The sequence below is a fragment of the Saccopteryx leptura genome, chromosome X, assembly GCF_036850995.1.
Source record: "Saccopteryx leptura isolate mSacLep1 chromosome X, mSacLep1_pri_phased_curated, whole genome shotgun sequence".
Lineage (NCBI taxonomy): Eukaryota > Metazoa > Chordata > Mammalia > Chiroptera > Emballonuridae > Saccopteryx > Saccopteryx leptura.
This window is the reverse complement of record NC_089516.1, coordinates 92,683,642-92,755,730: the sequence shown is the minus strand read 5'-3', so window position 1 is coordinate 92,755,730 and position 72,089 is coordinate 92,683,642.

The following is a 72,089-nucleotide window of genomic DNA, read 5'->3' as shown; positions in this document are numbered from 1 at the left end:
AAAAGAGTTAACCACTTTGCTGTTGAAAAACACTGCATTAGATTTTAGAAGTTGGAGTCAAGGTATAAAGAAATTCATGGTATATTTTAATGAAAACAATAAAACTTATAAATATATTAAATTAAGTATATGCAAAAAAGTAAAAACTAAAGAAGGCTCTCTAAGAATTTTAGCCTAAGTAACTTAAAAAGTTTTATTTTCAAAGTTGTAGAAAATTGTGAAGGATAAATTTTATTTATTTATATTTCTTGGAGGTGTGGAGGACTGTTCACCAAGAATTCTATTAGAACTATATTATTTTGAAATGTCCATAGGATACTACATGAATATTTATATATCATTTCTAGACAGGGATGGCTTCACAAACATGTGATCTGTGCTTATGGACTTTCTTTAGTATGAGGACTGTGATGGTTAATTTTATGTGTCAACTTAATGAAGCCAGATAGTTGGGTGCTGAGATATTGGGCCAAACATTATTCTAGGTGATTTTTGTGGGTGTCTATGGATGAAATTAACATTTAAATCAGCAGACTGATTTAAAGCAGCTTGTTCTCCTAATGTGGATGGACCTCATTTATTCAGTTCAAGGTCTGAATAGAACAGAAAGCATGACTTTCCCTTGAGATAGAGGGAATTCTCCCTGATTGACTGTCTTTGAATTAAGATATGGAGTGTTTTTGTTGTTTGTATGTTTTTTTCTGCCTTAGACTTGAACAAGAATATCAGCTCTTCCTAGATACTAAAATTACTGGCCTTTGACCCAAATGACAGAATTGGCTGTCCTGGTACTCTGGCATTTGAACTCAGACGGAAACTAAACTGTTGGCTCTCTTGGGTATCCAGCTTGCTGACTCTCTGCAAGTCTTGAACATACTAAACTGTATAATTGCATTAGCCAAATTTTAAATATATATAATGCATTTAATATATTATATTAAGATATTATTATAATTGTATAATGTATAACATATATTATAATTATTATATTATATTAATATAAAATGGTTTGTTTCTCTGGGGAACCTAGAATAAAACTGGATATAATATTTTCTCTTTACTCTGAGCTCCTACAAATTATGAAGCTACTCCTGCTTCAGCTCTAATAGTTTGTGTTTTATTTTTATTTCTCTAAAAGAAGACTGCATTAAAATATTTAAAGATGCTTAGATTTATACATTCCATATAGTTTAATTTTAACAACCAAACAGGATGAATAATGTACCCAAATCCAAATCCCAACCTACTCATTCCAAACAAGAAGAGCCAAGGATAGAAAACACTTGCACGAGAAAAGTCTTGGTACTTTAAGCATTCTGCCTTCTTTTATTAACCACAGACTTTTATGTAGTTTCTTTGTACCTCATTCTGAGAAACCTGGTCTATCTATTCAGACCTTCATACCGAACAGGTTAGAATTTGTCTCCAATTTGTAAGTTTATTTTAAAATTGTGAAGTGATAGGTATTCTTTTCTTGTGCTTGAAATACACATTTTGAATATCTACAATTGAGTTTAGTAAAAGATATGACATTAACAATGACATTATCTATTATGGACTGAATTGTGTCCTTCAATATTTGTACAGTGAAGCTAACATCCCCACCATGACAACATTTAGAGTTAATGCCTTTAAAACAGGTAATTAAGAGTAACTGAGCACATGAATATCAGGCTCTAATCTGATAGGACTGGTGTCCTTAGGAGAACAGGAAGAGATAATAAAGAGTGTTCTCTCTTTTCACTGCACAGAGGAAAGATGGTGTGAGGACAAAAGGAGAAAGTGGTCATCTACAAGCTATGGAGAGAGCCCTCACCAGGCAGAAACACTGCTGGAAGTGGGCGTGGAATTCCATCCTTCAGGACAGTGACAAAAGAAATTAATGTATATTGTTTAATTCATTCAACCTATGGTATTTTGTCACAGAAGTCTGAGCTTACTGACACAATACCTCTGATGATATTTAAGCAACTCAGTTTTTGTTTTTGTTTTCTATGTATAAAATTTAAAAATCATAATACTGAATATAAACCAATGTTCTAGTTTGAAAAATGTCTTTATACTTATCTGTGACTATCTTTTGTTTATTATGAAGATTTACTCCCTTTGGACTTTAAGTACTTAACCTTACATAATGTTAAAGCAAAAAAAACCCCAAAACAACACAATAATAAGTAGTACATTTTAATAGAAACCACAACATATAATTGCCAAGTTTTTAGTTTAATGTACAGGGTGGAAATTTTTGGCTCAGCACCAATAATTATATTAGTATTAATAATAATTGACTTGTTATCATCATTTATGAAGAGGCAATAAAAATAAAGATGATGGTCCATGTTGTGTATTTACCACATATGTGTCACTCTTCACTGCATATTTTGATTACATTAAGTATTTATGTTTTTAAATATAAAATTAGCATATCTGTACTGACATTTCCTATTTCTTTCTTTTCTGATTGCTCTGTTATTGGACAGTGAAATATGGCTGTATTTGAAAGGAAATGTATTAATGTTTCTTACAGATGAATATGTGAGTCGTACTGGAGAGAGTTGTCTTTCTTTCTATCTTTTGATGAACAATATGGAGCCAGTTGGATGCAAGTCATTCAAAAATGAATTTAGAAAAATTCACAAGAAAATATATTTATGAAAGAAGTCAAATTTTTAATCAGTGCTTAAACACATGCACAATTGAGAGTTCTTTTTAATAAAATATTTTATTTTCATATTCTTGGATTCAATTATCTTTTTATTGAATCAGCTTTATTATTATTAATTATTATAGAATGTTATATGTCCACTGTTCTTGTTAACAGCTGAGGAAAATAAAACAACCTGACTTCTCTTTTGAGTCATATCTTATTCTTTTACAATTGTATAGATGCGAAAGTACAAACAGCTACCTAGAATTCTTTTACTTATTTTTTTTAAGTGAGAAGAGGGGAGACAGAGAGACAGACGTAGGCATGCCCCTTCTGGGATTCACCAAGCAAGCCCCCTACAGGCGATACTCTGCCCATCTTGGGAAGTTGCTTGGCAACCAAGCTATTTTTAGCACCTGAGGTAGAGGCTCCAAGAGCCATCCTCCACACCAGGGGCCAACTGGCTGGAACCAATCATGGCTGAAAGAGGGGCAGAGAGAGAGAGAGAGAGAGAGAGAGAGAGAGAGGCAGAGAGAAGGGAGAGGGATGGAGAAGCAGATGGTCTTTTTTCCAGTGTGCCCTGATGGGGAATGTAACACTGGACATCAACACACCTGGCAGCCTATGCTCTACCACTGAGCCAACCAGCCAGGGCCTGGGATTCTTGCAATCAATTATTCTTTAAGTATCCAAAAAGTATATGGCAGAATTGTAGGGATACATCAAAGAAAAAGTCTTGCATCTGAAATTTGAACAGTGTAACTGTAAACTTGTCTGTTCACTAGTAAGTAAATTATCATAAAGTTATATAAGAAATTGTGCCAGAACTATAAATGTAAATGTGTATGACTACTGATCTGATTCACAACATGTAAAATTTTCAGAACAGCAAGTACAAATGTTAGAATAAAGTAAAGAATTTTAAGAAGCCAAAATAAATGTTCCTGGAAAATAAAATTTTAAATATCCTAATATATTTTGCTTCATATGCAGATAGATGGATGTGTTAGCTTACTCCACAATTTGTGTAATGTGATGATGAATGACGACTGACAATGGATTACCACAGGTTTTTCTTTTTCCTTTTTTGTCTTAAAAGAGCCTTTTAGCAAAACCGAGGCAATTTCCAAGAATACTTATATAGTTCAGAACACTTCAAATGAAAAGGGATTCTGTGACTTAATAGTCCACTGTGTTAACATTTTATATTTATATTAGCATGCTCACTGAATGTCGCTATCATGGTATCACATGAATCACTTCTGCATAAGCTCATCACATCTAACAATTAAAACTTAGTCAACCTGCAATGTCAGCTTGACGCCAATTTAACATTTTTCAGGGGTTTGGAATTTTGTGCCTATTCAGCATACTTGTGCATTCTGGCTTCTATAAGAATGACATTTTAATTTCAGTATAAAATAAGTATTACAGACACAATATTACTTGTACTACTAATATACACATTTTTTATACTATTTAGTAAAGAAAAATATTGAATATCAAGCAAATTATAAGGAACACATATCACCACAGTTCAAATAAATTATAAAACATAGAATTTAGTCAATCAGAAATGTAAGAAGTTTAGGCTGCCATTAATGTTTGAACTATATACCACATTAGGTGCAAAAAAAAAAAAGTAGATAATTAGTCACCGCTCTTGGGAAAAAAATTCCCCAATCTTATTTATAAAATGATTAATTAACTTTAACTCAACACATGGAGCAAAAAATAAGCTTCAGTCATCTCATTTCTAATTCTGGACACAAATGAAGCAAAAGAGAAATTAGTTCTTTCCAGAGCCACAAAAGCCCCTGGGTGCAATGATACGCCTATGTTGGAAATCAGTGTAAAGATCTTAAACTAACATTTTACTGCCAAAGTAGGTTGGAATAATTTGTCTTTATGATCTGTTTTATAAACAGTTTTATGTTAGCATTGTTTATTAGTAAATAGATAAGGAATAGTTACAATGTCACTGGATGTTTTCAACAGCTAATATTACTTATTAGAAAGATATAGTGCACAAATGTGTTTTCCTCAAGACCACAACATGCAAGTTATAATCCAAAACTTGAAGAAAGACATTAGTCTAAGTAGGTCCTGAATTTGAGTTTTACATGTGTAATTATTGAATGACAATTACCTTTCCAAATTGAACTTGCTTGCTTTTATAAGCATTTAACATTTAAGAATAACAAAAATATGTACAATTCCTGATAACTATTTAAATACTTTATCAATCAATTCTTTTAAAAGGTCAAAAATGACTATAAGAAATTTTCATGATGTTGTGTCCTGATTTTTCAAACGTCACATAATCAATATCTGCAATGAAACTTATCTGTAAAAATTAATGATAATAAAGAATTCTATGAGAAATTTAGAATTATCTGTATGAGAACAGAAATGTATATTTGGACTAATAACTACAATATAATTTCATGACTTGTTAGTGTTGTCCCTTACCTCTCATAAAAAAATAATAACGCTTATATATAACAGGTGCATAATGCCTTACATGCCACTTACGCTGAATTAAGTGCAGTCTTAGAGCCAACTGTTACTGGCTAACAAGAACAAAATGTTACAATTTTCGAAAGTTTTCAAACTAGTTGTTAAGAGAACCATTATTATAAAGCAAATTATACCAAATTTCAATTAAATCAATTATATTAAAAACAAAGTTAATAATCATGAGATAATTCTGAAATGGAGGCTAAGGAGCTCTTCAGACTTTCTCCCCACTGAAACAAGCATACTGGTAAACATTACTTTTTATTTTATTTTATTTTTGTTCAGCAAGAGGAGGGGAGGCAGAGAGACAGACTCCCGCATATGCCCTGACCAGGATCCATCTGGAAGCCCACCAGGGGTATGCTCTGCCCATCTGGGGTGTTACTCTGTTGCTCAGCAATTGAACCATTTTTTAGCACCTGAGTTGAGGCCATGAAGCCCTCCTCAGCACCCAGGCCAGCTCACTACAACTGAGCCCTGGCTGTAAGAGAAAAGGGAAAGAAGGAGAGAAACGAGAAGGGGAGGAAAAGTAGAGAAGCAGATGGGCACTTCTCCTGTGTGCCCTGACTGGGAATAAAACTCTGGACATCCGAACACCAGGCCAAAGCTCTACTACTGAACTAACTAGCTAGAGCCAACATTATTTTTTAAAGCAATTTTAGTGTCTGAAAATTGCCTCAAGAGCATACAGAAGGTGAAAAAATAATTATTTAACAAAATATATGAAATATTAGTAGAAAAGTGAGAGTCTGTTGCAGTTGAGCCATGATGTACTTCTTTCTGTGCACTATTTATCATGCATGAAGCTCACCTATGAAGTGGCAAAAGGGATGTGGCCTTAAACATCTTTCTTCCTACCTCCCAGGCTAAGGCTACAATATCTTTCCAGAAGAGTCAAGTTGACCAAATTAGCATCCTTCTCCAGATTTTTGGAGAAAATGTCATTTATCTATTCCAAGCCAGTGTAGCTGAGAGTTTGAGGTTCCTTTTTCTACCTAACTTCCATTTGAATGACAGGTGTACCACTGGTTCTAACAAGCTGAATTTACTCTTAAGACATAGGTTCTATGCTAAGACTGCTTTCGGAAATTTATGTCAAAATGTAATTGGGCAAAACTGAGACCCTTAGGCTAAACCGTCGTCCAATATGATGGGTGTCTTTATAAGAAGAAGACATTTAAATCCACAGAGACAACATAGATGTGAAAACAGAGAGGAACCTCCATGTGAGGGCACGGTGAGAATGCCACTCTCTATCGGCCAGGGGACCAGACTGTAAGAAAAACCTTAAAACTGTCAACATCTTAATCTTTGACTTCTAGACTCCATAACTTCAAAATAATAATAATAATAATAATAATAATAATAATAATAATAATAATTTTACTGTTTAAGTCATACAATCAGTGGTATTTTGTTATGGTCGCCTGAGCAAACCCAAATGAAAGAAGAGCCCCAAATACATGACAGACATGCTAACAACACAAACACATGCAGAACAGAAGTCCTAGAGGGAGAGGCAAGAGAGAGGAATGAAAAGAATATTTAAAAAATAATGGCAGAAAATTTCACAAACGTTATAAAATGTGTGAATGTACATATTTGTGAGTGAAAATGGGTTCTATAAAAAATAATCTCACATAGTGATCTTATCATAAATTTTTATTATTTATTTTGTGAGAGAGAGACAGACAGACAGACAGGAAGGGAGAGAGATGAAAACATCAACTCGTAATTGCGTCACCTTAGTTGTTCATTGACTGCTTTCTCATATGTGCCTTGACCCGGGGAGTGCCAGCTGAGCCAGTCACTCTTTGCTCAAGCCAGTAACCTTGGTTTCCAAGCCAGCGACCATGGAGGTTATGTCTATGACTCCAGGCTCAAGCCAGAGACTCTGTGCTCAAGCTGGCAACCCTGTACTTAAGCCGGCAACTTCAGGGTTTCAAACCTGAGTCTTCCGTTTCTCAGGTCCACCCTCTATCCACTGTGCCACTACCTGGTCAGGCAAGATCATACATTTTTAACTAAGTAGGTCATGGTGGATCGTTATGCCTCATGCATATAACTTTTTTAGTAAACAGTTTATTTTTGTCTCAAGCAAGCCGTGTCCATTGTTTTCTGTGCATCTAGGTTAACAAATTGTGGAAATGTCTCTTCAGACCACTCAGAAGCAAAATAATAGGTTAACACACCTCTAAAATATCTCTTTGTAGACACCACAAATGTAAAACTACCTTCAAAAATACGCATAATCTTCTTCATTATCATCTAATTCAATCCCTACTTTGCTTTCTGCCACCCTCATGTAATCTTCTTCATGTCCTGTCCTTAATTCCAAATGCATAAAAGAAGGTGCAAATGGCCTTTCTGTGAAATATATTTTTTTTAGTCTATTGTGATCTTTCTTCCAGGAATATCTTCTGTTTGACTCAAATTTTTATTAAAATTCCGTACAAGTTGACACATTCTTGCATTGACACATTCAAGAAGCTCAGTGAAAAATAAGATGAATAAACACAAAGAGATCTCCAATGATACACATTATAATCAAACTGTTGAAAGCCATAGATAAAAGAAAATGTCTAGATTACAACAATAAGAAGTAACTCATAATATAAAATAAATCTTAAAAAAAAAACTTATTAGAAACCATAAAGGCCAGAGTAAAGTGGGATGACATGTAAGAAGTGCTGAAAGAAAAAAAATTGTTAAACCCAGAATTTTATATCAGGAAAAATTATTTTTCATAAATAAGAAAAATTTAAGACATTCTCAGATAAAGAAAATATTGAACATGGCCTGACCTGTGGTGACGCAGTGGATAAAGCCTCAACATGGAATGCTGAGGTTGCCGATTCAAAACCCTGGGCTTGCTGGGTCAAGGCACATATGGGAGTTGAAGCTTCCTGCTCCTCCCCCACTTTGCGTGCTTGCACTCTCTCTCTCTCTCTCTCTCTCTCTCTCTCTCTCTCTCTCTCTCTCTGCTCTAAAGTGAATAAATAAATAAAAATAATTTAAAGAAAATATTAAACAATTTTTTTAAGTGATATGACGGGTGATAGAGAGACAGACTCCTGCATGCGATCCGACCAGGATCCACCAGGCAAACTCTGTCTGGAGTCGATGTTCAGACCAAGTGAGCCATTAGTTGCTGGAGGGGCAGAAAGAGAGAAGAGTGAGAGGGAGAGGGAGAGAAGCAGATGGTCACTTCTCATGTGTATCCTGACCGGGGATCAAAGTTGGGACTTCCTCATGTCAGGCCGACCTTCTGTGCACTGAACAAACTGTCCAGGCCTTAAGGGATTTTTTAATAGTATACTTCTTCCACAATAAATGCTAAAAAAAATTCTTCAGACTGAAACAAGAAGATAATAGTTAATCAAAGCTATGCAGTTGAATAAAAAAAATTCCATAAATAGTACTACATAATAAAATATAAAAGTCAGCATTATCAATTGTTTTTATTTGCAACTCCTTTTATTGTCCTATACCAAATAAAAGAAAATTTATAAAACTATAATTATAAATTATGTTAATGGTACACAATGTATACATATGTAATTTATGACAATAACAACTCAAAGAGTGAAGAACAGAATTGCATAATAAGAGAGTTGTTTGAATACTATTGGATCTAAATTGGTATTAATTTAAACTATGTTATTATAAATTTGAGATAATAATTATAACACCCAGCACAACACTAAGAAATTAACTTAAAATGTATAGAAAAGAAAGTAAAACTTAAATCGATGAAGATGGGTGCAGCCACTGTTGAAAGCAGTATGGAATAATCTGAAAAAATTAAAAATGAAACCACCTTTTGACCCAGTGATCTTACTTCTGGGAATATATTCTAAGAATCCTGAAATACTAATCTGAAAAAATATATGAACCCCTCTGCTCATCACAGTGTTATTTACAATAGCCAAGATTTAGAAGCAGCCTAAGTGCCAATTAGTAGATGAGTGAATAAAAAAGCTGTGGTACCCTTTACACACTGGAATACTACTCAGTCATAAAAAAGAAGAAAGTATTACCTTTTATGACAACATGGATGAACCTGGAGATCATTATGCTAAGTGAAATATGCCAATCAGAAGAAAAAAAAATAGTGTATTATTTCACTCATATGTGGGAGCTAATGAATAAAACGAACTAGCAAGCAAAATAAAAACAGGCTCATACATAGAGAGCAGGCTGATAGCAGTGGGGGAGGCTGTGAGAGGGGGTGGAAAGATAGAGAAAAAAGACAAAATAACTCATAGACATGGACAACAGTGTAGTGGTTGCTGGGGCAGGGGGGAGAGCAAGTGGAGGAGGGGAGGAGGGTAGAGGAAGAATAAATGTTGACGGACGAAGACTTGACTTGGGGAGTGAACCCACAATATGGTGTACAGTGATGTGTTGTAGAATTGTGCACCTGAAACCTGTATAACAATGTTAACCAGTGTCACCCTAATAAATTCAATTTTAAAGTAAAAAAGAAACAGAACATGCCTTGTAAAAATAATGATTAACCAGTGTCAGCCCAATAAAATTCAATTTAAAAACTAAAATAAAGGGTGAAATCATGAAGAAAAGGGTCAATGGTCCCAAACAAGTCTAGAATTTTGTACAGCAAATCTCATTACATTTTAAGGCTTGCAAACAATTCCTTTTGGCTGAGATGAGTCATGCTGTGTACTGTCCTCCAGGCCAACTGGTTGGTGGCTTTGTCCTCAGAGCCCACAGGAATGGAGACCTTGCTCTTTTTTTTTTTTTTTTTTTTTTATCTTTCTGAAGCTGGAAACGGGAGAGACAGTCAGACAGACTCCCGCATGTGCCCAACCGGGATCCACCCACCCGGCATGCCCACCAGGGGCAATGCTCTGCCCCTCCGGGGCATCACTCTGCCGTGACCAAAGCCACTCTAGCACCTGGGGCAGAGGCCAAGGAGCCATCCCCAGCGCCCGGACCATCTTTGCTCCAATGGAGCCTTGGCTGCGGGAGGGGAAGAGAGAGACAGAGAGGAAGGAGGGGGGGGTGGAGAAGCAAATGGGCGCTTCTCCTATGTGCCCAGGCCGGGAATCGAACCCGGGTCCCCCGCACGCCAGGCCGACGCTCTACCGCTGAGCCAACCAACCAGGGCGAGACCTTGCTCTTTTAATCTGTGCTCCCTGGGCCTGTGATGACAATAGCAACCTTGCCAGATTGGTCTGTTACTCATGCCACAAAGTAATAAACTGTTTAATAATCTGAAAATTTCCTTAATTTCCTTCCATTTCCATCTTTTTAAATCTAGGTAGGCAGTGTTTCTGCTAGTATAAAATTGTCAAAAAATGTGTTGACCTCTTCATGTAATTCAGAGGACCTCAGTCTATCAGACAGAAAGCTCTCCATAAATATGTCCTAGATAAATGCATCTTTATCCTTGATCCTGCTGAGATTGATTTGATTCATGAGTCACAATATAATTTCTTTTGAAAAGTTGTCTAATCACATCATTGATCCTGCTTCTAGCACAAACTATTTGGATTGTCATAATCTTCCAAATCATAAAGTGCTGATGTCTTTTGGTTAGCAGTTCCTTCTTCAAGTATATCTCTCCTTCCTGGATGTTACTACAAGCAGCAAGTCGGAATGCAGCCATTTTATCAACATTTTGCTTAGAAATGTTCTCAGATAAATATCCAAGTATATCAGTTAAAAGTTCTGCTTTTCTTACAATAGAACACAAGGTGGCCAAGTTCCTCACTGTTTTATAATAACTTTCCTTTAGTTCTTGGTAAAATCTTTCTCTTTTCAGTCTGACACCTTACCAGAAGCACCTCTATCCATTGGATAGGCACATTATAAAGTATATTCTGTTTTCCTTAAAGTTACTAATTGTAAATATCACATGTATGGAAAAACATCTTCACAGTCACCTTTAGACTGCTGTTTGACCAAAGAACTGGAAACTATACCCTAGCCAATCTAACACAAAAAGTTAACCATCACAGTCATACACCCTCTCTCATTCTTGATTTTAGTAACTTAAATTTTCTTACTTTTTAAAATTGTTACTTTCAAACAGTTTGTTAATTTTATGGATCTTTTCAAAGAATTGATTTTGATTTCAAGTTTTGTGGATTTTCTCTATTGCTTTTCTTTCCTGTATCTCAGTGATTTTCACAGTGTGCCGCAGGAATTTTGAAAGTATGCAATATCTGACTATTTACTCAGGGGCACTGACCTCTTTCCCTTAGATTGTCAAATTAAAAAATGGCAACAGCTAACACAACAATAGTCATCTGGTCTAAATGAATCAAAATTATACCTGTATTTTTTGACAAAGCAATAAAAGTATATATTTCGGTATGCCACAAAATTTTAGTAATAAGATTATGTGTGCTATGAGATAAAAAAGGCTAAAAAACACTGCTCTGTTGCATTTATATGCATTTTTATATTTATTATTTCCTTGTCTTTAATAGATTTTGTATTTTGGGGGGGGTTCTTTTTGTAGTATTTTGGGTATAAGGAGAGGTTATTAAGTTGAGTTCTTTTTTCTTTTACAAGTTTGCTTTTGCAGCTATAAATTTCTCTCTGCACTGACTTCTCTGCATCCAATAGTTGTGGACAAGTCCTGCTGGGGGTGAGGACGATGCAGACGCAAAGACCCGACTCCAGGGACCAGGTTCAGTGACGCAGATCCAGTTTATTCAGGAAGTAAGCTAGCTTATATACATGGGTTCAGCCAATAGGCTGTTACAGTGTATCCTTCAGCCAATGGCTGAAAAGATCAAGGAGCTGCATGGTTGGCGCTAAGACTTCCTTATAGCGGGCGAGCTTCCTTCCTGGATATGCCTAGGAGGCTTCTGGGAGCTGGAGTATTCTCACAGCATTGTATCAGGCACAGCTGCGAAGAATGTGCTCTGTGCTCCAGCCACATCTCCTCCTTCTCTTTTAGTTAAGGCCAATTGGACTAGATGAATGCCAGCTTGCTGTTGTTGTAGCTTCTGAATGCTACGCATTATGCAATGGAACCCTAGTAGAACTAAAACAACTGTAAAACCTATTATACTATATGCTAATAGATTAACTAGATTAAACAATGAGGCAAGCTTCTGTAATGTTGGACTAGTTAGGAAATAGAACGGGGGTCTTAAACAGGGGACTCCTCCTAGGGGTTGGGATGTCATTTCCCTCCCATTGTGTTACAGAGACCTTCTAGGTGCCATTAAACACAGTTCCATTTTGATTGTAAAAAATAGATGTAGGTTCATGCATGCCCCCTTCCCACAAAGGTCCCAGAGTCCAAACACAGAACGAATGGCTTGCCGTGGGCTGCGTACTGCATATGGTTGCAAGGCACATTACACAAATTACAACAACATGACAAATCATACAATTTCAACAATTACAAAGGTACCTTTCACCAGTCTCTGAGCACTTAGCCCAAAGCGCAAAATGTCCTCAACCTTCTTTCTAGCCATGGGAAAAGCTTCCCATGGCAGGGGAGTGCTTCCAGCAAAGCCGCCACCCCACACCCATCAGGGTATTTCACATTGTCCAAAATCCGTAAGTCCATCCAACAAAGGAGCCAGTGCTCACTCTGGTTGTAGTCCAGGAAATCAGTCCACAAACATGAGTCCTCAGCCACCCCCCTCATCCCTGCCATCCTGGCAGGTCTTACACTTTCCCAAAGAGGAGCACATGGCAAAGGCAGTCAGCATTTCCATCTCTTCTCTGGAGAGCATGATGGCATCCACCCCTATATCCCAAAATGTCAGCAAACCCACCAGCGGCTTAGCAGGCACTCCCTGCCATTTCAACAGCCACTCGGTGATACAAGCCTGGCTTCCATTCATCCTCCTGCCGCAGCTGCTGCTGTTTACCTTCTGGAGTCTGCGAATCGCAACTCCGGCCAAATTCTCCTCATCCTCCAAAGATGAACTGAAAACACCAGTTCACGCTGCCAGGCTCGAGCCCCGGGCTGCCACCACCTGCATCTGGGCATCAGCAATTACTATAGTACACACAAGTAATAACAGAGTGCCAGGGCCTGGGGGCCCATCAGGGGCCATTCTCCGGGCCTGCCCCGCCAAAGCCTCCATATCCCCCCAGGTGATGGGGCATGCACACTGGCTGCGAGGTCTTCTTCTGGAGCATTGAGGACCTCCTTGCCTCAGGCATAGTCGGTGTGGAGAAGGCCAGGGCTGTGACTTTGGATGGGTGAAGATTGTACCACTTAGTGGGTGCCCAAGAAACCCTGTCAAGCAGGTTGGGGGGTTCCTGGGATCCAAATTGGCTGAAAAACACAAGCATAACCTCTCCCTTGTGTTAGAGGGTGTGATCCCTGCCACTGTGCTGTGACTGGATCCTTCCAGCATCATTTCAGAAAGAGTGGCGGGGGAGAGAGAGAGTGAGAGATACATAAAAATAGACAAGACAGACAGAAAGAAAAAAGACACAATGAGGCATATAGGCTGGCCTATATGCCAGCCGACTATGCCTGAGTGGAGGAGGTCCTCAATGCTCCAGAAGAAGACCTTGCAGCCAGTGTGCATGCCCCATCACCTGGGGGGATATGGAGACTTTGGCAGGGCAGGCCCAGAGAATGGCCTCTGACGGGCCCCCAGGCCCTGGTACTCTGTTCTTGCTTGTGTGTGCTATAGTAATCGCTGATGCCCAGATGCAGGTGTTGGAGAAAATGGTGTCTGAGAGGCAGGGGAGGGGCACTGAGCCTCGGCAGGGAATGTAGAAGTAGTGATTTCTGCTCTACCCAGTGGCAGAGCTGATGGCGCAGTTAGCAATTTGGTTGATTTTGTTTCTGCGCACTCAGCCGCGATTTTGTCAAATTCGGAGGCTAAACTACTTTTCTCCTCAGTGGAGGGGAATGAATAGGAAGGTAGCGGCTCCTCAGAGAGAGAGGCAGCCTGCAATATCTTTGGCATTGGCGGAGGGTCCCCAGGAGGAGCACTGGTCAAGCAGGCATGTATCGCTAGCAGGGCAGGAATGAGGCCAAGAGGTAAGGTATATCCCCCATGTACTTCAGCCGAACGAACGTGCCGGAAAGCTTGAGCCCAAGTATCTGGGTCCCAGAGAGGCACATCCTGGAGCCAGGGATTGAAACCAGAGAGGATTTCCCAGTAGGTACAAAGATCCTTTTCACAAACTTTAACTCACCTACTCTGCAATAGGGTGTGCAGGGCTCAAGCCTGCAGGGCTCGAGAGTGGTGGAGAAGTTTTCCCATTGCAGAGGGTCACTCACCCATCCCTTGGATGCCAGTTAGGTCCCTGTCCCACGTTGGGCACCAGTTGTGGACAAGTCCTGCCAGGTGTGAGGACGACTGAGATGCAAAGACCCGACTCTGGGGACCAGGTTCAGTGACACAGATCCACTTTATTCAGAAAGTAAGCTAGCTTATATAGAGGGGTTCAGCCAATAGGATGTTACAGCGTGTCCTTCATAGCCAATGGCTGAAAAGATCATGGAGATGTGTGGTTGGCGCTAAGTCACTTCCTTATTGTGGGCGATCTCTCTTCCTGGGTGTGCCCAAGAAGGTTCTGGGAGCTGTAGCATTCTCACAGCATTGCATCAGCCACAGCTGCTAGGAATGTGCTCTGTGCTCCAGCCACAAATAGTTTTAGAGTCTTGTGCTTTCATTTTCCTTCTTTTTTAAATTTTTTCTGAGGTTAGAAGCAGGGAGGCAGTCAGACAGACTCCTGCATGCAGCTTACTGAGATCCACCTGGCATGCCCACCAGGGGTCGATGCTCTGTCCATCTGGGGTGCTGCTCCCTTGCAACCGAAGCCATTCTAGCACCTGAGGCGAACATCGTGGAGCTGTCCTCAGTGCCTGGGCCAACTTTGCTCCAATGGAGCCTTGGCTGCAGGAGGAGAAGAGAGAGATAGAGAAGAAGGAGAGGGGGAAGGGTGGAGGAGCAGATGGGCACTTCTCTTGTGTGCCCTGGCTGGGAATCAAACCTGGGAGTTCCACATGCCAGGCCAATGCTTTATTGCTGAGCCAACTGGCCAGGGCCTTATTTTCTTCCTTATTTTCCTTTTTTGTTTGACAGGGACAGAGAGAGGGGCAGATACGGACAGACAGACTTGAAGGTAGAGAGATGAGAAATATCAATTCTTCGTTGTGGCACCTTAGTTTTTCATTGATTGCTTTCTCATATGTGCCTTGAGTGTGGGGCTATAGCAGACCGAGTGACCCCTTGCTCAAGCCAGCGACCTTGTGCTCAAACTGGTGTGCCTTGCTCAAACCAGATGAGCCTGCACTTAAACCGATGACTCGAGGTTTTGAACCTGGGTGCTCCAAGTCCCAGTCCATCACTATACCCACTGCACCACCCCTGGTCAGGATCATTTTCATTTTTCTCAAAGAATATTTTTATTTTCCTTGTGCTTTCTTAATTGTACCAATGTATGTTTGAGTATATGTTGTTTTCTTTTAACATGTTTAGAAATTTTCCTGTTTTCTTTTGATTATTTATTTCAAATCTCATAACATTGTGGTCTGAGAAGATACTTTGTGTGATATCAGTCTTCTCAAATTATTGAAGCTACTTTAGCTTTCTTAAAAATGGTCTGTACTAAAAAAAAAGAATATTCTGTACTGGATATTATTTTATGTGCACTTAAGAAGAATGTGCATTCTGTTATTGTTGGGTGGAGAATTCTGGATATATATAATTCTATATATATATATATATTGTATTTTTCTGAAGTTGGAAATGGGTAGGCAGTCAGAGAGACTCCCGCATGCGCCCCACCGGGATCCACCCGGCATGTCCACCGGGGGCGATGCTCTGCCCATCTGGGGCGTTGCTCTGCCACAATCAGAGCCATTCTAGCACCTGAGGCAGAGGCCACGGAGCCATTCTCAGTGCCCGGGCCAACTTTGCCCCAGTGGAGCCTTGGCTGCGGGAGGGGAAGAGACAGACAGAGAGGAAGGAGAGGGAGAGGGGTGGAGAAGCAGATGGGCGCTTCTCCTGTTTGCCCTAGCCGGGAATCAAACCCTGGACTCCCGCACTCCAGGCCGACGCTCTGCCACTGAGATAACCAGCCAGGGTGAATTCTGGATATATTTTTTATGTTCAATGGATTCACAGCATTCTTCAATTCTTCTATTCCTTATTATCAACTTTAGGTGTTCTAGCTACTAATGAAAGTGCAATATTGAAGTCTACAACTATTATTGTAGATCTTTCCATGTCATCCTTTATTTCTGTGAATTTTTCTTCATATATTTTGGTACTCTGTTGATAGATGCATCTATGCTTTTAATTGTCTTATCTTCAAGAATTGACACATTTATAAATATATAATGTCATCATTTTTCTTTTTGTTACAATTCTGAGTTAAATCTAACTTTTTTTTTTACTATTATAGCCACCCAATGTAACATATTTTTCATACTGTTTATCTTTCAACTTATTTTTTCTTTGGATCTAAAGTGACACTCCTAGACAACAATCAGCTTTATCAATTTAAAATGCATTTTCTTAATCTCTGTCTTTTAATAAGTGAATGTAATATATTTGCATTTGTACTGATTTCCAACAAGTATAGACTTATTTTTTATCTTTTAATTTGATTTTTATAAGCCTTAATTCTCAGTCCCCCTTCACTTACTTCATGATTGCAACGTTTTATCTTTAATTGAATTCTTTTCTTTTAGCAGGAGAGAGAGATAGAAAGAGAGACAGAAGAACAAGCAGGGACAGACAGGAAAGGAGAGATGAGAAGCATCAACTTGTAGTTGTAGCACTTCAGTTGTTCATTGATTGCTTTCTCATATGTGCCTTGATGGCTGGGAGTGGGGGAACTCCAGCTGATTCAATGACCCCTTGTTTATTCCAGTGACTGTGGCCTCAAGTTAGCGACCTTTGGGCTCAAGTCAGACACCATGAGGTCATGTATGTGATCCCACTATCAAGCCAGATGAACCTGCACTCAAGCTGGCAACCTCAAGGTCTCAAACCTGGTTTCTCTGTGTCCCAAGCCAGCACTCCATCCATTGTGCCACCACCTTGTCAGGCACTAGTGTACTTATAAAAAGAAAAAAATCTTGGCCCTGGCCAATTTGCTCAATGGTAGAACATTGGCCCAGCGTGTAGATGTCTCAAGTTTGACTCCTGGTCAGGGCACACAAAAGCAACCATCTGCTTATCCACCCCTCCCCCTCTCCCTTCTCTCTCTCTCTCTCTCTCTCTCTCTTCCTCCTGCAGGCAAAGCTTCACTGGAGCATGTTGACCCGGGCACTGAGGATGGCACCATGGCCTCACGTCAGGCACTAAAATGACCCCATTTGTGACAGAGCAATGGCCCCAGATGGACAGAGTATCACCCCATAATGGGCTAGCCAGGTGGATCCTGGTGTGGCATATGCGAGAGTCTGTCTGTCTCCATGTGTCTCACTTAAGAAAAATAAAAATTAAAAACAAGAAAAGCAAAAAGCCTTGAAAATTCATAAATGTGATATATCATATTAGCAGAATGAAGGATGAAAAAAATGACCATTATAAAAGATATAAAAATAATCTGAAAAATGTTTAATACCTTTAGGTAATAAAAATTCAAAATATCAAGAATAGAAGAAATGTACCTCAATATAATAAAGGTCATATATGAAAAGCCCAAGGCTAACATCATGTGACAAAATCTAATAACTTTTATTATAACATTAAAGAAACTACCAATACTAGGGAACTTTCTAAACCAAATAAAAGTTATGAATGGAAACTTCATAGCTAATATACTTAAGGTTAAAGACTGGATGCCTTATCTTTAAGATCAAGAGCAAGAGAAAGATATCCATTTTTTCTATTCATATTTAACATTGTACTGAAAGTTATATCCAAAATAATTAGGCAAGAATAAAAAAGAATAAGCACTCAAATTAGAAAGGTAGAAGTAAAGCTATCTTTTGCCTGACCAGGTGGTGATGCAGTGGATAGAACATAGGACTGGAACTCAGAGGATCCAGGTTTGAAACCCTAAGGTTGCTGGCTTGAACACAGGCTCAACAGCTTGAGTGCAGGGTTGCTGGCCTGAGCGTGGGATTATAGATATGACCCCATGGTTACTGACTCGAGCCCAAAAGTCACTGGCTTGAGCTCAAGGTTGCTGGCTTGAGCAAGGGGTCACTCGCTTTGCTGTAGCCCCCACACCCCTGTCAAGGCACATATGAGAAAGCAATCAATAAACAAGTAAAGGAGCTGCAATGAGGAATTGATGCTTCTCATTGCTCTCCCTTCTTGTGTGTTTGTACTTATCTGTCCCTCTCTCTGTCTCTCTGTCTCTCTGTCTCTCTGTCTCTCTCTCTCTCTCTCTCTCTGTCACAAAAAAAGAAAGTAAAGCTATCTTTATTCACAGATGACATAATCTTGTACAAAGAAAAAACTAAAGAATTCAATAAAAGTACTATTATAACTAATAAATATGGTTAGCTAAATTTCAGGATGCAAGATTAATATCCAAAGTTAATTGTATTTTAATACACCAGCAATGAAGAATCCAAAATGAAATTAAGTAAGCAATTTAAAAATAACACCAAATAGAATAAAATAATAATGAATAATTTTAACAAAAGCATAATATATATTTTGGAAGTGAAAAAAACATTTAAAGAATAGATAAATAATTGAAAAAAGTATTCCATATTCCTGGTCAGATTAAATAACTTTTCTGAGATGACAGTACTCTTCAAAGTGATACACAAGCTCAACACAATCGTTGTTATGTTCTCAGCTCTATTCTTTATATAACTATACAAGCTGATTCTGAAATTCATGTGAACTAGCAGGGAGCACAGAGTCACTAATATAAACTTAATATAGAAGAACATAGTAGGAGCCACATTTTTTTGATTGGAAAACACTACAAAGCAGCAGTAATCAAGACTACTGGGTACTGGTGCAAGTACAGACATGTAGATCAATGGAATAGAATTTAGAGCCAAAAATAAATGCATATCTATGATAGATTTTTTTTTGGCATGGATGCCAATATTATTCAATGGGAAAAGTATAGTATTTTCCAAGTCATTCTGGAACAACTAAACAGTCACATGGAAAAGAATGAAGTTGTATCCTTTCCTCATGGCATTTGCATAAATTAACCAAAATGAATTACTATACCTTATATTTCAGTACTAAAGCTACTAAAACTTCTCAAAGAAAGCAAAAGATTAAATCTTCATAACCTTGAATTTGGTAAAAGATTTTTAAATGACACCAAAAGCTTGAGAAACAACAAAATATAAATCAACAAATTGAACTATATCTAAAAAAAAAATCTTTCATATTTAATCAGAGTACACCATCAAAAAAGTAGGACTGCAACCCACAGACTTGGAGAAAGTATTCGTAAATCATCTATCGCATAATGGACTTATACACAGAATATAAAAAAAACCTTTTACAGATAAATATTGAAAAGATAAACAGCTCAACTAAGGTGGGCCAATGATCAGAATATACCTTTCTTTATGGAGATATACAAATGCCCAACAAACACATGAAAACATGTAATGTTTTTAGTCATCAGAGAAATGCAAATCAATACATCATCATGAGATACCATTTCACATTCACAGAGATAGCTAGAGTCAAAAGGTCAGATAATGAGTATAGAAGGAGATACAGACCAATTAAGATCTTTATACAATGGTAATGGATGGGAAAATGGTACAGCTCCTTTGGAAAACAGTCTGGCAGTAGCTCAAATGATTAAATATATATATGATATAATCCAGTGATATCATTCCTAGGTGTATACTGAAGAAATGGAAAAGCACATATCCACACAAAAACTAGCATCTTGATAATAATCAAAAGCTGGGGAGGTACCAGAAGTCCATAAACTAATGAATAAGTAGATAAAATGTGGTATATTGGTACAATAGATATTTTTTTTAGCCACTAAAAGCGATTGAGTCTTGATATGTGCTACAACATGGATAAATCTTGAAAACATAATGCTGCATGAAAGAAGCCAGGCACAAAAGACCACATATACATTTCCTTACATATTAAATGTCCAAAATAAGGAAATCCATTGAAACAGAAAATAATTGAGTGGTTTCTTATCTGGCGGCTGGCAGTTTTGTGCAGTGATAGTTAAAAGATACAGGGTTTCTTTGTGAAGTGATGAAATGTTCTAAAATAGACTGTGGTGATTGTTGCACTTACCTGTGAATATGCTAAACTCCACTGAATTGTACACTTTAAAGAGGTGAATTATATGGTGTATGAATTCTATCTCAACAAAGTTGTTTTTTAAAAAGGTAATGATATAGTCTACACTCATCTCTTCACATTTTACCTCATGTACATATTATCATCAATGATTTAATTTTTATCTATTGTATTTACATTGTAAATTTACTACATATCACTGCATTACTTCATGTCTCTTCCCAAATGCACATCCAGTATATCACATATCAATCCTGAAATGATCTATAGTGGTAGTATGGACTGAAACTGGCAAATTTAAAAATTAGCAAACTGTACAAACTAGGCCTGTTTTTCTGCTGTTGTTAATTTTTTAAAGTTAAGTGATAGAAGAATATTTATTACATTTAAATAAAATGTTATTACATTTTACAAAATTTTATTACATTTAGAATAAAAATCAGGAATATTTTGTAAGCGTTTAAAAACTATTATCCACATTAGAAATAAATACAGGCCCTGGACGGTTAGCTCAGTTGGTTAGAGCGTCCTCCCAAGGCAACAAGGTTGTGGGATAGATTCCTGGTCAAGGCATGCACAGGAAGCAATCAACAAGTGCACGACTGAGTGAAATAACAAATGAATCCTTCCCTTCCCCTTCCCCTCTGTCTCTCTTCCCCTCTCTAAAAATCAATAAATAAGAAATTAAACCCTGGCCGAATAGCTTTGTTGGTTGGAGCATTGTCCCAAAGCACAGAGGTTGCCAGTTTGATCTGAAGTCAAGGCACATACAAGAACATTTCAATAATCTTGTCCCTCTGTCATTCTCTTTAAAAATAAATAAATAGCCTGACCTGTGGTGGCACAGTGGATAATGCGTCGACCTGGAAATGCTGAGGTCGCTGGTTTGAAACCCTGGGCTTGCCTGGTCAAGGCACATATGGGAGTTGATGCTTCCAGCTCCTCCCCCCTTCTCTCTCTCTGTCTCTCTCTCTCTCCCTCTCTCTCTCTCCTCTCTAAAAATGAATAAAGAAAAAAATAAAAAAAAAATAAATAAATAATTTAAATTAAATAATAAAATGATTCAGTCAATGACAATAGTGAACAGGTAAGCATGCAAAAATTTTTTTTCTTTTTATGTTTCACTATTGTCTTATTCATTAATATAAATGAAAATAATAATAACAACCAACATTCGTATAAGAACTATACTTGACTGATATATATAAATCATAATTACGTTATAAATACAAGAGATAAGTAACAACAAAAGATTTTGTGAAAATCAGAGAATCATTTGTCTATATGGAATTTACAGTACAGTATATTATATATTTTATTATTATTTGTAAATTGTAGTCTATATACATTTTCATAAGTAAAATTTATGATTAATTTGTATCTAGCTATATATACATATATGTAATTTCTTTACATATCATAAACTTTTACCAGGACACCACTGGCATAATTCCATATTTAGAATCAAATACATTAAGAATAAAAGCAGGAAGATATTTAAAAATGACAGGTGGGTGGATAGCTGTCTTGGAAAAAGTCAAATAAATGGTTAAATATAATCTATGCCTCAAAAACAAAGTAGTTTAAAATGCTTGAAACAATGCAGGTTAAATGAGGATTTAAGCATCTGTTTTATTTATTTATGGAAGAAATGTGTTAACTTTGAAGTAGGCCATTCTAATTGGTATTCATTTTATACATTTATTGCTTATTTTGAAGAGCTTTTGAATCAAAGTAGCAAAATAAGCTAAGAATATAGAGTGGATGGCATACTTATGACCTGTTAAAATATGAATTAAAAGGGAAAAGGAAATATGACACAAGCTTCTAAATGTTATTCTGACTCTTGAAATCAATATTGTCATTCAAAATCTAAAGTAAGAGGAAAGTGAAAGAGTAATTAAATTATTTTTAAAAATCAGTAACATTTAGAAAAGACACTGCAGTAGAGTTGTCATTATTCATTAAAAAGTATTTGTTAAGTCCCTAGATAGTTGAAATATGTTTACCTTTTCTTAGTGTACAAAGCAAATATACTGTAATGAGCTGCATATACTAGGCAAATTTCATGGCATCAAATGTAACTTCATAGAAATGCAAAGTAAAAGACACCCTAGTTTTTCATCTTTAGTTCTGAATTTTGTCTAACTTTTATTTGTATGAACTTTTAAAATACTAAAGGAAAATATTATAATAAAATATTTACCTTAGAAAATTTTTGTCACTCAAAAACTGGAAGAATCATTTTGCTGTACAGAATTTAAAACATTGCATTTTATATATTATTATTTGTAAATTAAATGAATTTGTATCTAAAATTGGTAAAGCTGGCTCCTAAATTACTTTAAGTCATAGACCACTTTGAGATTCTTATGCAAACTATTGATATCTGAAGAAAAATAATTATATTATATAGTCTTATAAATATACACTATTTCATATAAACCCAGATTCTAATTTAAGTTAAAACCCTTTGTCTATGCCATCTGTATATATATATTTTTTATTTCTAGTCCTCCTTTCTACTTCTCTTAAAATGGTGACTTATACATAAAACACAATTTATTGGCCTCCCAGTTCCTTGTGAATTTTAAAGAGAACCACGTACTCAGATGACAAAAGCAGGCAAATGCATTTGATTTATCACTGCAAAATGTGGGTGCATTCCTTAGTGATCCACACTGGATCATATGAAAAATTACTTCCATTCAAGGTAAAAATAAGCAAAGGGAGCCCAGAGCACTTTCAGGAGTCTAAAAATTCTCCTTAGTTATGTTGTTCTGTAGATCAGTGATTTTCAACATTTTTACACTTGGGAATGGGTGAAAATAGAAGAATTATTCCAGTGGCCACTAAGGCAGAAATCACCCTGAATGTAAGTTATAAATTTAAGTAGATCTTTCGGTCTATAATCTTCATACAACACCATGCTTGAATGATTATAGCTTCATTAGCAGCAATAGCAGGGAAGTGTTAGTATAAATATATAAAGGAATGAACAAACAACTAGCAAAAGTGGTGTTTTTGTAGTGATAGTATTCACAGTCCTCTATCTCTCCCCGTTCCTTACAAGAAAAATAAAGCAAAAACCCTGGCTGGGTAGCTCAGTTGGTTAGAGCATCATCCTAAATTACAGAGGGTGTCTGTTCGATCTTGATCAGGGCACGTACAGGAGCAGATCAATGTTCCTGTCTCTCTTTTCCTCTCTCTCTAAAATTAATACAATGAACATTTTAAAAAACAAAGCATTACACGTAGTCAGGGTACACAAAACCTTTGGAGGAGATGAAGAGATGGACATAACCTGGAAAAATCAACTAACCTCAAGCAAGAGGATGGGGAGAGTTCGAGAGAATAGTAAGTGAAGAGAAGTATCTATCTCTTATTGTATGTCCAGACACTTGGTGGGGGTGTGGTGGCTGAAAAAATGTATTATCCTTATTTTTTTATTTTTTTAAATTTTTTTACAGAGACAGAGAGAGGGATAGATAGGGGAAGACAGACAGGAAGGGAGAGATGAGAAGCATCAATCGTTAGTTTTTCGTTGCGCACTGCAACACCCTAGTTGTTCATTGATTGCTTTCTCATATGTGCCTTGACCGTGGGCCTTGGGCCGACCGAGTAACCCTTTGCTTGAGCCAGAGACCTTGGGTCCAAGCTGGTGAGCTTTTGCTCAAACCAGATGAGCTCGTGCTCAAGCTGGCGACCTCGGGGTCTCAAACCTGGGTCCTCCGCATCCCAGTCCGACGCTCTATCCACTGTGCCACCGCCTGGTCAGGCCAAGAATATTATCTTTAATAGAAGACATTACAAAAAAAGCAGGTTCTATTTCTAGCTCTATGGGGGGGGGGAGGAATTTATGTTCTTGATCCTGATGTACCGTAAGGACAAAAGTGAATAGGAAAATTGATTTGCAAGATAATTTTCACTATCCACAACACAAAATGAGACACAGTACCGAAAAAGTACGTAGAAAAAGGAATTCATCTGATAGAGTTTTGAAAATGTAGGAGCATGTTGTTAGAGAACTGAAAAACTCAGATGTATACACAAATATAGTAGACATATCATTCAAGGTTTATGATTATGGTTATAAAATAGAACCTTTATTGCACCTTTTGTCTTAGAAACTGCTTAAACCTCAGTCATTCACTACATACTCTCTTTAAATTTCAAGTTGTTTCCAGTGTATTTTTAAAAATACTCCCTAAAACAATCTTTTTAAAATAATCTCATTACACCAACACTGCTGCCAGGCCGCAGCAGAGAAGGTCAAGGGAGGCCTCAACCTGATAAAAGTTCTTGTCATGGAACAAGATGGAATTCACAAATGTGGCAGAAAGACTTAGCAAAGAAAATAAATTTATTAAACAATAGTGCACATGGAAAATTTATTAAATTGATAGTATACACTTGAGAAGAGAGAGCAAGCAAACTCGAAGGATGAGACATATCAGTGGTGTCTGAGTGGAAAGTTTGTATTAAACATGGGCAACAGTAGGTATAGAGTAGCGGTATTTAATAAGAAGTCTTTTTCCAAATGGCAGCATGAGCACGTAAAGCAAGGAAGGCATATTGGGAGTCTGTGTAAGTGTTGACTCTTGTCTTTTCCTAGTTGAAGAACTCAGGTCAAAACTATTTGTTGTTAATGAAAGACACAGGAGTGCATAGAGAAGAAGTATAGTAGAAGGGCTTCTAGGCCAAGGGGAGGGTGTCAGAAGGGTGTCCCAGGGAAATCTTGGGACAAACAAGGACCTGATCCCTGGCCTTTGTGTTTCCCTAGATTATCTACTGGGCATGATGGAGGCATAGACAGGAGAGGATCTTCTAGTATGTCTGTATTCCCCTGGGTGTTTATGAAAGGCAGATGCAAAACAAGGCAAATCCATGTGGCAAATTAACCAGCAACCGCAGGCAGAAAACTTACTCCTCTGGGGTAAGAGCCTGAGGTTCTGGTTGCCTAGCAGCGGGCCTCCAATCGGAGTCTGAGAGAGAGAGAGAAAGAGAGAGAGAGAGAGAGAGAGAGAGAGAGAGAGAGAGAGAGACTCCCAGTTGGGAGTGGAGGAGAGAAACAAGATGAGGGCTCCTGAAGACAAAATTAAGGAGGGAGATGAAAACTGCAGCCCCTTGCTGCTTCTTGATTGCAAGTTACAGAGAACACCTGTGAAAAGAAGTGATTCCCCCCATTTTTCTCATCAAGAGCTGATGGTGGGTGGCATCTGGGGAAGCCAAGGGAGGCATCAACCTGATCCAGGTTCTTGTCACAGAACAAGAAGACATTCAAGAGCATGACAGAAAGATTTACCAAATCCCAGTCAATTTATTTATTTACTTACTTATTTGTTTTGTGTGTGTGTGTGTGTGTGTGTGTGTGTGTGTGTGTGTGTGTGTGTGTGTGTGACAGGGACAGAGAGAGAGTCAGAGAAAGGGACAGACAGGGACAAACAGACAGGAAAGGAGAGAAATGAGAAGCATTGATTCTTTGCTGCAGCACCTTAGTTGTTCACTGATTGCTTTTTCATATGTGCCTTGACCAGGGGGCTATAGCAGAGCAAATGACCCCTTCCTCAAGCCAGCGACCTTGGGCTTCAAGCCAGCAAAGTTTGGGCTCAAGTTAGTGAGCATGGGCTCATGTCTATGATCTCATATTCAAGCTAACTACCCCACACTCAAGCTGTTATCCTTGGGGTTTCAAACCTGAGTCCTCTGCATCACAGTCTAACCCTCTTTCCATTATGCCGCTGCCTGATCAGCCCCAGTAAATTTATTAAAGTGATAGTACATACTTAAGAAGTGAGATCAGGCAACCTCGAAAAATGAGATGTGCCAATGGGGTCTGGGTGAAAATTTTTTATTAAAAGTGAGCAAAGGAGGGATAAGGTGGTTCTTTGCTTCTAATATTGGTGAGGTGACTGACAATGCCATTTGTACTTCTTCTTCATTGCCAGATAGTGATTTTTTTTTTTTTTTGGTCCTCTTAGTGTTAGGAAATTGAGGAAAACAGGACGGGGGAACAAGTGTTAGTGAAAGTCGCATCTGTGATGTTTCAGCCAAGACAGATAAGGGAAGGGGTTAAAGCTTGAGAACCTTGTTCTTTATTCCAACTTCCTTGTCTCAGAACCACCTTTATTTTTCTTGATGTTCCACTAAGCACTCAAAGTACCTGGTTCACATAATACTCTGATAATACAGACATTTTCTTTTCACATCCTAGATGAATGTAAGTATTTGTTTCTTGTGTACTGATGCATTCAAGAATTAGTCCATTTTTGAACAATGTAGTCATGTTGAAAGAATTGTTGTGGCAAATATTATTACCGCACACAGATAAAATATATGGGCATTTCCCTCCACTTTGGATGTATTCTCTCATACTATGATAGCTCTTCTTTACTTTCCAAAATTTGTGACTTGAATGAAGCACAGTACACATACCATGACACATTATATATTATATTCAACCTTTTCCATATTATATTCAACCCTAGTGTTGAGCCTCTAGACCCAGTTGAGATTGGTAGTTCAGGGGACTAGACATCATTATTAAATCATTCTGTTATAGTCATCTCCTGAGTTTTGTATGGAACACATGCAAATAAGTCCCAATTGATTCATCATGTCGGATAGTCATACAAAACAGATTAATAAATTCTTCTTGCTCTGAGACTTTTATTATACACATTTTTTAGATGATGTTCCAAAACTGTCTGTATTACTACTCTCTAAACCTCTGGAGAATTATATACAATTAACTAGGATCAAACATCTCTTCTACATGTGGTTACATTAAATTATACATCAATTTATTTCTGACTCTCAAGTATATCACCCTTTGTCCACTCTATGTTTTATTATTCACTTGCATCAGATTTAGTTAGGAAAACTTGCTCCTCTAGAAAATTACTAACTGCCATAAAAAGTAAGATGTTGCTGAAAAAATATATATCAAGTTGAATAATTATAGTTCATTTATATATATATATTTATACTTATATTTAATATCTCTCTCTATATATTGGTTATTACAAAATAACCACCAGGTGGACTTTTCTTTTCTTTTCTTTTTTCTTTTTTTTAGGAAGGAAGGGAGGGAGAGAGAGAGGAAGTGAGGGAGGAAGTGGACTTTTCTTAAGTACTTGTACTTTCACAGTGGTTCACCTTTTTTACCTTTGCTTTTTTCAGTTTTATAGCTACACCTTTTATATTTAATAGACAATTTTTAAAACTGTTTTAAATTTATAGGAAAATTATGCAGAGATCCACGATGGCAGTCTACTAGTTGGAAACTATACTCACTTTCTCCCAGGACCAAACTAGAATCAAAACTAAAATACAGAACAATCAACTTGAATAAGCAATTGAAAACTAGCTGAATAGAAGTCATATAACCAAAGATTTACAGAAGAAGCCTCATTGAGATTGGTAGCAAGGGTAGAGATGGGAAAAGGACTGGCCTTACTCCCGCAGGCAATGGCTAAGATTCCAGAAAGATTTCTCAGCTGCAAAGTTTCCCCCTAAAAGTATGGAGTCTCAACTCAATGCCAGAGTCCCCAGTCCAGTGCACCAGAGTTGGGAAGAGGTGCTCACATAACATCTAACTGTAAAAATAAGCAAGAATTCTGTCCACCAGAGAACGACAAGAGTCTTCTAGATACATAGGCACACTCTTAAAGGCCCAGCTCACAAAATCTTACTCACAGCCATTTAATCCTGGGCTCTGCTGGAGGAAGGTTGAATGGGCCAGAGTCATGTGAGGAGAGACTGAAGTTTGTAATTCTGGGGAGAAAGCTGAAGGGATATCTTTTACAATCTCAGAGCTAAGTCCCTCTTGCACATGTAAACACAGTTTTTCTTGTGTAGAATACTATCTTCCTTATGGCATCAGCCTGGAAGGATGCAATAACCTCACCTTCTGAATATACTGTTAGCCCAACTCTCTGAAACTTATATCCTGCTGAGGAGTCAGCTGCCTGAGCTTGGGTGTAGAGGTCTGAGCATACTTACGGGTGTCAGTGACTTAGTTGTGCGGCACTTAGGTGAGGGTCATTCTCTCCTCTTTCTGGTGAACCTGACTGGTGCATCCCTGTCACAGGAGATACACTAGCCCCACCTTCTGGGTTTCTAGGAACTCTACTCTCCCAACTTCTGGTGGTCCCGCTCTCCTGAGAAGGTCTGGGCACGATCAGAGACTGACTGAGTTGTGAGGCTCTGTGATGGTTGCCACTCTCCCCACTTTTCCCCAAGACTGAATGGCATTTCTCCTTGAAGGGAGATCCACTAGCCTCACCCACTAGACTCCTGGTGGCCTTGCTCTGCTAAGCTGGGATGCTGACAGTATCTGGGAAAAACTGAATAGTGTAACTTTAGAATGGGAGCCATTTTTTTTCTTGCACACCCAACCAGTGCAGACACTTCCATTTACATGGCAAATCATCATCTGTATAGGCATAATGAACTCTGTTAGCTTCACCCTCATGACTCCCTGAGATCTTCACCCTAATACAAAGGTCTCCAAGCACCTGGAAGGGGGCAGCTAGACTTTTTATACCCCAGAACTTTTACTGAGCTGCCTCAGACCCAACATTGGCATTGAGTTTGAACATGCAACAGCCGGTGAATACCACTCTCCCCTACCTGCTGACAAGCTGAGAACTTACCTCATGCAAACTGAATACAACCAGGGGATTTTTCAGTGGCTAAACCTAACAAGCACCAAGCAGGCAGAGGCAGGCCAGGCAAGAACAGATCTTCAGATGACTTGTACCATTTACTGACCTATTCCTGGGTTTGGTGCTGGTGGAAGCTGGCCTTGGTACAGAGCTTGGCTCCTCCCATATACACCAAGGCCCAACAGAGGTAGCACAAACTGTGGGTTACTTTGTAGTTTTAAACAGGTTGCCTAGGGACAGTCACAGGCAGGATCTGATATTGATCTGCACCAGAGTTTCTACAAAAAGGCTCCAGAACAGACACACCTAGTGATTAGCTTCAGACAACATCAGGAATACAACATATTTCTAAATAATTTACCTCCACAAACAACATATCCAAAGGGATATCTCGGCGAGATATTGCTAAGGTAAATTCTGCTTAATGTGGTCAGCACCTAAAAAACAGATTTTGCCATATGGTCAAGGTCAATTCTCACAGTCAGCCAACCTGAGGGTTGATCTCATGCATGAATGGGCTAATAGCAATCAAGACTGTATTACAATAATTGTGCTGACATAACCCAGACAAAGGACGTTCTTGTAGCAACCAGCTCAGATGATCAAGGAAATTATGTTACTGGGTCCCACAGGACATCTACTATGTTAGATCACCCACCCAAGACTGGGAGACATAGAAAATCTAACTAATATATAGAAACAAATACACACTGTCAAAAATGGGAAGAAAAGAAACATGACCCAGCCTAGGTCAGAAAGCTTGGTTGGTTAAAGCATTGTGCCAATATTCAAAGGTTGCTGGTTCGATCCCAGTCAGGGGACGTACAGGAGAAGATTGCTATTTCTGTCTGTCTGTCTGTCTCTCCCTTCTTCTCTCTTTAAAATCAATAAGTAAAACTTAAAAAATAAGAAACATGACCCAAATGAAAGAACAAAAGATAATTCCAGAAAAAGAACTAAATGAAATGGAGGTAAGAAATTTACCAGTTATACAGTTAAAAAAAATGCACCAGGAATCACTGGAAAAATGACTGACAAAAAACTAGAATGGTCAACATACAGTATGAGCTTGAAACATAATGTAGTGCCAGAAAAAATGGTAATGTTAAAAACAAGAATAACCCAGAATAATAGACATATAACTATATGGCACAGGAGTTAACTGAGTCTTCTAAACAGCCAATGCTAGAACAATTAAGGCACCAAAACAAAGTAGTATTGGATTGCACCACAAAGTATAGATATCAGTATGTCATGCGTCTAAACAGATTTAAGTACTTAAAAATAAAAAGTAACTCTTTTGGAGGTTGGGGGTAGAAGGAGATGGGTACATGGGGCACAAATAGTGATGGACAGAGACTTGACTTGGGCTGGTGAGAACACAATACATGCTACAGAAGATGTGTAGTAGAATTGTTCACTTGAAACCTGTATAATATGTTAACCAATGTCACCCTGATCGATTCAATCAAAAATAAATAAAATAAGAATAAACAAATCTTCAATACAGCATATTTCTAAATAATTTACATAGATATTTTGCCCTCAGGGAGGTAAAGTATAACTTCCACTCTTTATATGACTTCTACTTATTCTCATACAGTGTGGAAAAGGTGTAAAGAGTAACTTTACAGCGGAGAAACATGACAGACCTTACCTCAGCCAAGTAAACAAACTTAACATCATTAATAATAAATCATGTTGCTAACATCTTAACATGCACTTCATTTCTATAGTCTTTTTCCCAAGAACAGATAGCTTCAGTCTAATCACACGCACACACAAAAAAATCAAAGACCAAATAAAAAGTTTTCTAGGTTAGGGCCAGATGGCTTAGTGCTAGAGTATGGCCCGGCAAGTAGATGTCCTAGGTTCAATTCCCAATCAAGGCACACAGGACAAGTGACCATCTGCTTCTCCACCTCTTCCTCTCCTCCTTCTCACTCACTCTCTTTCTCTTCCCCTCCCACAGTCATGGCTCAATTGATTTAATCACATTGGTTCAGGTGCTGAGTATGGCTCTGTGGAGCCTGGCCTCATTTGTGAGCATGGCCCAGGCAAAGCATTGACCCCAGACAGGGGTTGCTGGGTGGATCCTGGTCCCAGTGCATGTGGGAGTCTTTTTCTCTATCTCCTCTCCTCTCACTTAAAAATAAAATAAAATTATGTTGTGTTCTTTGAAAATGTCAGGTTCATCAAAAGTGAGGAAAATCTGAGAAACTATCACAGTCAATAGTAGCCTAAGGTAACATGACTATTAAATGTAAGGTGGTATACTATAACAGTAAAAGAATATTAGGTAAAAATGAAATATATCTGTAGACACATGGATTTTAGTTCATAATAATGTACCAATATTGGTTCAGTAATTTTAACAAATATACCATCCTAACATAAAATATAAATAATGAAAAATTAAATGTGGAGAATATGGCAACTTTCGTACTATTACTATCATTTTTTTTTATAAATCTAAAACTGTACTAAGGACATTTTTTCAAAAAACAAATGGTGAAAATAATTCTAATAGGTAAAAGTAAGATGAACCATGAAAATCACCTTATCTGTTTAGCAGTTGGGGGATGTCAATATAAGCCACAATCAGAGCAGTTTCGTTGAGTTATGGAAGCAAGATCCTGAGTCTTGTGTATAAAACAGAGTGAGGAATACAAATAGGAAACAGTGAAAATAGATATCTCTATTGAAGAAATTATTGACTTGGGTTTAAAAGCGCTTTGAAATAGCAGTGCAGGTAGGTGAAACCAAATAGTCCAAAGTGCTTTTGTGGAATTAAATCCGCAGAGATTTAAAGGAACATGATTTGAAGAAGACAAGACAGCTCTAGTTTTCAGCAGTGATTGCAATTACAAAGAGAAATAGTTGCAGAAATTTTTATAGTGTTCGCGTGTTTTGGATAAATACTAACTAACTTGCACATAGAAAGGGTGAAATTCTACACAAATGAGCAAAAATATCCATGGAGGAAAGAAATTTTACTAATGTCAACGTAAAAAAAACTTCCAAGCCTGTAAGAATTTTTTATGAGTTTATTTGAGCTAAACTGTTGACAATTGCAGGGAAGCGAAGCCTCAAAGAATTGAGAAAGTGCTCCAGAAAATGGCAGTTTCACCACTTATTTTATACAACAGAATCAAAGGGAAAAACTTATGGGGCTATATGAAATTAATTAGTGCTAGATTAGGGAGCCTGGAAACAGCAAAGTAGGGATATCTCTGGGACTATAAAAGTGAAAATATATATACATTGAAACCTCTACTACATAGAGAGGCACAATTCAGGCAAGTTAACTAACATGATAATAACAATGAAAGGGTTTGTTGGTGTCTGCTCTGGTGGGATGCCTGCCCTGAGGGAGCAGAAAAAGAAGATGACTCCCACACCTCGAAGGCCTATTATCAGGTACATTATTGCAGATGCAAAAGGCAACAGACAGGTTTCAAAGCAAACATTGACCTTGTTCAGATAGAGAATAACTCCCCAGGACATGATTACCCACCATAAATAAACTGATTATTTTTATTTTTATTTATTCATTTTAGAGAGGAGAGAGAGAGAGAGAGAGAGGAGAGAGAGACAGGGGGGAGGAGCTGGAAGCATCAACTCCCATATGTGCCTTGACCAGGCAAGCCCAGGGTTTCGAACCGGCGACCTCAGCATTTCCAGGTCGACACTTTATCCACTGCACCACCACAGGTCAGGCTGATTTTAGTTAGAAAGGTTTGATAGACCATCCTGTATTTACCTTAGTTCCCTGAGTTTGCAAGGCCATTGTGTAGGCTTTCGCTGAGCTTCTCAGGTTCAGTTCATGGCCACATCTTGATTTATGAAAAAATAATATTTTTTTTTTCTTTTTCTTTTTTTTCATCCACACTGGGAAACTGTAACTTGAACTTTTCCTACAGTAAACACAGTGTAAAGAACACTCACTAAACACTTGGGAAAATTCCATTGAAACTGAAGAAGTGTCATACCTCACTTAGTCATAGGGCTAAATCAGCCTTTGAATAGAGGCTACTGTAAACATGCTCTAGTAATGTCTAAAAAAGAAGCTTTGGAAAATTAAAGTCAACAACAAAAACAACAAAAGTCATCAATGTGCTAGTAACTTAAGAGCTTGCTGAAAAAATTAAAATCTTTAAAGTTAAATGAATAAATTGATATTCATCAGTGGATACCAAATATCCATTAAAATTTTTTTAGATATACAAAAAAAAACATGAAATTATATATATATATATATATATATATATATATATAATATATATAATATATAAATATATATATGTAAACATATATATAAATATATATAAATACATATATATATATTTCTAGAAATTTGTCCATTTCAACTAGGGTTCTTAATTTGTTGAGGGACAATTAATTGATCATAGAATTTTTTAATCAACTAAAATATTTTTTAATCTTTTTTAGTCCATTAAAATTGGTTGTAATATATCTTCTTTCATTTCCAAGTTTAAGTATTTGAGTATTATCTCTCTTTTTGGAGTATAATTAAAGTTTTGCCCATTTTGCTGTTCCTTTTAAAGAACTAACTCTAGGTTTTTTAAATTTTCTGTATGATTTTTTTTCTATTTCATTTATCTCTACTGCAGCATACAGTGATGCAAAAATATATTCAGATTTCTGAGTATGTGAAACACAGTTTATTTTATGTTATTATGTATTAATTATTGTATTATTTTTTATGAACAACTGTAAACTTACTTCTGCACCACTCTATGTATGATGATGTTCAAATGGTTTAATTTCCCTAAGAGTCTCACCCCTTATTTTTCTCAGAGCCTCAGATATTTTGCCCCCATGCACCTGTAGGACAGCAGACTCTCTCCAGATATAATGCACAGCACCTGTCATGGATTTTAGTGCCTTCAAATTGATTTCAGAACTATTTCACCATTCCCATCAATGCTCCAGGTCAGACAAGTCAGAAATAAGTTCCTAGAACAGCCCTAGTCAAGCCAGAACTTGCTCTATCCTTTTCATTCAGTCCCAAAGGAGGAGCCAGGAAATGGGAGGTTCCCTTCTGCCTGAATTTCACTGTCCCAGAGAGTGGCTGGAACAAAGGTGAGCAAAATTCCATAAATGTCTCTCTTATTTTGAATCTAGTTTTTTCTTGGCTAAACATGTGCTTGATTTCGCGCTTCTCAATTGGTTTTTAGTGCTCTCACAAAGCTATTTTTATGTATGTAATGTTCTTGATTTGGTGTTTCCACGGAGGAATGATGGGCTAGAGCTTCCTAGTCTCCATATTTATTACATCACTTCCCTGGTAAATTACTTTTAAAAACAACAGACATCCAATATACTATAGAAAACTAGATAATTGGCTTTGCAGTGGATAGAGCATTGACTCAGCATATGGACATCCCAGGTTCAATCCCCGGTCAGGGCACATGTGAGAACCGACCAGCTACTTCTCTGCTCCTCACTCTCCCACTTCTCTTTCCCTTCCTCTCCTGCAGCCAGTGGCTCGATTGGTTTGAGTGTCAGCCTGGGCGCTGAGGATAGATTACTTGGTCCAAGCATCAGCCCCAGACAAAGGTTGCCAGGTGGATCCCCATTGGACACATGCAGGAGTCTGTCTCTCTATCTTCCTTCCTCTCATTTAAAAAAAATAGAAAGAAAGGGAAAAAAAGAAAATTTAGTTATTTTAATTAATTAACTGAGTCAATATTATAAGACAAACTGGGCTACAAATGTTTACTTACTTTGGTAAAACAATTCAATTAAAATGAACAAGAATGTGATGGTGGGTGATGTCAGAGAAATGGCGCTGTGAGGAGCACGACCAACAAATCTCCCCAAAATTTCAACAAGTTCATCAACCAGAGACAGAAAAATCTATCCTTGGAGCGTCTGGGTGTCCCACACACTGAAAACAAAGGTATGATCGAGCGAAAAATTGACTAAATATATAATCAATCCTGAAGGAAATAAGACGGAGAAAGGAACACTCTGCCTTCCTCACTGACCTGAGCAAGGGCTGTTTTCACTTAGAACTGAGATAGAGTAGGGGGGGCTAAGGGTGTGGAGGAGGCTAGGCTGCTGAACGGATGTTCAAGCCAAGGAAAAAGTGTGCCTGTGGCGATTTAGCCCACGCGAGCTAACACCCGTGCCGGTCACTGGCAAGGATAGGCAAGCAGCAGCTGCCAGAGCCAAAGCGAACTTTTCTACGCCCCAGCTTCTCTGAGCAGGCGGAGATCCCCACCCAGCCATTCAAGTTAACAATCAAGCATTGGGGGAGGGGCGTGCGGGCAGCTTGCAGTCCTTCCTGGAGCAGATCAGCAGATCTGCTTACCTCCCAACTGACCTAAGTGGCCCTACTGACAAGATCTCTCTCAGTTCAGCGATCTAAGATAAGACGCGTGATGTTTTTTAGTGCCTCTTGCTAAAGGGGTGGGGGCAACTTCTGATTGGCAAAGCTTTCATATTCAGGGATATACGCTAAAAAGTGGGACTTGGCAGCAGTTAAGACCTCCTGTACTGTACGCAGCGACTAGGGCACCTTCTTCCTAGCCAAAACAGGTTACAAAGTGCAAAAAGTCTGGGGAGACTGGCCCCACAGAGTGCTAGGCGTGCTGAACAGGCCTGGAGGCTCAGAGAAAGTCACCTTGAGAACAATTGGCTCCAAACCTCGTCTGATTACGCTGGTGGCTCTGACTGACAGAGCCTTACCCAGAGCCCTGTGCTGAGTAGGGATAGAGGGGGAATTTGCCAGCTCTTTGAGCCTCTGTTGTGCAGATAAAATATATTATGCTCACTTTGTTAAAGATGGTGCTGCCCACGTGGAGGCCATTGCCCAGATGATATTAATGTGTGTCTCTGTGGGCTGAGGGCAGGCAGGATCCTTGGAGCCTGGGGCTTGGTTTGGGGATTAAGCCTTTCCCACCTTTTTTGATGTGGAATGGTGCAATCCCATTTTGCCCCAGATAAGTGACTGTATTAGAAACTTCCCTATTTTGTATATTGGATTAAAGGTTTGGATTTCTACACCATAAAATAGGGGCAGAATAGGAGCTTGCTCTCTTGGTTCCTGAGATTAGCATTAGAGAGCAGAGAAAGGCCACATGGAGGCCAGGAGAAGCAGCCAAGATGGCGGAGTGCTGAGTGAGAAGTCAGTTAGTGCAGAGTTTGTGTATAGAGAAGGAAGGAGATGGGGAACAGAGGTGAATAAGTCTGGTGAGCTAGAAACCTTTGATTTTAGGAAACTCGGATAAGTCAGTAGCTTTGTGAGCACTGAATATGAGTGGGTTTGGAGCCTGTTGGGCAGATAAAATATATTATGCTCACTTTGTTAAAGATGGCGCTGCCCACGAGGAGGCCGTTGCCCAGGTGATATTAATGTGTGTTGGGGTGGGCTAAAGGCAGGCAGAATCCTTGTAGCCTGGGGCTTGGTTTTGGGATTAAGCCTTTCCCACCCTTTTTGATGTGGGGTGGTACAATCCCATCTTGACTCAGATAGGTGACTTTGTATTAGAGATTTCCCTATTGTGTATATTGGATTAAAGGTTTAGATTTCCACACTATAAAATGGGGACAGAACGGGAGCTTGCGCTCTTGGTTCCTGAGATTAATATTAGAGGAGAGAGCAGAGAGCATAGAGCAGAGAAAGGCCACATGGAGGAGGCCAGGAGAAGCAGCCAAGATGGTGGACTGTTGAGTGATAAGCCAGTTAGTGCAGAGTTTGTGCAGAGAGAAGGAAGGAGATGGGGAACAGAGGTGAATAAGTCTGGTGAACTAGAAACCTTTGATTTTAGAAAACTCGGATAAGTCAGTAGCTTTGTGAGCACTGAATGTGAGTGGGTTTTGGAGCCCAGTGTGTTTTTACTTGCCTGCCGCGTACAAGATAGAATTAAAGATGACAGCCCATCAGTTTTTGGCTATGTTGTTTCTTTACTGACTGTCCGAATCCAATGCAAACCTGCATGGGCCAGGCTGCTGTGATGGCAGCCCTGGCTGGTGGCTTTCCAGAGCCCAGTGTGTGTTTTTACTTGCCCACCTGATGCAAGCTAGGATTAAAGAAGATGGCCCATCAGTTTTTGGCTCCATTGTTTCTTTACCGACTGTCTGAATCCAATGCGAACCTGCATGAGCCAGGCTGCTATATTAGTGGCCCTGGCTACTGGCTTTACAGCCTCTTACTCTTCAGGCAGAGGCAGCGGCAGCCTCATAGATGGATCATCAGGCTGCTAAATAAGGAAGGAGAGACTAGGAGAGAGGTTCCGGGAAAATGGACTCTCTCATTGTCGGAGCCTGCAAACGCTAACAAGCCTTGACTACCAACAAGATTGAAGCCTAATATATGACATTGCCGAAGAGTCTCATCAACTGCAAATCTCTACCTAAGCGTGCCTCAGGGGCAGAGCCTGGGGTACAGAGTCACAGACCAGGAAGAGAGAGAAAAAAGAAAAAGGAAGAAGTTAACCTCTCAAAATCTAAAAAAATCCACAGACTATATAACTTGTTCCACTATTTTTTTTTTGTTTCTTTCATCTTCTTGCCTTTATTATTAGTATTATTATTATTTCTTTTTTCTCTGCCTTGGTCTTTTTATTCTCTGCCCATCTTATTATTTTTTTCTTTTTGAACTACACTACCCATAAATGTTACATTTCCCATTTTCTTTCTTAACTTCTACCTTTCTCTCTGTTGGGCAGATAAAATGTATTATGCTCACTTTGTTAAAGATGGCCCTGCCCACGTGGAGGCCATTGCCCAGGTGATATTAATGTGTGTCTCTGTTGGCTGTGGGCAGGCTGGATCCTTGTAGCCTGGGGCTTGGTTTTAGGATTAAGCCTTTCTTACCCGTTTTGATGTGGGGTGGTACAATCCCATCATGCCCCAGATAAGTGACTTTGTATTAGAAACTTCCCTATTTTGTACATTGGATTAAAGGTTATGAATCTACACTATAAAGTGGGGCAGAACAGGAGCTTGCTCTCTTGGTTCCTGAGATTATCATTAGAGGAGAGAGCAGAGAGGAGAGCAGAGAAAGGCCACGTGGAGGAGGCCAGGAGAAGCAACCAAGATGGCAGAGTGTTGAGTGATAAGCCAGTTTGTGCAGAGTTTGTGCAGGGAGAAGGAAGGAGATGGGAAACAGAGGTAAATAAGTCTGGTGAACTAGAAACCTTTGGTTCTAGGAAACTTGGATAAGTCAGTAGTTTTGTGAGCACTGAATGTGAGTAGGTTTTGGAGCCCAGTGTGTGTTTTTACTTGCCCACCGGGTGCAAGCTAGGATTAGACATGATGGCCCACCAGTTCTTGGCTCCATTGTTTCTTTACCATCTGTCTAAATCCAATGCGAACCTGCATGGGCCAGGCTGCTGTGATGGCGGCCCTGGCTACTGGCTCTACACTCTCCATAAGGGTTATACTCCAAAACCCTTAACTCTCTCTCTTTTTGTTTTTTTTCTTTCTTCTTTCCTTTTCCCCTTTTTCTTTTTTCTCCCACTCTATTAGTTTCTTCTTTTCTCCTTTTACTTTTCCTCTCATTCAATTCTCAATCAGGAACAAATTATTTTATTTGGGACTTATTTTTTTGTGTGGCATTTTGGGTGCTTTTTACTTAGCTTTTTAACTCGTTAGCATTCCTCGCAACCCTGGCTCTCCATTCTATCTAGTTTTTGCTCCACTTAATACAATATTAATTTTTTTTTCCTTTTTCCTGTTTCACTCTTATCTCTCTCATTCTATCTCTTAGTCAACCATAACTTACAAACAAATAATTTTATACTCGACCCAAATTTTTTCCTTTCTTGCATTTTGTGGGTCCCTACCTCCTTTTATGCCCCTTGAACACTTCACCCCAACTCAGGCCCTCCATTATAGGAAGATTTTGTTCCATTTAGCATAATATAATTCATAGTTCATCAAGTTATTTTACTAAGAAGGAGGGGAGAGGAGGGAAAGAAAAGAAAAAAAAAGAGAAGTAATAAATTATCATTATCTTTTATCCAAATTTTTTTTCTTTTTTTACCTTTTATTCTTTATTAATTCTCATTAGTGCTATCAACAAGACCACCCACAGATGCAATTAAAAAAAAGAAAATCGAATACCATGGACACACAAGATAGAGAAGTTGCACAGATAGATGTGGAAAAATCTATGTAGAAAAACTTTAATATATTAGAAACCTTGGAGCTAAATGACAGAGAATTTAAAATAAAAATCCTAAAAATACTCAGACATATACAAGAAAACAAAGAAAGGCAATTTAGGGAGCTCAAAAAACAACTCCACAAACACAGACAATATATTACCAAGGAAATTGAAACTATAAAAACAAATCAAACAGAAATAAAAAACTCAATTCATGAAATGAAAAACAAGGTAACAAGCTTAGCTAATAGAAAAGGCAAGATAGAAGGTAGGATTAGTGACACAGAAAACAAAAAACTTGAGACACAACAGAGAGAAGAAGAGAGAGATTCAAAAATTAAAAAAAAAAATGAGAAAGCCCTCCAGGAATTGTCTGAATCCATCAATAAGAATAACATAAGAATAATAGGTATATCAGAGGGAGAAGAAAAAAATAATGGAATGGAAAATATATTCAAACAAATAATAGATGAGAACTTCCCAAGCCTGTGCAAAGAACTAAAGCCTCAAATTCAAGAAGCAAACAGAACACTGAGTTTTCTTAACCCCAACAAACCTACTCCAAGGTACATCATAATGAAATTGGCACAAACCAATGACAAAGAAAAAATTCTCAAGGCAGCCAGGGAAAAGAAGAATACAACATATAAAGGAAGGCCTACTAGATTATCATCAGATTTCTCAGCAGATACTCTACAAGCTAGAAGAGAGTGGGCCCCAATATTTAAAGTACTGAAAGAGAGGAACTTTCAGCCAAGAATACTATACCCATCAAAGCTATTATTCAAATATGAAGGAGAAATAAGAACATTCACAAATACAGAAAAGATGAGGGAATTTATCATCAGAAAACCCCCACTCCAGGAAATACTAAAGGGGGTTTTACAACCAGATACAAAGAACAAAACAAAACAAAACCACAAGTAAAAGCTCCACCAAGAACACAATAAAACAAAATGTAAACTGTGACAACAGAAACAAAAAAAAGGGGGGGGGGAGAGGATGGAGATTAACAGTAGCAAAGGATGATGAAGTGCAGAAGCACCCATAAGATAGGGTACTACAATGAATATGGTAGGTATCCTTTTCATTACTTAATGGTAACCACCTTGAAAAAAACACCACAGAAGCACATGACTTAAAAAAGGTAGCAACAGAGGAAAGAAGTATGGATACAAACAAACAAAAACAAATAATAGAAAAACAAAAGAGAATAATCAAACAAGATACAATACAACAGAAAGCAATTTATAAAATGACAATAGGAAACCCACAAGTGTCAATAATTACACTAAATGTAAATGGATTAAACTCACCAATAAAAAGACACAGAGCAGCAGATTGGATTAAAAAAGAAAATCCAACTATATGCTGCCTAAAAGAAACACATCTAAGCAACAAAGATAAAAGCAAATTCAAAGTGAAAGGCTGGAAAACAATACTCCAAATAACATAAAAAAAGCAGGTGTAGTAATACTCATATCTAATTATGCTGAAAATAAGACAGCAAAAGTACTCAGAGACAAAAATGTTCATTTCATAATGATTAAGGGGACATTGAATCAAGAAGACATAACAATTCTTAATATATATGCATCAAACGAAGGAGCAAAAAATATATAAGACAGCTACTTATTGACTTAAAAACAAAAACTTACAAAAATACAATCATACTTGGAGACCTCAATACACCGCTGATGGCTCTAGATTATTCATCCAAACAGGAAATCAATAAAGTTATATTGGCGTTAAATGAAACACTAGAGCACCTGGATATGATAGACATCTACAGGACACTTCATCCCAAAGCGACAGAGTATACATTTTTCTCTAGTGTACATGGAACATTCTCAAGAATTGACCATATGTTGGGCCACAAAAATAACATCAGCAAATTCAGAAAAATTGAAATTGTACCAAGCATATTTTCTGATCATAAAGCGTTGAAACTAGAATTCAATGGCAAAAAAGAGGATAAACCCCCACAAAAATGTGGAAACTAAACAACATACTTTTAAAAAATGAATGGGTCAAAGAAGAAATAAGCTCAGAGATCAAAAGATATATACAGACAAATGAAAATGACAATACGACATATCAGAATCTCTGGGATGCAGCAAAGGCAGTAATAAGAGGGAAGTTCATGTCACTTCAGGCCTATATGAACAAACAAGAGAGAACCCAAGTGAACCACTTAACTTCACACCTTAAAGCACTGGAAAAAGAAGAAAAAAGACAACCCAAAACGAGCCGAAGAAAGGAAATAATAAAAATAAGAGCAGAAATAAATGAAATAGAGAACAGAAAAACTATAGAAAAAATTAATAAAACAAGGAGCTGGTTCTTTGAAAAGATCAACAAAATTGACAAACCCTTGGCAAGACTCACCAAGGAAAAAAGAGAAAGGACTCATATAAACAAAATCCAAAATGAAAGAGGCGAAATCACCACAGACATTGTAGATATACAAAGAATTATTGTAGAATAATATGAAAAACTATATGCCATCAAATTCAACAATCTAGAAGAAATCGATAAATTCCTAGAACAATACAACCTTCCTAGACTGAGTCATGAAGAAGCAGAAAGCTTAAACAGACCAATCAGCAGGGAGGAAATAGAAAAAACTACTAAAAACCTCCCCAAAAATAAAAGTCCAGGCCCAGACGGTTATACTAGTGAATTCTTTCAAACATTGAAAGATGACTTGGTTCCTATTCTACTCAAAGTCTTCCAAAAAATTGAAGAAGTAATACTTGCAAACACATTTTATGAGACCAACATAACCCTCATACCGAAACCGGGCAAGGACAGCACAAAAAAACAAACAAACAAAAAAACTACAGACCAATATCTCTAATGAATTCAGATGCTAAAATACTAAACAAAATACTAGCAAATCGAATACAACAACATATTAAAAAAATAATACATCATAATAAAGTGGGATTCATTCCAGAATCTCAAGGATGTTTCAACATACATAAAACGGTAATGTAATACACCATATCAACAAAACAAAGAACAAAAAACACAGGATCTTATCAGTAGATGCAGAAAAGGCATTCGATAAAATACAACATAAAATTGTTTATGTTTAAGACACTCAACAAAATGTGTGTAGAAGGAAAATATCTCAACACAATAAAGGCCATATATGATAAACCATCAGCCAACATCATACAAAATGGCATAAAACTGAGGACTTTTTCCCTTAAATTAGGAACAAGACAGGGTTGTCCACTCTCTCCCCTCTTATATAACGTGGTGCTAGAAGTTCTGGCCAGAGCAATCAGACAAGAGAAAGAAATAAAAGTCATCCATATCGGAAAAGAAGAAGTAAAGGTATCACTTTTTACAGATGATATAATCCTATACATCAAAACCCCCAAAGACTCCACAAAAAGACTACTGGAAATAATAAACCAATACAGTATGGTTGCTGGGTACAAAATTAATATACAAAAGTCCACAGCCTTTCTATATGCCAACAATAAAATATTAGAAAACTAATTCAAAAAAATAATCCCCTTTACAATTGCAACAAGAAAAATAAAATACCTAGGAATACACATAACAAAGAATGTAAAGGACCTATATAATGAAAACTACAAACCATTGTTAAGGGAAATAAAAAAAAGATAAAATGATATGGAAAAAATATTCCTTGTTCTTGGATAAAAAGGATAAATATAATCAAAATGGCCATATTCCCCAAAGCAATTTACACATTTAATGCAATTCTCATCAAAATTCCAATGACATTTTTTAAAGAAATGGAACAAAATATCATCAGATTTATATGGAACTATAAAAAACCCCGAATAGCCCAAGCAATCCTAAGGAAAAAGAATGAAGCTGGGGGCATTACAATACCTGACTTCAAACTATATTATAGGGCTACGACAATCAAAACAGCATAGTATTGGCAGAAAAATAGACACGCAGACCAATGAAACAGAATAGAAAGTCCAGAAATAAAAACACATATATATGGTCAAATAATTTCTGATAAAGGGGCCAACAACACACAATGGAAAAAGAAAGCCTGTTCAACAAATGATGCTGGGAAAACTGGAAAGCCACATGGAAAAGAATGAAACTCGACTACAGCTTGTCCCCTTGTACTAAAATTAATTCAACATGGTTCAAAGACCTAAATATAAGACCTGAAACAATAAAGTACATAGAAGAAGACATAGGTACTAAACTCATGGACCTGGGTTTTAAAGAGCATTTTATGACTTTGACTCCAAAGGCAAGAGAAGTGAAGGCAAAGATAAATGAATGGGACTACATCAGACTAAGAAGTTTTTGCTCAGCAAATGAAACTGACCACAAAATAAACAGACAGCCAACTAAAGCTGTGGAGAATAAGGAACCCTCATTCACTGTTGGTGGGAATGTAAAGTAGTACAACCATTATGAAAGAAAGTATGGTGATTCCTCAAAAAACTGAAAATAGAACTACCTTATGAACCAGCTATCCCTCTACTGGGTATATACCAAAAAAACTCAGAAACATTTATACGTAAAGACACATGTAGCCCCATGTTCATTGCAGCATTGTACACAGTGGCCAAGACATGGTAACAACCAAAAAGCCCTTCAATAGAAGACTGGATAAAGAAGATGTGGCACATATACACTATGGAATACTACTCAGCCATAAGAAATGATGACATTGGATCATTTACAAAAAAATGGTGGGATGTTGATAACATTATACGGAGTGAAATAAGTAGATCAGAAAAAAACAAGAACTGCATGATTCTATACATTGGTGGGATATAAAAACGAGACTAAGAAACATGGACAATAGTGTGGTGGTTACGGGGGGAGGGGGAGGGAAGGAGGGAGAGGGGAAAGGGGAGGGGAGGGCACAAAGAAAACTAGATAGAGGGTGACGGAGGACAATATGACTTTGGGCGATGGGTATGCAACATAATTGAATGACAAGATAACCTGGACATATTTTCTTTGAATATATGTACCCTGATTTACTGATGTCACCCCATTAAAATTAATAAAAATTTATTTATAAAAAAAGAGAATGTTATGGTAATGGGGGGATGGGGGTTGGGAGGGTGGGAGGAAGGAGAAAGGGCGTGGGGGGAGGGGAGGGGAAGTGTACAAAGTAAACCAGGTAAAAGTTGACGGAAGACAATTTGACTTTGAATGAGGGATATGCAACATAATCAAATGTCAAAATTATCTGGAGATGTTTCCTCTGAATATATGTACCCTGCTTTATCAATGTCACTGCATTAAAATTAATAAAAAAATACTATGGCAAAAAAAAATATTTAGTCTGAAATATTTATAATTATCTTAATGGCTCCTTGAGAAGATTGCTAATTCAAATTATTTTTTTCAAATAGACAATGCTGTCATTTTTTCCTCTCTGATGACATGTTAACATTTAAAATACCCCAAGCTCCAAATTTAACTCCCTGAAATTATTAAGAATATTCATCATTGCCCTGCCCAGATAGCTCAGTTGGTTAGCAGTGGTTCCAAACCCCCGGGCCATGGACCAGTACTGGTCTGTGAGCCATTTGGTACTGGTCTACAGAGAAAAAATAAATAACTTACATTATTTCCATTTTATTTATATGTAAGTGTGAATGATGTTTTATTTTTTTTAAATGACCAGATTCCCTCTGTTACATCCGTCTAAGACTCACTCTTGATGCTTGTCTCGGTCACGTGATACATTTATCTGTCCCACCCTAAAGGCTGGTCCATGAAAATATTTTTCTGACATTAAACTGGTCTGTGGCCCAAAAAAGGTTGGGGACCACTGGGTTAGAGCATCAGCCAGACAGGCAGAGGTTGCTGGTATGATTCCTGGTCAGGGCACACACAGGAACAGCTCAATGTTCCTGTCTCTCTCTTTCTCTCTCCCTTCCTGTCTCACTGAAATCTAAATAAAAATAAAAAATAAAAAAAGAATAGTCATAATTGTCAACTCAGTGTAATTTAAATGAGTATTTTATTTTTGTTTGGTTATTTGTCCTACTATGTATGGGTTAGATAGAACTAATTGTAGGGCTCTAGTTAAGATTTTATAGTATATTTTTCAATTTTTTTTTTCTTAAATGAGAAGAAGGGAGGCAGAGAGACAGACTCCTGCATGTGTCCCAACTGGAATATACCTAGTAAGTCCCATACTATAAGATGCTCTGTCCATCTGGGGCCATTGCTCTGCTGTTTGGCAACTGAGCTATTTTAGCACCTGAGGTGAAGCCATGGAGCCATCCTCAGCTCCTGGGGCCAACTTCTTAAGCTATTCGAGCCATGGCTACAGGATGAGAAGAGAGAGATAGAGAGAAAGAAGTGAGAGAGGGAGGGGTGGAGAAGCAGATCGTCACTTCTCCTGTATGCCATGACCTGGAATTGAACCCAGGACTTCCACATGCTGGGCTGGTTCTCTACCACTGAGCCAACCGGCCCAGACACATTTTCAATTTTATATTGTGCATAATTTAGTTGTGTTCTAAGTTGTAACAGGGAAAATAGCATACTATCATCAAAGTGACACTGATTAACTTATCTTAAGAGAGTTCTTTGCATTTTCCATGCCACATTAAAAATATCCCTTTTCCAGTATTAAGCTTAGTATGGACCTGTTTACTATATCTTGCAGCTGTTCCTCTTATTAACTTTGTTCATGTTGTCTTTGCTGCCTGGGTTTCCTTGATTTCCACAAATTTTAAGGTACAGTGCAGGTGTCATATCCCACAGGAAACTTTTTCTGACCCTCTGAACTTTTCTCTCCACACAGACCATATCTTCTCCCCAAATACCTCAGGTATACTTTTTAAGATTAAATGAACCTACATGAAAAATATATAGATTTATAAATATCTACTTATCATAATCTCATTTTTAAGAGGATATATTTTGTATTTAGAAAGAATCTGTGACCACAGTGATTAGTACAATTTCAGGCGTGCAATAGAATAATAGACAGTATTTATTATATTAATTCATCTATTTGTTTACTTTTCAGAGTATTTATAATAATAATTCATTGAAGCATTTTCCTACACTTACATTTGATTTACTGTTTTGAAACTATACATCAAGTACTAATTTTTTACTAAAATTGTTCTTTCTGTGGTAACAATATTCTTTCTCTGGAAATAGGAGATATTTTAAAAGCATGACCATTCAATTATTATCTTTTGTTTCTCTTTAATGATATTGTAGTTATATAAACAGGTGTGACAGGTTCGACTTGTGACATTTCTTTTCCTTTCTTTTGTGACAGAGATAAAGAGAGAGACAGAGGGACAGAGAGGGGCAGACAGACAGGAAGGGAGAGATGAGAAGCATCAATTCTTTGTTGCGGCTCTTTGTTGCTGTTCTTTAGTTGTCATTGATTACTTTCTCATATGTGCCTTGACCAAGGGGCTACAGCAGAGTAAGTGACCCCTTTCTCAATTCAGCGACCTTGGGCTCACGCTAGTGACAATAGGGTCATTGACAATAGGGTCATTGACAATAGGGTCTATGATCCCACACTCAAGCCAGTGACCCCACGCTCAAGTTGGTGAGCCCAAAGTCAAACTGGATGAGCCCGTGCTTAAGCCAGTGACCTCAGGGTTTCAAACCTGGGTCTTCTACATCTCAGTCCAATGCTCTATCCACTGTGGCACTGCCTGGTTAGGCTATTTTTATTTTTAAAAAAATTTTATAGATTTCATTTATTGATTTTTAGAGACAGAAAGAGAAAATGGGTGGAGAAATGGAAATCGTCAATTCACTCGTAATAGTTACTTCTTGTATGTGCCTTGACCAGGTAAAACCAGGGTTTTGAACTGGCAACCTGAGCATTACAGGTCAACACTTTATCCGGTGAGCCACCACAGTTCAAGCATTTTTTATTTTTATTTTTTAATAGATTTTATTTATTTATTTTTAGAGAGAGAGAGAGAGAGAGAGAGAGTGGGGATAGAAGTGGGATGACCTGTGACATTTAAAATAATGCTTTCACCTCTATCCAAATATAAAAATCAGTATTTTAAAATGTTACATTTAGTAAAGCACATAAATTAGTGAGAGGATCTCTCTGCTTTATTGGCTAATTTCAACATAGATATGCTTTGACTACTCAATTTAAAAATAATATTTGTTACAGTTCTCTGAGCATTACATATAATTTACCTTCTTTGCTATGGCAAGTATTTCCAGAATCTCAGGTGGATGTATTTGGAGAAAAAGTTGACCATACTATGCTTATTAATACCTCTGCAAAGCCCATTTTTCTTATATTAAGGTCAATAGCAGATTTTGACAGGTTAAAAAATAGTGTTGGCACTATCTTAAACAATTAAATATATGTATGTGTGTGTGTGTGTGTGTGTGTGTGTATATATATATATATATTATAACTAGTGTGAAAATATAAAAGAATCAGAACATGAATCCAAAAATCTAACTTGAGTCATAAAAGTATAATCATGATAAAAAAAACCTGCTCTTATTCAAAATACAGCATGAGAAATGCCTAAAAAGTACAATTTTACACTGCTCTACACTTTTTATTGTACATAGTACATGCCCAGGAGTTTAAATCTATAATAATTTCCCCCTTTCTTCTCTCATAACTTTGGGAGAACAATGTTATATGTTTTGCTTTATGCTTCTAATTTTCAAAGATGTTAAGTAAAATAGTAGATACTTGAAATTAAAACTTTTTTGAAGTACTATTCTCCTGTACTTGACATATATGAGGAATTAATTAAGCACATACTCATAAGCAAACACTCAATTCGGGCTTGACATAGAAATCATGCATAAATTACTCATAAAGAAAAATTTCTTAAAAGGGCAAAGACAGACACTTGTAAAAAATTTACATAGTGGTAATTTTCTTTACGAAAGTGATGATCTACTTTTTAAAAAAGTATTTAATTGGTCTTTGTACAACAAAAGAAAATAATTCCATAGCTATGACTTGAAAACAGCCATCATATAAGTTAATGAAGCCAACTTTCTTTTAGCAAAATAAAAAAGAAAACCTTTTATCTATTTGTCTTATGAGGACTTGAAATCATGTTAGATACTTGATCTTGACTAATAATTGTATTTCCTTGAGAATTTATTTATTTTATTTCCTTATATTATGAAATTCTAATTATGTAGGCATTTGAAATTTGAGACATTTTAAAATAATACATCTCTAAAGATTCAAAACATTAATGCTTTTAAGTGATTAAATTTTTTTAAATGTTCATTAACCTAAGCATCTTCAAATATTTTAGTTTTTAATTTATAGCACAGCCATTCCTCTGACTGTTTTGTTTAAATAAAAAATGTTCTACAAACCCTGACTTTCTTTTACAAATACAAACAATAATCCTATATGTATAATCAAATTTAAAAGAACAAATATAACTGATTTGAAGAATCATTATTTGCAGGCTATAAGAACTGAGCCTTGAGTTACTGGAGCTCATGGTCTGTGTTCCATGTGAGAAAAATCCAATCCTCACACCTCAGAGAAAACTGCAGGTGCTACACCAGCACACTGCTATCAGCACATCAGCTGCTTTGTGTCAATTCTTCCTGATCACTGCTCTCAAATAACAAGGCTCTTCTAAGAGCCAAACTGCACAGCAGCATGTCATGCACTATTGGAGCTCATTTTCACTCTCAGAGCTCAAATACTTCACCGTTAGAGAAATCTATGGATGGTGCATCTCGAGTGAATAACCAATACTCTTGATGAAAAGGAGGCTTCAGTATTCATTTCCTCTGGAAGAGATTTAATGCTTGGGGAGAAACAATTTCACTCAAACTTTTTAAGATATTAGAATTAGTTGAACTTATCACCTTATTTCTTTTATAAGATTAGCTATTTCTTATTATGCTTCTGCCTATACATCTTTTGCTTCACATGCTTGGACATGATTCCTATTCTGCTGAGCTTTAAAAAGATGTACTCTTTAGGTTATTTGAGTGATATCAAGCCCAGTGCCATGTGTCATTAGTCATATTGAAAATGTGGGGGAAATAAATTTGAACTTCTACTAATACTATTTTAAACTTATAGCATTACATTTATTTAAAAATGTGACTTGATAGATAACAATGTTCTTCCTCCTACAAAATATGTTACCTATAAAAACCCAGGGAAAATTTATACTCCATTATGTCTATTTGAAAACTATAAATCAGACATAAGCTTTTTTCCTCCAAAACTTCATGTATGCATTGTGTGGGAAATCACAAAAATTTTAGGTGTGATACTTACTTTTAGTGATTATTTGGACAAAAATTTTGAAATATGCACATGTAAAGGAAATATAAGAATTTGATTAATACATTTTTCTGACCTGACCTCTGGTGGCGCAGTGGATAAAGCGTCAACCTGGGACGCTGAGGTCGCTGGTTCAAAACCCCAGGCTTGCCGGGTCATGGCACATGTGAGAGTTGATACTTCATGTTCCTCCCCCGTTCTCTCTCTTGTTTTCTCCCTCTCTCTCCTATCTAATATGAATAAATAAAATCTCAAAAAAAGTACATTTTTCTGTTTGAGTTTAAAACTAAGCACTTAGCATCAAAATAGGTGGCTCATATTTTATTATTCTACTTTAATTTATGGTTTAAAAACAAAGTGAATATATCAGAACTACAAATGAACATAGTACTGTAATATATATTCCAATGAGGCATAAAATGAAAGCAAAGGGCTGTGGGAGCTCCACTTCTACAATGTCAGACTGTGAAGCTGCATGGACTCATTCCACATTAAAACAACCAGAACTGGTGGAAATTATTTAAAAAAACACACACACACAAAAACATAACAACTGAAATTTCTGATGTATGTCCTAAAGACATAGTATACTGCATAGAGAAAATTAAGAAAGATTTAGTCAAGAAAATTTTAATTTTGGCAAGAAGAGCAAAAGTCTGAGGGATGGGAGCCATGTCTCCTTCCACCCTCTTTTTTAGCTCAACATGGTGGAAGCTTTACTCTAAGTGGGTGTGGCTCAGAATATAAATTTTCCAACCCCCTTTGCTGCCAATCAAAGACTGTGGAATACTAGAAGGGGCAGGTCATGAGCTTTTCTCAGATCATACTTGAAAAGGCTAAATCATGGTGACTGCAGTTCAAGATAGATGCTACCTATTCCATCTAATTTTCAATGAATAGATTGGAGAGTCTGCCCCAAGGATACTAGGTCAAATAAACATAAGCCCCCATCTCTCCTTCCCAAGGCAACTCATAAATCAATGTTGCATCCTGGAAAAGGCAAGCAGGGTAGTCCTGAGGCTACTGCCCCCACATAGCCTTCTGCTAATTAAGTAAGCTGTCATTCCAAGAGAAGTGGGACATTATCAATATTCCCAGTTCCTGAGAAGTGACTCAGAGATTTTGCCCAGGGTAAAAGACAGTCTATATAGAAAGACGATGCTCTAAATTTCTCTCAAAAGGGTTGACTTTATTTGAAACGGAGTGTGCAAAAGTTCAAACTTTTCAAGTCTGCCCTTGAAAACAATGGATATTTTTGATGTACACAATGAAGGAGTAGTGTTGGTAGGTCTACATGGCTGACCAATTATTTTCAATTGCAAATGGGCTCAAATATAATAGAATTCACTTATAAAGAAAATCACATCTCAGATAAGTGTCAAAAATCATAAAAAACAATAGAACAGTCCAGCAAGAATTAACAGACACTAAAAAATTGATGTGTTAATAACAAGGTCAAAAAGCTTATCAGTGAAATTAAGAGAAAAGCTAGTCAAATAGAACACTACTAAAACATTGTCATTCAGGGTGATTGTTACACATGCTTAAGGTTAAAACCTTTCAAGGAGCAACATTAAATACTTTACACTGCTGGGGAAATAAACATCATTGAAATATTACAAGCATTAAGTAAACAACTATCAACAAAATTTGCACCAAGGAAAAGGATCAGTGTTGCTATATTATATTATTTAAAATGTGTGCACTTTTCAACAGCAAAAATTAAGACACTCGCAAGAAAATAAGAAACTAAGGCCTATAAAAAGGAAAACAAATAAGACAACAGAAACTTCCTGTGAGAGGATTCAAATTTCTCATAAAAACTTCAAAGTCATTATCAAAAAGTGTAATGAATTAAAGGAAACCATTCTTAAAGAAATAAGACATAATGAAATGTTGTATAAATTCAGATTATCAATAAAAAAGATAAAAATATTAAAATAAGTAAATAAAAATTCTAACACTGGCAAGTAAAATGACTGCAATTAAAAATATTTAAAGGAACCCATTGAAGTTTTGAACTAAAATAAAAAGGATTACCATACTTGAAAATAAAACCAATAGAAATTATGTAATCCAAAGTATTATATATATATATATATATATATATATATATATATATATATATATATTAAAGAAAAATGACCAGAGGCTTAGAAAAATGAAGGACACTATTAATTGAACTAATATACACATAATTAGAGTCTTGGGACAAGAGAAGAGAGAGAAAAGAACAAAAAATTCAAAGAAAGAGTAGTTGGAAAAAATAGTCTCCAAATAATGAAAAATATTAATATACAAAACTAGAAAGCTCAAACAACTCCAAAGAAAATAGCCTCAAAGAAATTCACACCTTATTCATATAGTAAACATTCTGAAGGCTAATAACAGAAAGAAAATTTTGGAAGCATAAAGTGAAAAACTGACTATAAATATCTCACTCCCATAAACCAAATCCATCTAAAAAACAATGGAGTTCTGAAAGGGATTGAGTTTGAAAAACACTGGAAGAAAAAGTGAGGGAACACTCTAAACCAAATGGTGACACAGGAGGCTCCTGAATTTCTCTCCAACCACAGACACACTGAACATACAGCTACATATGCAGCAATTCACTCAGAAAGAAATTAAGAAAATAGTTCACTGACTCTTACACATCAAGTGACTGAAAAAATTCCTACATTAAAATGGGTAAGAAAGCTTGAAATACACTCTCACCACAAACCCCACACCTTGCCATATAATTCCCAACTTTCATTTTCTCTGAAGAGGAAAGGGTTTAGACTATACATCTATTCTTTCCTTTTTTTTCCTTTTAAGCAAAGTAAGGGAGATAGACAGACTCTCACATGCACTCCAACGAGAATCCAACAGGCAACTCCCATCTAGTGCAGATGCTGAAATAAACAGAGCTAACTTTCACACTCGTGGCTGACTGTTTGGTCCAATCAAGCCACTGACTACAGGAGGGGAAGAGGAAGAGAGGAGGAAGAGGGAAGTGGAGAGAAGCAGATGGTTGCTTTTCACATGTGCCCTGACCAGGAATTTAACCCAGGACTGTCGCACTCAGGACAGATGCTCTATCCACTGAGCCAGGGGCTGGACCACCCATCTAACACCTCAACTTTTAAGGTTATTGTTCAAGGGACAGAGTCTCAAAACACCTAAATCTTTTTTTTTTTATAATTTTTTTTTAATTTTATTTATTCATTTTAGAGAGGAGAGAGAGAGAGAGAGACAGAGACAGTGGGGAGGAGCTGGAAGCATCAACTCCCATATGTGCCTTGACCAGGCAAGCCCAGGGTTTCGAACCGGCGACCTCAGCATTTCCAGGTCAACGCTCTATCCACTGTGCCACCACAGGTCAGGCTCAAAACACCTAGATCTTAAAGCTAATCCTGTGTTCACAAGTCTCACAGGATTACAGCAAACAAAAAGCAGTTATTAACATGCATGCAAGTATTTGCCATGGCTCTTCTTCCAGGACTCAGTGCAGAGGCAGTAAGCAACAACACCTATCTCTCAATCTTTCCCTAGAAGGGGATTGACTGCATTACTTTACAAGCTGCTGCCTGGGGGTTCAGTCTCTAATTTGCATGAATCTAAGTGCTAAATGTGGTCTTCCCTGGAGCTCAAAAGAGATGGTTGATACTTCCTCAATATTTTCCTTCTGTCTTGCTTCAAAAATAAAAAAGTCACCAGCATCTCCCTGGAAAGAACTTATTTCAAAAACTTAGCACCCCAAATTTTATGGCTGCTGTCTAAAAGATGAACTTACAAATCACCTAATTGGGATAGCCAAAGGACTTGCCTTTATGAGTTCCACAAGATTATAACAAAATAGAAAATTTTAAAAGATGTAGAAACAAATGTTACAATTGTACACCCAGATTAATTCCAGGAGGACCAGGCAAAAATGCCCATCTCCCAGTTTCTCTTGGAAGGGGGTGTGACTACCTAATTTTTCAACTGCTATCTGAGGGTCTAACCCTTAATGATTTTAGGTGCTGACTGAAATCTTTCCCTTTGGGCCACTGACTGGGCTTAGCATACTCTCAACTATGGTGAGTGTGAGAACAAAGACAAACGTTTGGATAGCCATCCACATTAGAGAGGCCATCAGGAACTTGGGTTGGAGTAATTGATAAGGTTGATCTCTTCTTTTTTTGAGAAAGAGAGACTAAGAGAGAGAGACAGAAAGGCAAGAAGGGAGAAAGATGAGAAGCATCAACTCATACATAAGTCAATTTAGTTGTTCACTGATTGCTTCTCATACGTGCCTTAATTGGGGGAGGGGGTCTCCAGCTGAGCCAGGGACCCTTTGCTCAAACCAGCAACCTTGGGCTCAAACTGGAGACCTTGTGTTTTAAGCCAGTGACCTTTGGGTACAAACTAGTGACCATGGGGTCATGTCTATGATTCCACACTCAAGCTGACAACCACATGCTCAAGATGGTGACCTTACACTCAAGCTGGATGATCCTGCACTCAAGCCAGAGACCTTGGAGTGTCAAACCTGGAACATCAGCATCCCAAGTTGATGTTCTATACACTGCACCACCATAGGTCTGACTGACCTCTTCGTTTTAACAAGGCCTAACCTGAGGAGAATTATTTAACCAGAGCCTAAACTTCTATGGTTTTAGCAGAGCTTAAATAACCTGGGGAAAAAAATACTCAACTCTAACTGGTTCTACTTTTTCATGTATAGGAAGGGAAATGTTCAATTCCAGTTTCCTCCAGCTTTCTTAGTAGAAAAAAAGAGAGTATTTAATTCTAGCCCATTTTTAGCTACCCTGTCTCACCAAGAATAGGAAAGGGAGAATAGAGAAGCATTTATGAAATCCAAAGTACACAGGCAAAGGCTCACAGAAAAGACTGAGACTTAATCATAAGATTATAGACTGGTACCTCCATCAGCACTTCAATAAAGGTAGATACACAAGGGTTCCTTTTACCTATACATTATGCACAATTACAAAGAAAATTTATGAAGAATATTAAAAAGCAAAAACACAGTTTGAAGAGAAAGAACAAACATTAGAACCAGAATCACTATGTCAAGAATGTTAAACTTATTAGACAAGGATTTAAAATACCTAAGATGAATTATGTTAAGGGTTTTAATCGTTAAGGTACATACCATGCAAGAACATAAAGGTAATGTTAACAGAGAAATGGAATTCTAAGAAATAACCAAAAAAAATGCTAGAGATTAACACACACACACACACACACACACACACACACACACTAATGAAGAATGGATTTAATGAGTTTATTAGTGGATAGGACACAGATAAGAAAAGAGTCTTACTTAGCTAGAAGATATGGTGATAGAAAGCTCCAAAACTGAAAGGCAAATAGAAAAAAAAGACTGAAACAATGAAAAGATAGAATATCCAAAAACTGTGGGACTAGAAAAGGTGCAATATTTGTATTATAAGAATACCAAAATGATAGTAAAGAAAAGAAGAAGAGAAATAATTAAAATAATAATGCTTGAAAATTTCCTCCAAATTGATGTCACAAACTAAACCACAAATCTAGAAAGCTTAGAGAACACCAATAGGATACATGTTAAAAATAACAAATCAGGCCATGGCCGGTTGGCTCAGCAGTAGAGTGTTGGCCTGGCGTGTGGGGGACCCGGGTTCGATTCCCGGCCAGGGCACATAGGAGAAGTGCCCATTTGCTTCTCCATCCCCCCTCCTTCCTCTCTGTCTCTCTCTTCCCCTCCTGCAGCCAAGGCTCCATTGGAGCAAAGATGGCCCGGGCGCTGGGGATGGCTCCTTGGCCTCTGCCCCAGGCACTAGAGTGGCTCTGGTCATGGCAGAGCGACGCCCTGGAGGGGCAGAGCATCGCCCCCTGGTGGGCAGAGCCTCGCCCCTGGTGGGCGTGCCGGGTGGATCCCGGTCGGGCGCATGCGGGAGTCTGTCTGACTGTCTCTCCCCGTTTCCAGCTTCAGAAAAATACAAAAAAAAAAAAAAAATCAAACCAAAACATTATACCTAGTTATATCATTTTCAAACAACAGAAAATCAAAGATAAAAAATTTCTGACATAAGCCAGAAAAAGCAATAAAAAATTACATTTAAACTTTTCTTTAAAAACCATGCAAGTACTCCTGGCTGGTTTGCGCAGCAGTAGAGTGTTGGCCCGGCACGTAGAACTTCTAGTTTTGATTCCCAGTCAGGGCACACAGGAAAAGTGAACATCTGGTTCTCCACCTCTCCCCCATATCTCTCTCTCTCTCTCTTTCTCCCTTTCCCATAGTGATGGCTCAAATGGTTTGAGCAAGTTGGCTCCAAGCACTGAGGATGGCTCCATGGTCTCACCTCAGGTGCTGAAATACTTCTATTGCTGAGCAATGGAGCACGGGCTCCAGATGGGCAGAGCATTGCCTGGTAGGGGGTTTGTCAGTTGGATCCGATTGGGGCACATGCCGGACTCTGTCTCTCTGCCTTCCTGCTTCCTTGCCTCTCATTTAATAATAAAAAAAAAATCATGCAAACACAGAGGAAATAAATACATGTATTTAAAATGTTGAGATAACATCAACCTAGAATTCAATGCCATGCAAAATTATCCTTCAAAAAATAAGGAGAAAAACTTTGCAAACAAATAAACAAAACACCAGAATAAATTAACCAGTAGATCTGCCTTGCAAGAAATGTTAAAAGATCTTTAGAGAGAAGAAATACAAATTAAAATCTCAAACCTGCATAAGGAAGTGAAGAGCATTAAATTAGAATAAGTGGAGGAAATAAAACTGGACATTCTCATGCAGAAAAAAAATGTATCTCTACACAAACCATGCAACTTCCACAAAAATTAACTCAAAATATATAATAGACCTAAATGTCAAATGTGAAACTATAAAACCCCTTGTAGATAACATAGAAGAAATGTAGGTGACCTTGGGTTTGACAATGTCTTCTTAGACACACCAGAGACACAATCTATGACAGAGACAATTGATAATCTGGAGTACATTGAAAGTAAAATTTCCTACTGCACAAAAGATAAGGTCCAGAAAATAAAAACACAAGCCACAGACTGAATAATATATTTGTGTAAAGAAATTATTAAAGGTGAGGGTAAAACAATCTGAAAGTATTAGGATGAAGGACAATGGGTACACAAACAGAGCCATTCATTGTACCTGCCCCACCAGCCAGACTGGAAAACCTTATAATTCATGGGTCATTGCATAGAATTTTTTAGAAGTATTTTGCTTCTAATGGGTAAAGTTAGCTAAAAACTAATTGCTGCGCTGGGCCAATAAAATAGAAATTCAAAGTAAGACCAAAAAATATCAAACTTTTTCCAAGGACCTTAACCTCAAGCAAGAACAATGTATCTATAAGGAGGCAAAAATAAAATATCTAAAAAGCAATGAAAATTCAGAGTTGGGAACCGCATTTAAAATTATCATAAATTCAAAGAAGCTAGAAAATATAACACATAGTAAAAAAAAAAACAATCAAAATTGACTCAGCTGAAATAGATGACAAAATTTGTAGGCAAAGATGCACACACAATCATTATAATTGTATTCCATTTCTACAAAACCTGAAGGAATTATTTAAAATGATTAAGATGAAATATATATCTTAGAGATGAAAACTGCAATGTCAGTAGTAAAATACACCTGGATATTATCAATAAAAAACTAGACATTGCAAAATAAAAAATGACTAAGTTTGAAGACATGGGAAGAAAAACTATCCAAAACTGAAATAAAGTTAAAAAAAAAAGTGCTTATAAAACTGAGTATCAGGTCCTGGCCGTTTGGCTCAGTGGTAGAGCGTTGGCCTGGCGTGCAGAAGTCCCCGGGTTCGATTCCCAGCCAGGGCACACAGAAGAAGCGCCCATCTACTTCTCCACCCCTCCCCCTCTCCTTCCTCTCTGTCTCTCTTCCCCTCCCACAGCCGAGGCTCCATTGGAGCAAAGATGGCCCAGGCGCTGGGAATGGCTCCTTGGCCTCTGCCCCAGGCGCTGGAGTGGCTCTGGTCGCGACAGAGCGACGCCCCGGAGGGGCAGAGCATCGCTCCCTGGTGGGCAGAGCGTCGCCCCCTGGTGGGCGTGCCGGGTGGATCCCGGTCGGGTGCATGCAGGAGTCTAACTGTCTCTCTCCGTTTCCAGCTTCAGAAAAATACAAAAACAAACAAACAAACAAACAAACAAAAAACTGAGTATTGCTGAGCTATGAAACAAGTAAGAGCAGTAATGAATATGGAATTTTTCTGGTGAAAAAAAAACCCCGAGGAGAAACACATTTTAAGAAAAATTAGACAAAAATTCTTAACCCAATGATCAAAAAAGATTAATGAATTCTAAACATATGAAACAAAATTCCAATGCACATAAAAGCACATTCCAATGAAATTGCTCAAAAGCATTAATAAAGAAAAAATGTTAAAAGTAAGCAGAAATATTACATACAGAGGAATATTGGTGGAGCAATCTCTTTGACATGTTGAACCAAAAATATTTCTTTTTTCCTCAACCAAGCAATCTATAAGCACAAATACATTTCTCTAAAATGAAGGCAATGTAAAACCTTTGTCAGATATACAAAAGTTGAGAGAATTAACCAGCAGGCTCCCACTATTAGAACTATAAAAGAAAATCGTTCCAGATATTTAAAACTGACAACAAATAAATTACACATCTATACAAAGGAGTAGAGATCATCAAAAAATATAACAATAGGGAAGTACTTGTGTTTTCATATATTACTTAAATCCCTTTAAAAGATAATTTACTGCTTAAAGTAAAAACTATTCCTAAAAATAAGTTAAGATGGAACATTTTAAAACAGTAAAAGAAAATTATAGGGCAACAACTCTAAAGAACATAGAGGAGAACTTAAAAAAAAAACCCCAAAAATAAAAACAAACATTTGCTAACTAAATTCAACAATACATTTAAAGAATTATATACCATGATCAAGAAGGAATAATTCCAGGGATGTAAGGATAGTTTATCATATGTCAACATTAATATGATCATTTCATATTAATGACATGAAAGATGAAAATCAAATGATTATCTGATTAGATACAGAAAAAAATTTTGCCAATATTGAACATTCTTTTTTTTTCAACATTTATACATTATCAAAACACAACAAACAGGGTATATAGGGATTGTACCGGAACATAACAAATGCCATATTTGACAAGCCAACAGCTAATATCGTATTCAATAGTGAAAGCTGAAAGATTTTCCTCTAAGACAAGGAACAAGACAATGATGTCCACTTTTGCCAATTTTATTCAACAGTACTAGAAGTCCTAGCCAGAGTAATTATAAAAGAAAAAGAAATTTTAAAAAGACATACAAAATAAAATAGAAAAAGGAAGTGAATGTCTCTATATGCAGATGATGTATTAAATACATAAATATATATAAAACTTTAATAACTCCATCAAAAAAATACCTAGAACCAATAAACTTAGTAAAGTTGTTGGATGCAAAAATTCATGTACAAAAAATCAGTTGTTTCTAAACTCTAACAATGAACTTACAGAAAGAAAATTTAAAATCCCATTTATAATTACATCAAAAAGAATAAACTACATAAGAATAAATCAAACCAATGGCTGAAAGATTTGCACAATGAAAACCTTAAGACACTGATGAAACAAATGTAATTACACACAAATATGTACATGGAAGTATATTCTGTGCTCCTGTTGTGAAAGAATTAATAGTGTTAAAATGTCCATACTGTACAAAGAAGCTATAAATCAATACCATAACTATTTAATATGTAAGTGCATTTTTCACAGAAATAGAAAACAGAATTTAAAAAATCATGTGGCACTACCAAAGACCCCAAATAACCAAAGCAATCCTGAGAAAGAACAATGTTGGAGGCATCACACTTCTTGTGTGGCACTGGCATAAAAATAAATGCGTAGACCAATGAAATAGAAAAGACATCTTAGAATATTTTTTAGTCTCCTAAAAATTTTATTTTATTTTATTATTTTATTTACTTTTTATTTATTGATTGATTTTAATGTGAGAGAAAGTGAGAGAGGGAGACAAGAACATTGATGTGTTCCTGTATTTTTCCTAACCGGGATTGAACTGGCAACCTCTGTACATTGGCAAGAAGTCATGATGTTCTACAACCAAGTTATCTGGTCAGGGCCAGGGTGCATAAATTTTAAGTCTCTAGTTCCTTTGAATACATATTATACTATCCTGAAAAAAGTGTGTCATTTGTGAGCCAACTTTTTGTAGTGTGCTACTCAGTAATGCTGGCTATCCTGTATTTAATAAATATACAGGTTAAAATGATAGGCTTCTGCTTGGGACAATGGAATAACTAAAACTAGGTTGTTCTTCACAACATCATTAACTAAAGAAGAAATGAATATCATCTATTCACCCCTTGATCTAATTATCTACTGACATTTAATGTGTTTTGGTATCATCAGTATTAACAACTAAAAAAAAAACACTAGTTTAAATGCTTCTTTTATTTGTAATGGAAAATATAGTGACTTCAAAATTAGTAAATTGAAATGGAGACAATTATGCTGGTACAAAAATGTTATCTGATATATTATGCTGTTTGAAGTAAACAAATGCTCTTTATCTCAATGCAAATATGTAGTAATATAATGGGCCTAAATTAAAAACATGTAAATTACAAACTATGCTACAACTTTTATCTTAAAAATAACTTTTAAATTCTCCATAAAAGTTTTAAGTTATGAAAAGTGAGGGGGTAAGGTCTAACTAATTTTTTATTATCAGTTGTTTCTGTGATGAGTATGTTTTGATATATAGCCTTTATTTTATTTTTTAATTTTTTAAAAGATTTTATTTATTTTAGAGAGGAGAAAGAGAGAGAGAGAGAAAATGGGGAGGAGCAGGAAGCATCAACTCCCATATGCGCCTTGACCAGGCAAGCCTAGGGTTTCAAACCGACAACCTCAGCATTCCAGGTTGACGCTTTATCCACTGCATCACACAGGCCAGGTGATATATAGCCTTTAAACTCACTAAAGTGAAAAGATAACAAAACAAAACTGTTTACTCAATGAAACCATAAAAATCACTACTTTCACTAATTGTGGAAGTTTCTAAAAAGAATATTATTTAAATTTAAAAATATTTTAAAATATCAATAAATTCAGATAGCCATTAATTATAACACACAAGGAGACTATCTCCAATGATTAAAATCCCCACCACTCAAAAGAGAGGAAAAAATAGCTCATGATTGAAATATATATTAAGGTATTAAGAAATGAAGATTTAAGATAAAGCCCTAGAGTAATTTGTTGATCTATATGTTGGGATCTTTAAAACTCACACTACATTTGCTTTCTGAAATTCAACATGCCAAGTGTAGCATTAATTCATTTGTGAGCCTTTAATGAGTATAAAATGAATAGCCTGGAGGATAAAGGTTAAATATTTTTATTGATATACAAAATATAATGTGTTGGATAAAATATATCACACAACTCAGAACCAAAAAATGAACATTATTAAAGTAAAATTCTTAAAAGGTGAGTTTTAATGTACTGATAGAAGTACAGAATAGTTTTGTAATCATTCATATAGTCTATTAGTAAGTAAGGAAATGGAAATATTGGATTCATTTGTCTTTCCCATTTAAAAACTCATTAAACTTCAAGGACTCAATTAATCACTTTGAGAAAAAAGAAACACTCTGACAAGTAAATGTAATGTGGCACTCTGAATTGAATCTAGGAACTAAAATAGGACAGTGATAAAAAAATACTGATGAAATATAAATAATATCCTACCTTATTGTTGGATTCTTAGCTTTTCCAAATGTGCCAAGATAAAGTAAGATGTTAAGAATAAAGGAAATAGACTGAGTTATACAGGAACTCTGAATTATCTTTGTAATATTTCTAGAAACCTAAAATTATCTTTTTTTCTCTTTCTCTTTCTTTTCCCTTTTGTTTTGTTTTGTTAGAGAAGGGGAGATAGCAAGGTAGACTCCCTCATGAGCCCTGACAAGGATCCTTCTGGAAACTTTGTCTTGGGCCAATGCTCAAGTATGGGGCTATTTTTAGTGCCTGAGGTTGATGCACTCAGACCAACTGAGCTATCCTAAGCTGAAACCAAGTGAGCGATTGGCTGCAGGAGTGGAAGAGAGAAAGAAGGGGAAGAAGGAGGGAGAGAGAAGCAGATGGTTACTTCTCCTGTGTGCCCTCACAGGGAATTAAACCTGGGATGTCCATATCCTGGGCTGACACTCTATCCACTGAGCAACCAGCTAAGGCCTTAAAATTATTCTAAAACTAAGTTTATTAAAAAATATGTTACGACCTGGCCGGTTGGCTCAGTGGTAGAGCGTCGGCCTGGTGTGCGAAGGTCCCGGGTTCGATTCTCGGCCAGGGCACACAGGAGAGGCGCCCATCTGCTTCTCCACCCCTCCCCTTCTCCTTCCTCTCTGTCTCTCTCTTCCCCTCCCGCAGCCGAGGCTCCATTGGAGCATAAGATGGCCTCGGCGCTGGGGATGGCTCCTTGGCCTCTTCTATAATATTCTTTCTCTTATTGTAATTGCTGAGAACCCCTCGCGATCAAAGTTAAATTAAGAAATAGTGAAGGTAAGATGAGTTTATCCAACCACAGTGTAACTACATTATGAGTCTGTTTGTTAGTATGCATAATTGGATAGGTTCATCCTCTAAACTACCAGCAGCCGAGTAAAGTTTAAAGTACATACACTAATTGGCAAATAAAGCAGGTGTCTAGATTATAATTTTTTTCATCCTTGGATATCCTGAAAATTGTCATTTTACTAAGTGTTTCCCTCCAAATAATATTCTATTGGTTTTATTTCTTACTTTTTCCCACATAATAACTTAACTTCATAGTAAATATGTGAAAACTTCTAATAATATATGCCACACAATGGTCACTAGATATATAATGATTTTATTATTTTCTGTTTATAAATATGACCATTGAAAGTATGTAAGTACAAAATACATTCATTGTACATCAGTATTTTTTTTAAAAAATTGACAACTTGGCATGGTGAACGCACAATACAGTGGACAGATGATGTATTGTGGAATCGTGCACCTGAAACCTGTATAATTTTTGTAACCAGTGTCACACCTCTCAATGCAATGAATAGGAAAAAATTAAAAGTAATTGACATTTAAGATGTTGGTTCTCAGTAAAGCAATGAAAGAATCCTCCAGGATGATCTAGTGAAATGCCAGTACTGTGTGGCTTCACTCTACATTTCTGCCTTAAAGGTAGTATGTATAATATGTACCTGTTCATTTTGAAGGTATTACTCAAAAGAAATTTTTTTTGCATATATTAGAACATCCTTTCCTGTTTCCTGTATAGTTAGATATCATAAATAACAATAAAATGTGTTTCAGTTTATGAAAAAAATTCATAATTGATCCTGGGCTCAAAGAGGAAAAATCCCCTTCATTATTTTTTTATGAGAATCTAATAGCTTGCATTGCGAATGGCTCTTTGAGAACACAAGTCAGAAGTTCTGCCTTGTGAATGTACCTGAAAGGTAATACCACAGCCATCAGACCACAATAAAGTAGTGATTAAAATACTGGGTTAGGCCCTGGCCGGTTGGCTCAGCGGTAGAGCGTCGGCCTGGCGTGTGGGGGACCCAGGTTCGATTCTCGGCCAGGGCACATAGGAGAGGCGCTCATTTGCTTCTCCACCCCCAACCCCTCCTTCCTCTCTGTCTCTCTCTTCCCCTCCCGTAGCCAAGTCTCCGTTGGAGCAAAGATGGCCCCGGGCGCTGGGGATGGCTCCTTGGCCTCTGCCCCAGGCGCTAGAGTGGCTCTGGTGGCAGCAGAGCGACGCCCCGGAGGGGAAGAGCATCGCCCCCTGGTGGGCAGAGTGTTGCCCCTGGTGGGTGTCCTGGGTGGGTCCCGGTCGGGCATATGCGGGAGTCTGTCTGTCTCTCCCCGTTTCCAGCTTCAGAAAAATACAAAAAAAAAAAAAAAAATTCTGGGTTATAAGAAAGGAATATCTAATCCATGCCTGTCTGTTTCTAAAAAGCTGTGTAGTTATGAGCACATCACTTAGCTTTCTTTTTAATTTTTTATTACTTTCTCTACAAAAATATGAGGGTTTTGTAATTCAAGATATGTTTGTATATATACAGTGACATTAATTTCCTTTATTAACATTTTAGGAGAGTTAAAGGAAGAGGAAAGTGGGTAAGAAAATGTGCAATTTCATTTTTGATTTATTGAAACAGTAAGGAAGATGAACAAAAGAGAAATATATTACTTATAAATATTTGTATAGTCATTTTAAATGTTTGTGATTATTCATTATGATATATTATCCATATTATTTCATAATCCTTCATTTTTATACATTTAATTTGAAGAAGAGAAACATAAAATATCTATGGAAGTTGTGCTGTATTAAGATTATATTTCAAATCTCTAATATCCAATATTATAAAAATGATGCTTTCAGTTCCTTAAAAAAAGGGTTACACCTAGTTTATCTGTTTATTTATCACCTCATGTCTAATATATATATATATAATTATATAATCTATAAAATGCATATCTATAAAACATATACATTATAAAATATATTATACATTATAAAATACATGTCTATGAAATGTATATATATAAGGATATAATTTATATAATCTATAAAGTATACATCTATAAAAATATCTTATAAATATATTTTACATTCATTCATTCAACAAGTATTTAGTGAGATTCTGCTATGTACCAAGACTTTTTAATGATATGACAAATTAGTATGTTTGGTTTATGTGACATGACTTGATATTTAGAGCAACAGCCCTGGGAAGTAGGCATGTAGTAGCATCATCTTTTTTTTTTTTTTTTTTTTTTTTTTCCTGAAGCTGAAAACGGGGAGAGACAGTCAGACAGACTCCAGCATGCGCCCGACCGGGATTCACCCGGCACGCCCACCAGGGGGCGATGCTCTTCCCCTCCGGGGCGTCGCTCTGCCGCAACCAGAGCCACTCTAGCACCTGGGGCAGAGGTCAAGGAGCCATCCCCAGCGCCCGGGCCATCTTTGCTCCAATGGAGCCTTGGCTGCGAGAGGGGAAGAGAGAGACAGAGAGGAAGGAGGGGGGGGGTGGAGAAGCAAATGGGCTCTTCTCCTATGTGCCCTGGCCGGGAATCGAACCCAGGTCCCCCGCACGCCAGACCGACGCTCTACTGCGGAGCCAACTGGCCAGGGCCAGCATCATCTTCATTGAGGATATTCAAGCTAATGTTGAGAAAAATGTGAGCTGCTTGTAAAGTCACACACATAGAAGTCACATAAACAGAAATCAAACCTGTGTTTTGTCTCTAAAACCTGACCTCTTTATTAACTTTACTGTAATTAAATATTATTCCACAGATTGGAACAATACTTAGACTATATTCCACCTAAAATAAACTTTTTAATATAGTGATAATTGAAGTTCTTTTGCTCAAGTGACAGAAAACCACTTCAAAATGCCTTAAGAAAAGAAGCAAATTAAGTGTGGGCCAGTTGGCTGAGTGGTAGAGCATAGGTCCGGCATGTGGATGTCCCGGGTTCAATTAGCGGTCAAGGCACACAGGAATGGTACCCATCATCTTCTTCTTCTCCCTTTTCTCTCTCTCTTTCTCTCTTTTCTCCTTCACTCCTACACCCATGGCTCGAATTGGCCCTAGGTGCTGAGGATGGCTCCATTGCCACTCATGCTAAAAAAAAAAAAAAAAAAGAAATAAAGGCTCCAGTTGCAGGAGAGCAAGGACCCCAGATTAGCAGAACATCATCCTCTAGTGATCTTGTCAGGTGGATCCTGGGTGAGACGCATGTGGGAATCTGTCTCTGCTTTCCCGCTTTTCACATAAGAAAATACCAAAAAAAAAAAAAAAAAATATATATATATATATATATATATATATATATATATTGCTATGTACCAAGACTTTTTAATGATATGACAAATTAATATGTTTGGTTTAGGTGACATGACTTGATATTTAGAGGAGCCCTGGGAAGTAGGCATGAGGCCTACTTATTTTCTTTCATATATATATATATATATATATATATATATATATATATATGAAAGAAAATAAGTGAATTAATTTTTTTCACGCAAATGAAGAGCCCATCTTCTATAAGTTGGAACAGAGCTATATCCACACTTTTTGTGTGTGTGTGTCAGAGACAGAGAAAGAGAGAGGGACAAATAGAGACAGACAGGAAGAGAGAGAGATGAGAAGCATCAATTCTTCATTACGGCACCTTAATTGTTCATCGATTGCTTTCTCATATGTGCCTTGACCCAGGGAGAGCTACAGCAGACCGAGTGACCCCTTGCTCAAGCCAGCGACCTTAAAGCTGGTGAGCTGTGCTCAAAGCAGATGAGCCCATACTCAAGCTGATGATCTCAGGGTTTTGAAACTTGGTCCTCTGGATTCCAGCCAACGCTCTATCCACTGCACCACTGCCTGGTCAGGCTGTATCCACATTTAGAAAAAATAGTCATTAAAGCAGTCCCTTTTTCAGTGCCTGTGAGCTCTCTCCCTTCTTTTGTGCTAGTATAATTTTCAATCTGGACCTTTTCAAAATGTGACAAAGATGACCACTCCAGCGATATTCTGGGGGATTTCTGTGGCCTGATTTCGGTTATGAGAACACTCTCAGTTGTAGAGGATGAGCTCATTTATACACAAGTTTTATGGACTGGTAAATTATGAAGAAGTATACTTGAAAGATGAATTATCTGTCACCTTCATATAAAGACATAAGCAAGAATGTAAAATACAAAGCCTGCCTATTTAGAGAAACTGTCCAAGGAAATCTAGTCATATTTTTTCCTTACTTTGTCATCCTTTTACATAAATTTTATTTTATTTCTGTTGCAACCAGATTCATTTTTTTAATGCCTGAGGTGGAGGCAATGCAGACTTTTCAGCTTCTGGGGACAATTCATTTTAATTGAGCTATGGCTGCAGGAGAAGAAGTAGGGAGGAGAGAGAGAGAGAGAGAGAGAGAGAGAGAGAGAGAGAGAGAGAGATGAGAGGGGAAAGGGTGGAGTAGAGAAGCAGATAGGCACTTCTCCTGTGTGCCCTGACCAGGAATCGAATTCGGGACATCGACACACCAGGCAGATGCTCTACCATTGAGCCAAACGGTCAGGGCCAATACAGCACTTCTTTTTTTTAATTAATTAATTTATTTATTCATTTTTTAGAGGAGAGGGGGGGAGGAGCAGGAAGCATCAACTCCCATATGTGCCTTGATTGGGCAAGCCCAGGGTTTTGAACTGGCAACCTCAGCATTTCAGGTTGACGCTTTATCCACTGCGCCACCACAGGTCAGGCCAATACAGCACTTTTATTGTGATACAATTTATTGTATGTGTATTTCTGCTATAGCACCATCAACTTTTTAAAATCATGGACCACCTTTTATTGATGTTTGTGTGCTTTTTCAATATTGTTTGTTATTATGGAAATTCTTAATTAAAGCTTCTGAAAAAATAAACAGTTGAAGTTAGAAAAAATAATTTGCATTGATACATATCTTGAGATAAAGAAAATGCATAAAATATATGAAAATGTTAATAATTTTTAAAGATGTTACAAAACAGAGGTTACATGTACACTAATTTTCTAAGATAAACAGGAAAAAAGTCTTGTAAATTCTTTTGTAATCAAGTTTAAGCTGTCAGTTATTCAACAAAAAAAATCTTAGAAATCTATTTTATTCCAAGCCCTGTGAAATATGCTGATTAAAAGAAAAAAAAAACTATAGAGCTAGACAACACATTTATAGTATAAGTTGAGAATGATATTTAATATAATAATGATATGTACCACACATCAATGGTCTATACATACAATTGAATATATAATATAATCATTTGGGAATATAATCCAGCCTGGGGAGAAAGACAAGTTATAGTGTTTGTCAGGCATACTTCATGGAATAGGTCAGGGAGAGGTTAGGGAGAGCATCTCATACAAAAAGAATGGCATGTGAAGACATATCACTAGGAAGCAAGGCTTGTTTAGAGGACAACAGAAACAGTAGAAATTGAATATTATATGATTGTAAGATCACAAATTCATCAGCAAAATCTAAAGAATGGAGACACAGGGAGTGACTAAATCATGAAAGGTCTCGCACAGTCTATTAAGAACTTTGAATTTTATCTTGAAAATTTAGCAGACCCATAGAATAATCATAAGCACGGGAATAATGTAACTGGCTGTATCTTTCAGGACAACCAATCTAGAGACCAGATGTAGAATAGAATGAAGATGAGAAAAATAAAAGTCAATCAAGAGAGTTAATTGTGATTCTGATAAAAAATCATGAAGGCCTTGGAAAATACGTGTCAGAGTGGGGAAACAGGTGTCAAATTTAAAAGTTTGCTAAAATACATAAGCAATAGTTTTCAGTGGAAATTTCAAGGAGAAGATATGAAGTGTGAATGGTTGAGAACAACCTTTTAATAAACCTTTTAGTAAGATTAAAAAATGATTATTTAAAAATTTGGAATAATTACAGTTTGAATATTGTGTCTTCTTAATGAAGTGACCGTTATGTTATTATGTAATGCATTATTTTTGTCCCTGGTAGTATTTGTTGCTCTGTCATCTACTTTATATGATATTACTACAGCTACCCCTGCTTTCTTTGGATTAATATATGCATGGTATATCTTTCTCAATCCACTTACTTTCAACCAACCTATATAGTCAAATTTGAAGTGAATTTCTTTTGTATAGTCTCTAGTTGTTGAATTTTTTAACCCATTCTGCCAATCATTATCTTTTTTTAAATTTTATTTTTCAGTTTCAGTTTACATTCAACATTACATTGTATTCATTTCAGGTGTACAACATAGTGGTTAGACAATCATATACTTTATAAAATGGTTCCCCAATATCAATCTCTGTCTTTTAATTAGCATATTGACCATTACATTTAAACTATTAGAGATATTTTAGAAGTTAATCTTCTATTTTATTATTAAGTTCTGTGTTTTTCCTCTGGTTTTCCTTTCTTTGTTATTTTTTCTTGAATTTTTTGAGTTACTCAAACAATATTTAGAATTCCATCTTGATGTATTCATATTTTAACAGTTTTATTAAGATATATTTAGCATTTTATAAAATTGAAATATTCAAACTATACAATTGAATGGTTTAGTATCTGCATGGAGTTCTGCAAAAATCACTACTATCAGTTTTTGAACATTTTTATTACCCCCCCCCCTAAAAAAAAAACTTGAACATTTTAGCCATCACTCCATTTCTCCATCCCTCTAGCTCCAGGAAACCTTACATCTATTTTCTGTCATTATTGACTTGCTCACTCTTTATATTTCATATTAATCAAATTATAGTTTGTGCAACTATTGTGAATGCAATCTTTTCTAACGCAGTAACTTCTTTTTCTTAGCATAATGTTTTCAAAGTTCACCCATGTTTTAACATTTTCAGGACTTCATTCCTTTGTATTGCTGAATAATATTCCAATGTATGGATGTACCATATTTATATATTCACTCATCAGTTGATAGACATTTGGTTTGTTTCTACTTCTTGGTTATTATAAATAATGCTCTATAAACATTTGTGTAAATGTTTATATGTAAATGCTGGGTTGCATGGTAGCTCTAAATTTCATATTTCGAGGAATGGCAAAACTTCTTAAAATTAGCTGCTCCATTTTACCTCTTTACATCTCCCCAACAATGTCCGAGTATTTCAATTTTTCACCTCCTCACCAGCACTTGATATGGTCTGTTTTATTTATTTGTTTGTTTTTATAGCCATCATATTGTGAGTGAGATGGTATCACATTGCATTTTATGCAGAAATTCTATTATTTTATTTCATATTAATATCAAATACACAGCATTACAATACACATATTCAATCTTTTTAACAGATTGACAAAATCCTTAGAATATGTAGCCCTTCATATACAATTCCTATTGGGATATCTAAGATAAAGAAACTTTTATTTAATCAACAAGTGCACTAAAACATGGATATACAAGTGGATTGTTGAAATGTTTAATATATATTGTAGGTGTTATTTCAAATTACTTTTTGTGCCATTTCAAAGAGCAAGATATTAAAATTGACCCTTGTATTAATTTTTCCAGGGCTGTGGATATGGTATCACATGGCATTTTCTAAACTATTTTCTTTTATTTTATTTTTTTTTTTTTTTTTTTTTTTTTTTTTTTTTTTTTTTTTTTTTTTCATTTTTCTGAAGCTGGAAACAGGGAGAGACAGTCAGACAGACTCCCGCATGCGCCCGACCGGGATCCACCCGGCACGCCCACCATGGGGCGATGCTCTGCCCACCAGGGGGCGGTGCTCTGCCCATCCTGGGCGTCGCCATGTTGCGACCAGAGCCACTCTAGCGCCTGAGGCAGAGGCCACAGAGCCATCCCCAGCGCCCGGGCCATCTTTGCTCCAATGGAGCCTCGGCTGCGGGAGGGGAAGAGAGAGACAGAGAGGAAAGCGCGGCGGAGGGGTGGAGAAGCAAATGGGCGCTTCTCCTGTGTGCCCTGGCCAGGAATCGAACCCGGGTCCTCCGCACGCTAGGCCGACGCTCTACCGCTGAGCCAACCGGCCAGGGCCTCTTTTATTTTTTTTAAGGTGAGAGGAAGGGAGATAGCAAGGCAGACTCCTGCATGTGCCCCAAGTGAGATCCACCCCATCCTTGGCCGATGCACTAGTACGGAGCTATTTTTAACACCTGAGACTGACACACTCAGATCAATCAAGCTATCCTCAGAGCTCAGGCCATGCTCAAACTAATAGAGTTTACTGGCTGAAGGAGGGGAAAAAGGAGAGGAGGGGGAAGGAGAGAAATAGATGGTCACCTCTCCTATGTGCCCTGACTGGTAATCGAAACTGGAACTTCCATACGCCAGGCCGACACTCTATCTACTGAACCACCAGCCAGGGCTTCAAACCTATGTTTTGTACAACTTTATTGAGATAGTTTACATACCAAAAAATTTACTCATTTAACCTGTGCATTTCAGCTGTGCCAACATGGACAAAGAAGCTTCTTGGGCTGAGCCACTTATTATGACAGAGTCTCTCTTGCCTGTGCTAGCTGCTCACTTGGTTTCCTTGGGAACAGAGAAGTTTCAGGTTCTTGGGGAAAAAAAAGTATTTCTTGACCAAGCCCCTTATTGAGATTGGGTTCTCTCATGCAGGTATTGTTTAGCTGCATCTCTCATTAGAGGAAGAGGGTTTCAGACCAGTGAAGATGATGAGACATTCTAGGCTGGACTGCTCCTCGTGGCAAGGCATCCCTTTCTGCCTCTGCCTGTCCTTCGTAGTGCCTCTGGATGAGAAGGTGTTGTCGGACTCACAGTGATATAAAACACCCTTAGATAAGCCCTCTGATCTCCCCAGTATCTCTCAGTGTGTGAAAGGGCATATTAAGTCATATGATTGAGAGTACTTCTTCTGGCCCCTTAGATTTAGACAATCTATCCTCCTGTTTTTTTATGTCAGGCCTGTCTGGTGTTGGCAGGGCAGCTGTTCTATTAGGGGGTTGGAATGAACCAACTAGAGCTACCTTCTTTTGCTAGGTGAGAGCCAGGAAATTCTGGGTTAGGGTCACTTTCTGCTATTGAGTGGAGAAGATGCATTGCACCCTGCTTCTGTGTTGTTTCTTCAGTCCTGGGGTCACAGCCAGTTTTCCTACTTCATATGACCTTTCAGAAATCTCCTCTAGTTGCTGCCTGTTAACTTCCATGGTTTATATTTGTACTTGGAAAGCAGGAGCCTCTATACCATCTTGACTGGACCAGAAGCCGTTAAAATATTTAAAAATTATATTTATTTAATTCATTGAAAATAACAATAATGAGATAAAAATAAATTTGCAGTTGTTCAGATGGAGGAGGGATGGAAAGTTGTTATTTAATGAATGTGGAGTTTCATTTGGGGAAAATGAAACAGTTGTAGAGATGGATGGTGGGTGGTGGACATACGACAATGTGACTATACTTAATGCTACTGAACTGCACACTTAAAAATGGTTAATATGGTAAGTTTTAAGTTATGTATATTTTAACTGAATAAAAATAAGAGTAGTAAAGTACTTTATAATTACATAAAAATTATGCATTTACATAAATAGTATATTTTTAATGAAAAAAAAAACCCTATCTCTTTCAAGACAAAAAGTAGCAAAAGTGACATTGCTTTATATTTTGGCAAATTTGAGAAAACACAAGAATATAAAATGCACATCTTTTACTAGCTGTTAGGGTAATCACGTCATCATACATTCTGTAGTTACTAGAAAGTTCCACTCTACATTTGTAAGAGAATGATAATGAAAAAGGAAAATAATATTTTAGTGTTTTTTCAATATAAATTTGACTTTTAGGAATTCCTAACAGGATCTCAGGGACCTCCCAGCTTTCCCAGATCACACACTGAGAACCTACATTTTAGTCTGACAAATACTTGGACTGGTTGGATCCACAACCGAAAATTGTAGTGAAAGTTCTAGTGCCCAGAAAGAGAACACAAAATAAAAAAATGAGAAACTTAAAGGCGGGCCCTTGGTAAAGTTTTCGTTTGTGTTGTTCAGAATATAAAAGTGATCAAATTTTGAAAAGTTA